The sequence below is a fragment of the Camellia sinensis genome, chromosome 2 (assembly GCF_055761805.1).
Source record: "Camellia sinensis isolate YWXY chromosome 2, ASM5576180v1, whole genome shotgun sequence".
NCBI lineage: Eukaryota > Viridiplantae > Streptophyta > Magnoliopsida > Ericales > Theaceae > Camellia > Camellia sinensis.
In genome coordinates, this window is record NC_138962.1 from 105,110,490 (window position 1) to 105,176,429 (window position 65,940).

General features: G+C 37.2%; 3 protein-coding genes and 1 pseudogene across 4 annotated transcripts; all 4 read left to right on the forward strand.

Annotated features, from left to right (window-relative positions):
• Window positions 1-378: 378 nt before the first annotated feature.
• Window positions 379-1,740, forward strand: LOC145817189 (serine/threonine-protein phosphatase 7 long form homolog). The gene is made up of 4 exons (XM_082912730.1): window positions 379-383; window positions 601-1,183; window positions 1,283-1,426; window positions 1,582-1,740. Exons 1-4 carry the CDS (start codon window positions 379-381, stop codon window positions 1,738-1,740), a joined length of 891 nt encoding a protein of 296 aa, XP_082768856.1.
• A 37,182-nt stretch (window positions 1,741-38,922) lies between these two features.
• LOC145817205 (uncharacterized) lies at window positions 38,923-44,505 on the forward strand. The gene is made up of 2 exons (XM_082912731.1): window positions 38,923-39,334; window positions 44,462-44,505. Exons 1-2 carry the CDS (start codon window positions 38,923-38,925, stop codon window positions 44,503-44,505), a joined length of 456 nt encoding a protein of 151 aa, XP_082768857.1.
• Window positions 44,506-48,501: 3,996 nt separating this feature from the next.
• Window positions 48,502-52,271, forward strand: LOC145789343 (nuclear pore complex protein NUP107 pseudogene; annotated as a pseudogene). The gene is made up of 3 exons (XR_014359255.1): window positions 48,502-48,746; window positions 50,782-51,128; window positions 52,123-52,271. The product of XR_014359255.1 is annotated as a nuclear pore complex protein NUP107 pseudogene (transcript).
• Window positions 52,272-53,111: 840 nt separating this feature from the next.
• Window positions 53,112-60,389, forward strand: LOC145820252 (nuclear pore complex protein NUP107-like). Its single transcript, XM_082915353.1, has 7 exons — window positions 53,112-53,208; window positions 54,163-54,194; window positions 54,282-54,407; window positions 59,038-59,196; window positions 59,503-59,595; window positions 59,663-59,830; window positions 60,177-60,389. Exons 1-7 carry the CDS (start codon window positions 53,181-53,183, stop codon window positions 60,372-60,374), a joined length of 804 nt encoding a protein of 267 aa, XP_082771479.1. The 5' UTR covers window positions 53,112-53,180; the 3' UTR covers window positions 60,375-60,389.
• The last annotated feature ends 5,551 nt before the right edge of the window (window positions 60,390-65,940 follow it).

The window sequence follows — 65,940 nt, forward strand, 5'->3', positions numbered from 1 at the left end:
GCTAATGGATGTACCACATATGACTGTATTGACTGAACGACTGAAATACTGATTTAATGAACTGTTTTCATTACTCTAAGGGCATTCATTCTTAACCTCTTTACGCATTATGTTATTCACTGGGCTTTAGCTCACTGTTCATATATATATGTAGGTGTTCAAGCACCAGACCGGAGCTAGGAGCGTGGATTAGGCTCCCCTTTTTGTCAAGCCAACCACTGTGCCTCACTGCGAGGTTCCGAGCCTGTCTAGCTATGGCTTAGGGGTGTTTTAATTTTCCCCGTCTGTCTCTGTAACTGTTTTGTTAACTGTATAGATTGAATGTTTTGCACTGTACTGTTCCAATGGGGATTAAGTCCTTGCTCTGAATAACTGTAAATGCTGTACATACTGTTTTGTACTGTTCATATATATATGTATGAAAAGTCTTTTTGCATACAGACTGTCACAGCTCATTGGACATTGTTTATTTACTGTTTTGGCTTCCGCCAGGCCCTGTACTCTGTTCTATTGTATTACTATTAAGCAGGCCTTCGGTAATCTCGGATTACTGGCCGGTTACGGTGCTAAACCCATAGGGGCGGGTTTGGGTCGTGACAGTTGCCTACTCCATGCGGGGTTCTATGGGGTGTATCGGATCGGACCTATTCGATTGGACCACCATCTCGTTACAACTCTCGTAGAGAGGTGGCGCATAGAGACACGCACATTTCATTTTCCTGTTGGAGAGTTCACAGTTACATTACAAGATGTGGCTATTTTATTTGGCCTACCGGTTGACGGACACACAGTCACTGGAAAAGACCCAGGAAATAAGTTGGATGATTTGATAGCGCTATGTGTGGAGTTATTAGGAGCAACACCTACACAAGAAGACTTCATAGGATCATCGCTTAAGTTGAAATGGATATCAGAGCATTTCCGTCACCTTCCACATGATGCATCCGATGAGACGGTTCATCATTATGCTCGAGCCTATATTATGTGGCTTATTGGAGGGGTGCTCGTCCCCGATAAGTCACAAAATATAGTGAAGATGATGTTTTTGCCACTACTTAGAGACTTTGACCGTATCCAGGAGTACAGCTGGGGTGGTGCCACATTGGCATGTTTGTACAGGATGTTGTGTCGGGCAACTAAGGCTGATACAAAGGAGATAGTTGGCCCACTTGTGCTGTTACAAGTGAGTTGCAATGACTTGTAGTTTTATCTCATATTCTCAATTGCCATGTTTTCTAAAGTGCCTACTGTAATAAATTAATAATGGCATCATTCATTGTAGGTTTGGTCGTGGGAGAGATTGAGTAGGATCGCCCCTAGTCGGAAGTCGAACATTGCTGTTGGCGAGTGTGCCATAGGGGAGGGCGACCAGCTGTTACCACCTGGCCCGCGAGCTTGCAGGTGGAGGGTTCCCTTCAGCCATGAGGTGATATCGACTAATGTCATGTCATATTCCGGGACCAGTTCGACCGCATGATGGAGGGGGAGGTTTGTAATTTGTTCATGTGAATTTACCCATTTTTTTGTTTGTCAACCTCCGTTGTACGAATAAATCTCTAAATTATTGCATTGCTATTGCAGTTCATATGGAAGCCTTACGGGACAGAGGATGACAACATGACCAGCTTCCCATCGTATTGTACCGTTGGTCGAGACATATGGATGGCACAAGTGCCACTTATATGCTTCGATATCATTAACTGGCATCTCCCCGACCGGGTACTTAGACAATTTGGATGAGTTCAGAGTGTGCCTGATCGCTTTGACGCCCACTTGGCTATGCATTTTAGAGATAGGCGTGGCAAAATGGCCATTGATTGGGCAAAGGAATACCAGACATTTATTGGTGAGTGGAACAACCGACGCAGCACCATTGTCCATGCTGAGAGGAGCAATGAAGTGCTTACATCTTCGGACCCATACATGTTATGGTTTCTCCGTCATACACGTCTAGTACTTAGTAATCCGATTGACATTGCTGCCTTTGGATACCAAGGTGTCGGGGGTAGTTTAGAGGGATTGGTAAGTTCTTTATATTCTCCAAAACAACATTTGCTTAAGTTTGTGTATGTTTGTTATTTGGCATTGATGGTTATGTAACACAGCTACCATTACATTACAAGTTCGTAGAGTTGCGAGGGCATATCACATGGTAGACGCTGCCCATATTACACGCGATGGTAGAGAGGGATTGGATGCCATTGCCGAGATATGGGAGTTATTGTACGATGGTTTGCAACAGGCACACCGACGTGACCGACTAGATTTCGGCCACTTTGGCGAGGATCCTTATATGGGGGTAGATATTACAGTGACATCAATGCCGCACCCGAATATGCCATCCACTGAGCCATCGACATCAATGCCATCAACATCAATGCCTCCACCGCATCCTACCGCACGTCATGCACATCAATTAGACTATTTTGATATGGAACACTTTGGTGAGGGGCCTTCCATGGTCCTGTCCTCTCATGGTCCATCTACAGCAATGCATACACCGCAGACTTCCCCACCTGAATGTACCAATTACACATCCCAGTTTGCCCCTCAGGTAGATCCTCTAATGTCTGAACATACTTCCACACACCATGGCCATATATTGGACCCCTCCTGGTCACCACCCCCATATAGGACAACGGTTGGTACCCCGGTGACTCCCTTAGCGCCACTGTCTACTACATGTCTGTCTACTATGATTCCCTCTGTGTCGACATTGACCGCACCCGACCCTTTCACAGTACCATCATCTCCTACACCACATATGACCTTCACCTACCATGTTGATCCACTCATTACCCATGACCTCCACATTGACGAGGAGGGGGAGGGCCAGGTCCATGCACCTACCTGAGGGACAGGTAAGGGTAGAGGTTGTAGCGGCCGTCGTGGTGTAAGTAGAGGGCGAGGGCAAGGGCGAAGGCGACGCCAAGCAATAGACCATGACAATAATGCAGCGGATGATGGTGTTTCACAGCTTAGTGCCATATGTGAAGGTGTGCCGGAGGTGGTATCAAATGATTGTACTGCAGCCATTGGTGATGTACAGCCAGCTTCTACAGAAGCGGGCTAGGGAGTCATACGTGCAGCAGCGCAAGATATACAGAGAGTATATAGTAAGAGACCCAGGAGATAAACCCATGGAAGGGGTTGTGGAACAGGGGGAAAATTAGGACATTAGGAACAACCAACATTGGTAAGTATATTCAAACATTATCTTCAGGTGGTGTTTTCACTTGGATTAGTCTACATTGTTTAAGTTGTGGCTTATTATATAGTTCTGGCTTTTGGCTTATCTTATCTTGTAATTGTGGCTTATTTTATAAGATTCTAGATGCTGCTGCTGCTGCTATTTTGGTTGCTAGTTGCTGTGTTGCTTGTTGCTGGTTGCTTGCTGTTGCTGCTATTGCTATTTTTGTACTACTTGTTGTGTTGCTGGTTGCTGGTTGCTTGCTATTTCTTGATTCTGGTTGCTGCCGGCTGTGTGTTGCTGCTGTTGGCTTCATGCTGTTGTGGATGCGTCGTGATGGTGTTCATACAGTTGGAACATTTACTTTGTTATTATGTTTGAAATAGTTATTGTGATACTATATGTATTTCCTGGACCTAATTTTCGCCTTCCATGTGGGATGTACATGGTTTATTCTGTCAATAGGTCTTGTTTATATTTGGTTGTACTTAGTGTTGGGTTTGTTCTTGCTCCCCATCTGCTTCTGTGCTCACACTACAAGAAATCGCACCTTTGGCGAGCATTTTTGGCGACTATAGTGCTTGCTTTTTGGCGACCTAATTTTAGCATTTTTGGCAACTATAGTGCTTGGGTAGGAAAAATGCTTTTTGCTCGGCAAGGGAAGAAATTTGATTATGATATAACATGTGAAATTGCTCTCAAATATAGTTATTCTTGCAGTTAATTTTCAGTGGATGTAGTTCTTATTTCTAACAAGACTTTTCTATGGAAAATTATGATGTCTTTCAGTTTCTCTTTTCTGGTGATCTTCTAATGGAACTGGGTGCTGGGATAGAATTGGTAACTGCAACTGTGCCACACCTTTTTCTGCCTTTAGCTTGTGTTGCCAATGTAGCCAAGGTTTAACTTCTCTCTCTCTCTCTCTCTCTCTCTCTCTCTCTCTCTCTCTCTCTCTCTTTCATCCCATTTTATAAATGTGGTCAATGTGTTGAATTAGCTTTGTAGCTTTACATTTATATTTTATTTCTTGTAGAATGTGGGTGCTGTTACATCAACATCTACTCACACTCCAATCTATAAAGCCTTTGCTAAAGAAGAAAACATTGGGGATGTTACTGCAAAGGGAGAATGTGTGGGCAATATTGCCGATCTAGTATGATTCTCCAACTTCTTTTGCAATTTCCAGAAGCTTGTGTTTGCTGTGAGCTGGATGTTTAAGCCTTTTGAATTGAGTCTTTTAATTTATCTATACCTGAAACCCCAAAATTTTTTTCAAGAGATTGAAATAAATGCATGAGCTATTGTAACCATGCTGCATCCATTGAATTTTATATGAATTTCAATTCCGGAGAAAACATAATCAAGTGCTTGCAAATACAATTGATAATGTGAGGGGCCACTAACTAAGGTTTATAGGACAAATGACATTTATATTAATGCAAATTTGACAGTTATTTGGACATTTACCACACAGGTCACTCTTTATTAGATAGAAGAACTCACCAAGGAGTTTTGGTTATCAAAAATAAGTAAAATTAAAATAATTAAAAGAAGAAAGAAAAGAAATACACAATTAAGAGTAATATTGTCATTCTTTTGTTATTTTGGAGATCATTAAAAAAATTCTTATGTTTCATTTGGATAAAACTTGCAAATGACTAAACAAACAAAAAAAAAAATAGTATTTTTTGCTAAGTTGAGTTTCTATTTACTCTTCACTCTGTTACTACCAAATTCAAAGTGCTTGATCTCTGAGGCAAGCATAAAGGGTACTATACAAAGAAGTGAACTCTACAATTAGTCCAATATGAGCCCCTTATCTTTTAATCTAGGTGCAACAATGTGCCTTGTTTGACATCTTCAAATCTTATCTCCTCCTGTCAAAAGATTATTGTCCAAATATGCTGTCTTTCTTATAAAAGAATCACCAAGGGTGCACAAGCCACACACACACAAATGTTATATCACTGTTTTTTTTTTTTTTTTTTGAAGAAGTAATACACTAGTGGAGCCAATTGAGTTTCTACTTTTGAACTTCTGCGTATTGTGAGAGTAATGACACATTGATGGGCATCACACCTTTTCATGGCAATATGTTATTTCATGTTAAATAAAAGGAAAAACTGAACCACTGCAGCATTATGTTGTAACATTTCTACTTTGGCACTTGATGGTTCTTGGATCAGTGAGCTGAGAATTGGGTATGAATTTTATGGTCTTTTGCAGTGTGCATGATGCACATACTTATGCATTGAACATTTTTACTCAGAGCTAATGTTGCTGAACCCTTGTTTTTTGAAGCTTGGAACTGGGTTGAGCATCGTTATGGCAAAAACAAATCCCTCCCTACTCACAACATTTGCCTTCCTTTTCTGTGGATACCTTTGTAGCTCCTACCAAGAGGTTGTCTGTTGTATATTAGTAATAATTTTTTTCCCTTTATATACTTTTGTGCCATATGGAACAAAGTGTGTCATTTTTACCTACCAAGTATTCAATTTTTTTGTTTTTGTTTTTGCGCAGGTTAAATCTGTTGTGTTGCGTACGCTGAATCGAGCCAGGTTAAATGTGGCTATAGATTCCTTCCTTAAGACAGGTTAGGACAAGTGCTCCACTCACCTGTGCTGATAGGGTTCTGTTGTTTGATCATCTCACTTAATCATCAAGTCCCATATGCACATAAAATGAAGGCCCTTTTCTGATATCCTGTGGCTTAATTGTGTTGTGTATTTATTTTGCAGAAAGAGTTCCAACACTGGAGGAGGGAAATAGGATGGAAAAAATATTCAGTTTTCCCTAGTCAAAAGAGAGGCTTGTTGTTCTCGGTATGCAGCATGTATATAACAGCACTTGCTGCACATTTTTTGGCGAGTAAAATGAAAATTTGTTGGCGTTGGTTCAAGATACCAATACGAAAATTTATTAGTCAATAAATATTACTTATTGGCGACTAAATTTAAATTTAGTCGCCAAATATTACTTTTGGTGACTAATATTTTCGTCGCTGTTCAGTAATTTCACTATTGTTGGTCTTTTACTATTAATACCATTTTCTCAATTCTAACAGATCGACTTGCAACTCTGTTGGGTTCTCACAGAGAAGCCATTCACTGACTTACATTGGATGCATAAAGAAAGGACCTGTGATAACTGACTCTAAACTGAAGTGGTAGATACGAAAACTTTTACCCCTCCCTCTCCTTTAAATATATATTTTTGTGTTTTTTTGTTTATGCAATAATGTATATATTTGATGAAGTGTGTATAACTATTCGCAACCTAATTTTTGAGTTTTTTTTCTATTCCAAATATTTCCAGGTATGAGAAATCAAGACATCTGATTGGTAGTGAATACGTCTTGCATGCTTATGGTCCTATCTATGTTCTTTCTGCGGAGGTGGTAGCATCACTGGCAATTGCTAGAAATAACAGGTCTGTCGATAACAATATGTAGTTTATTTTGCATGATCTCTTTATTGTGGCTTATATATACATATATATATTATGTTTGTTTGGTATTGTTCTAGTTAGTCATGTTATCACATCGACATTCATTTGGTGAAGTAGGTTGGTTTCTTGGGTTTTAGGATGTCTAATTGAATGCTAGATGACATTCTATGGAAGAGTTCACATTCTAAGCTTTGAGCAAGGTTTTGTGCTCTTTCTACAAGGATTCAAGGTTGAGGCTTACAATTCATTATGGTCATGAGCATGTCTCAAATTTTGGAAATCTATAAGCATATATATTCTGGAAAAAGAGATAACCCGTCGTAATGTGGCCATTCGGACTTTTTCTACCACATACATGGTGAGGGACTGAGGGTTTAAAACAGAATGATGTGGAAAATTACAATCTTGTTTACTAGAGTCCATTTAAGTACTTTGTAAACCCACTAGTAGGACATTTGTAGCCCTTGTCTTCTTTTTATTTTTTATTTTTTGCTACAAGAAAGCTTAGTCTTCCCAATTATGTGCACTTTTTTATCCTTCCAACTTTTGTGGTTTCATATTAATTTTTTAAATTTGGACAACTTTTTTATTTGCAGCAAATAAAATGTAGTACAATACATAGTTCCTTAATGCTTACTGTGTTGTTACCTTTCATGATTATAATTTAATCAGTTTAAATTCATAAATGATGAAAACGCCTTAAACTTAATCGAAAAATGGCGTTAAGAGGGCGAAACTGTGAAACAGCCCCCGAACCACTGTCTGGATGTCACAGCCACCTTCCCTATAACAAATAGGACCTGTGACAACAAACGGAATGTAATTAGCACATGTATGTTGGGAGTTAGAGCTAAAAACGCCTTAAACTTAACCGAAAAATGGCGTTAAGGGGGCGAAACTGTGAAACAGCCTCCGAACCACCATTCGGATGTCACCGCCACCTTCCCCGTGACAAATAGGACCTGTGACAACAGACAGAATGCAATTAGCATGTGTAGGTTGGGAGTTAGAGCTGAAAATGCCTTAAACTTAACCGAAAAATGGCGTTAAGAGGGCGAAACTGTGAAACAGCCCCCGAACCACCATTCGGATGTCACAGCCACCTTCCCCGTGATAAATAGGACCTGTGACAATAGACAGAATGTAATTAGCACGTGTAGGTTGGGAGTTAGAGCTGAAAACATCTTAAACTTAACCGAAAAAGGACGTTAAGAGGGCAAAACTGCGAAACAGCCCCCGAACCACCATTCGGATGTCACAGCCACCTTTCCTGTGACAAATAGAACCTATGTCAACAGACAGAATGTAATTAGCACGTGTAGGTTGGGAGTTAGAGCCGAAAACGCCTTAAACTTAACCGAAAAAAGGCGTTAAGAGGGCGAAACGGCGAAACAGCCCCCGAACCACCATTCATATGTCACTGCCACCTTCCCCGTGACAAATAGGACCTGTGTCAATAGACAGAATGTAATTAGCACGTGTAGCTTGGGAGTTAGAGCCGAAAACACCTTAAACTTAACTGAAAAAGGGCGCTAAGAGGGCGAAACTGCGAAACAGGCCCTGAACCACCATTCGGATGTCACAGCTACCTTCCATGTAATAAATAGGACCTGTGACAATAGACGGAATGTAATTAGCACGTGTATGTTGGGAGTTAGAGCCAAAAACGCCTTAAACTTAACCGAAAAAGGGCGTTAAGGGGGACGAAACTGCGAAACAGCCTCTGAACCACCGTTCAGATGTTACAGCCAGCTTTCTCGTGACAAATAGGACCTGTGACAGCAGACGGAATGTAATTAGCATGTGTAGGTTGGGAGTTAGAGCCGAAAATGCATTAAACTTAATCGGAAAAGGGCATTAAGGGTGCGAAAAAACAAAAAGGGCGTTAAGGGTGTGAAAAAGCTAATTGATAAACTCACTTTGTTGTTGTATAATTGATATTGTGTGTTATATCCTCATAAATCGTTATTTGCCTATTGTAGTTGAAATCTTTGAAATAACAATATGTTATGCTAAAAGGAATCATTGACTGATTTTTCTTTATTTAGTCTTGCTATATCAGTTGGTATATTCGTTGTGTTATTCATCTAAATTCAACTGAGTTAGTTATCTAATTTTTTCCTTCTCCATAAGCTAAATTACTTGTTAAATAAATTGAACCATATTATGTTTAAACTGCCAATCAAGCTCTACATTTTTTATTACTTACCTCACTGGTTTTTGTTGCAGATTGACAATGTTGGCATGGATACAGTGATGTTTTTGGGACAGATTGACGATGTTTGCATGGGCGCAATTTACATTATATTTTTTGTTTATGGAAAACATGTAAAGCTGATATGTTTTGTTATTAATATTTTTTTTTTTTAGTTTGAATTGTAATTGTTGGTTCGGATAGTATATGTATTTGTTAGATTATACTATGTTTATGGATTCTTATTTTCTTTGATATGTACGGTTAATAGTTAAGTTGTGTATATGGTTGAAAATTGAATACTACAGGTTGTGGAGAAATATTTTTATTCAATGGTTGAGAATTGAATGAATGAATGGATGGATGGATAATTTTATATATGCACAGGTTACAAGTGACAAAGAGTATTATTTCTTGTAGTGTTATTTGGTGTTTGAACAGGCGTGTTGTTTTTTCTTAATGGGTTGAGCTTCCCAAAAAAACTCCGAGTTAATGTAGCCTTGTATTGGGTTGTTGTTATACAGTTTTTTTTTTCATCTTACTCAAATGGGTGAATATAATATTTTTACTCACCAAACATACAAATAGATTTGTATACAATTTTTTTTTTTTTTGTTGGAGAGTGCTCTTTCCCTTACAATTCTTTATTAGTTCATCACTTTCTTTATTGAATTGCAATGAGTTAATGAATGTTCTGGATTAATGAATGGACTCTCTCAGATATCTTTAATGCTTTGGAATTTTCACATTTGGTCTTTGAATTTTCAATAATTAAATTAAACATTAATTAGAGATTTCCACCATAAATTTATTTTAGGTTTAAAAATTAATTAAAAGACCTTCCAAATATTTAATTTGCACTTTAGGATTGACCACCAAAATATTTGAGATTGTAATAAGATTATTATTTAATTATTTACTTAATTTTTATAATCGGGTTCTCACAGAACAGGTAGCACAGTCAAAATTTTTCCTCAATAAAGGCTCCTAAAATAGTGACCTCTACGTAAAGAATTTCAATCTCCATCAGGAAAGAAGAAAGAGTCACCTTCCAATTCTTAGAAGTCCAGTCAGAATGATGAGTGTAGTAAGGAATGGGGGGTTGACAGAAAACTAAACTTGGGGGCTGGACAAACATTACCCAAAAACAAGTGGTTGGTCCAGTTGGGGGACTAATAAAGTTCAGACAGACAAACTACCGCCTTCAACAACACAGAAAACAGAACAGGTAGCTCAGTCAAAAGCTTCCCTTAACTGGGGCTCCTAAAATAGTGACCTCTACGTAAAGAATTTCAATCTCCATCAGGAAAGAAGAAAGAGTCAACGGACAATTCCTGGAAGTCCAGTCAGAATGATGAGTGTAGTAAGGAATGGAGGGTTGACAGAAAACTAAACTCGGGGGCTGGACAAACATTACCCAAAAATAAGTGGTTGGTCCAGTTGGGGGACTAATAAAGTTTAGACAGACGAACTACCGCCACCAACAACACAGAAAACAAAACAAGTAGCTCAGTCAAAAGCTTCCCTTAACTGGGGCTCCTCAAATAGTGACCTCTATGTAAAGAATTTCAATCTCCATTAGGAAAGAAGAAAGAGTCACCGGACAATTCCTGGAAGTCCAGTCAGAATGATGAGTGTAGTAAGGAATGGGGGGTTGACAGAAAACTAAACTTGGGGGCTGGACAAACATTACCCAAAAACAAGTGGTTGGTCCAGTTGGGGGACTAATAAAGTTTAGACAGACGAACTATCGCCTTCAACAACACAGAAAACATAACAAGTAGCTCAGTCAAAAGCTTCCCTTAACTGGGGCTCCTTAAATAGTGACCTCTACGTAAAGAATTTCAATCTCCATCAGGAAAGAAGAAAGAGTCACCGGACAATTCCTGGAAGTCCAGTCAGAATGATGAGTGTAGTAAGGAATGGGGGTTGACAGAAAACTAAACTTGGGGGCTGGACAAACATTACCCAAAAACAAGTGGTTGGTCCAGTTGGGGGACTAATAAAGTTTAGACAGACGAACTATCGCCTTCAACAACACAGAAAACAGAACGGGTAGCTCAGTCAAAAGCTTCCCTTAACTAGGGCTCCTCAAATAGTGACCTCTACGTAAAGAATTTCAATCTCCATCAGGAAAGAAGAAAGAGTCACCGGACAATTCCTGAAAGTCCAGTCAGAATGATGAGTGTAGTAAGGAATGGGGGGTTGACAGAAAACTAAACTCGGGGGTTGGACAAACATTACCCAAAAACAAGTGGTTGGTCCAGTTGGGGGACTAATAAAGTTCAGACAGACGAACTACCGGCTTCAACAACACAGAAAACAGAACATGTAGCTTAGTCAAAAGCTTCCCTTAACTGGGGCTCCTCAAAATAGTGACCTCTACGTAAAGAATTTCAATCTCCATCAGGAAAGAAGAAAGAGTCACCTTCCAATTGTGAGAAAAAATAAAATTTCATATATATTTTGTAAAAAATTATTAGCCTATCTAACAAACTAGTTCTATTATTTTATAGGACTCTATCTATCTAAACAAACACATAATTTTTTTTCCCTTTTCTTTCACTTTTCTGTATGATTGCATTCACTTTCTTTTTTCATGTATTTTCTATTATATCCAAACAAAATGTTGCAGCAATGCATTTTTTTTTTCTTTTCTTAAATCTTCTAAGCAAATGGCAGAGAATTTCTTTTCTTAAATCTTCTAACCAGACGCAAGCAACAGAGAATTGATAGTGATTGAGCGAAATAATGTCTTAAACAATGTTGTATGTTGTGTCGTATCTTCGTTACTAGAGTGTAAGACAATGTTGTTGTTCATCTAGCTTACGGATGTATTTCAACTATTTGTTATATGAACCTGAAATTTATGAAATCACTACATTTATAAGTACACAAATCCATTCATTGAACTATTTGTAGAATTACAAGAACTATTCAAAAACAATTAAAATATCTCCCTTCATTGATATGTCGTGGATAAACATTACAAATCCATTACAAGATAAATGGTTTGGTCATTCATCCAAACAATTTCATTCATTATCATCATCATTTGATATCTCAATATCAGATTCATACATAGCATCCATGCTCCAGGCGAAGTACTGGTGTGCATCATCCATTAACCCATCTTCGGCACGCTCATTTGCGGTCTTCATTAGTGAGGACCTTTGCAACCGTTGGGTCATGCGATTAACTTCGTCGCGGATACGATGCAATGCCCTTTGCAACAACTGTGGAGTGTCAGTTGGCATACGCATGGCTAACCGGTGAGGAAATTTGATATTAACTTCACGGCATAATTGAACGAGAACGTTTGCTCGAGTTATGCGAAATTCCCACCAAGCTCTCATGGTATTGACGGTGGCACGTGAGTAACGTAAATTTGGATTTAATGGGTATTGAAATTCATCTCTATCTGCAGCCCAATAGCGACCCATTGCTGAACATAGATCAACCACCGTATATCTCATGATGATATCGCTCGAAATAGCTGTAAAACTTTTGTTGTGGTATGATGCGATATTTATACCATATATACACATGGTAGCTGTATGTATGAAATTATTGTAAACAACTATGCATCAGAGTTGTCACGTCAACTTTTATGACCTGAACAACTATGCATCAACTTGATAGGAGTTGTCACTTCGACTTTTATTTACTACTTAGTGCATATCTGAAGGTTTTAAGGAAAGTTCAAATCCGCTAGGAAATTTTATTAATTTTGCCGCTCACAAATATAATTCAATTTATTTTTCCTTGACAACATATTTAATTTCATTTTTTACCTTACATATTTCATTTAATTTAATTGGAGAAATTTGACCAATTTAATCTGAAGTTAATTATGTATTGATTTAAGTCGGTGTTGTTCTTGTCTGTAACACTTTCAAGTTCTGTACATCAAAAAACCCATTCATTCTAACTCTACTACAAATTAATCTTCAATACATTCTAACTGTATAATATTTCAACTTCAAAGTTTATGAATCTATTTGGGGCTGCATAGGGTGGCTTTTTAAACACAAAGGGTCTAATTGTTTTGTTATTTTGTTTTGACACCCCCTCAAAATTTTTATGAATTGCATAATTCACATGGGCACAGTAGGTATGGAACGATAATAAATTGTAGCTTGGCGCAGTGATACGTCCAACATTTCTCAGTGATGCTCGCCAATGACTTGAACAGACATAATAATTTGGATGCTTTGTTTTTTCCTCAGATGCTATGTGACTTTGTGCAGCAATGCAATGATGCATGTGACTTTATGCAGTGATACAGTGATGCATGTGACTTTGTGCAGTGATGCAATGATGCATGTCACTTTATGCAGTCACGCAGTAATGCATATGACTTTCTGACTTTGCCATACTTGTATACTTTATGACTTTTGTCCTCACATTACGTGATGCATGTGACTTTGTGCAGCACAACTTACATGCTTTGTTTTTTCCTCACATTTTAGAATTCATCTAAGTCACATTAATATGACCACATGGCAATAGTGTTGATAAACAATTATGTGATGGACTGAAGGAGTGAAGTGTAATTTACCGAATATAAAAAGAAGCAGAAAATGCAAAGAGGAGAAAATGGGATGACTGTGAAGTTCATTAAGTGAAAATAAGATAAAATATAGGCTGCAAAGTTCCAATCGTGTTTACATATCAGGTGACCATTTTATTATTTTGGTGAAAAAAACAACGATAGTTTTGCAGGTCGAAGTGAGTTGGACGGTTGTGTATTTACTTACACTCTATTTCATAGTTGTTTATGAACAATATTACTTTAAAACAAAGAAAATTAAAGCCGCTGTTTCATTTTATGATTTCATTCATAATTTTTTGAAAACACCAATTTGTACTGAAAACGCCAATTCCAAGTGACTACTTACTGTATTAAAAGAGTAAGCATGAAAGTATAGTTTCATGTGGCGATGTGACAACTCACTGCATTTTGTTTTATTTGACAATTCACTACTCGAATATGAAGGGATTGCATTGTGATCCTCTGTCCTACAATTATGATTTTATCTGACAACCACATCCGTGACTACATCACAGGTACACAAAGTCACGGCTACTCAGGATTTGCATGAAATAAATAACATAAAATAATATCACGGGTATCACTTCTTCCATAGTGCCCCAGCATGCATTATCATCACTAGATCATCTCTAGTTAACCCCCACTATGATGTCTATAAATAGTGATACCCCCAGTATGATGTTTGTTCAAGTCATAACAATAGTAATATATTTACAATTACTATTATTATTTGTCTGTTTATTTTATGAACAATGTCTTCAAGAGGAGCAGGAAGTTCACGCCGGCAAAGAAATCCGAAAGTGTGGCTGCTACCTCCATTTACTTATGACTACAAGAGCGAAAAGTACTTGAGTTCGAAGGATTATTATGCTGGTATCCGAGCAGAATGGGCGTTCAAGGTAACGAAGCAAGAAGGATTGTTTAATGATCTACGTAACTTTGGGGGCACCGGTACCTCATCGTCGTTCATTGACCATGGCTAGACGAAATGTGAGTGACTATGAAAAAGCAGTTAGCAGAATTAAGAAGGAGAACAACAGAATGTTGATGCGGAGATGTCGACATTTCATGCTTCAGCTAGCCACCGAAATGGCAGAAGCAAGCAACAGAGATTTGACAGTGATTGAGCGAAATAATGTCTTAAACAATGAAAAATATCTCTCTGACTACTACATGTCAGATGAAGAATGAGAAATCAAACACCTTTATCTTTCATATATGTTTGTATGTTGTGTCGTATCTTCGTTACTGGAGTGTAAGACAATGTTGTTGTTCATCTAACATACGGATGTATTTCAAGTATTTGTTTTATGAACCTGAAGTTTATGAAATAACTACATTTATAACTACACATTTATTAGTTCATGACTTTCTTTATTGAATTGCAATGAGTTAATGAATGTTCTGGATTAATGTATGTTGAATTATGTGAATACTTAAAACACATAAAACAGAACAGGTAGCTCGGTGAAAAGCTTCCCTTAACTTGGGCTCATGAAATAGGGATCCTCTACGTAAAGAATTTCAATCTCCATCAGGAAAGAAGAAAGAGTCGCCTTTCAATTCCTGGAAGTCCAGTCAAAATGATGACTTTGGTAAGAAATGGGGGTTGACAGAAAACTAAACTTGGGGGGTTGGACACACAAGGTCAAAGCCAAGTGGTTGGTCCAGCTAGGGGACTAAGTTTAAAACCCAATTGGTTTTACTTGATTTGCTTGTCAAAATCACTATTTACAATTAATTATACCCAAACATATTGTTTTCTGCAACTTTTTGAAGAAATTGACGATTCTCTTAGTATAGAATAGCAATCAACGCAAGGGAAAAAATGTAAGAAACTAGACTTGTAACCAGTTCTAATGACGCTGATTTCATATTTTTCGGATTTATACCGAAAGAGAACAACACTTCCGAAATTACTATGTAACATAAGTTTTCTGGACAGATTTGAATGCACCAGTTTTCTGGAAAAATTTGAATGCACCATGATATTCACAAATATTGGTGGCCAAGTACTCTTATCTAACCCACGTTTCACTCACAAGATCCACCATTATTTTAAAGTTTATTTCAAAAGTTGAGATTGTAAATGTTTCCCAAAATATTACAAATTGAATATTCAAAAGTTGATTTTAAAATAATTCCAAATGACAACAAAAATTCAAATAGTCATATTTTTCAATGAAATACAAATAGTTGGTCGTAACAACGAATGATGCATAGCTAAGTGAAACACAACATTGCCTACATAAGCTTCATTTTTTATTACAGTGACAATTCAGAAAGTCAGATGGATTGTCAAGTCATGTGACTTGGTGCACAGGCTTTGGTTTTCTCAATTTTTTGCTCGATTTTTTTATTACAGTGACAACTCATCTCTTATTGATATATGTGAGATTCTCAATTCAGAAAGTCACATAGCAACAGTGAATTCACTGATTTACCTTACAGTGAGCATGCCCTTATTTTGTCCGTATATGCAGATGGATTGTCAAGTCATGTGACTTGGTACACAGGCTTTGGTTTGCTCGATTTTTTGATTACAGTGACAACTCATCTCTTATTGATATATGTGAGATTCTCAATTCATAAAGTCACATGGCAACGGTGAATTCACTGATTTACCTTATAGTGAGCGTGCCCTTATTTTGTCCGTATATGTAGATGGATTGTCAAGTCACGTGACTTGGTGCACAGGCTTTGATTTTCTCAATTTTTTGATCAATTTTTTTATTATAGTGACAACTCATCTCTTATTGATATATGTGGGATTCTCAATTCAGAAAGTCACATGGCAACAGTGAATTCACTGATTTACCTTACAGTAAGCATGCCCTTATTTTGTCGGTATATGCAGATGGATTGTCAAGTCACGTGACTTGGTACACAGTATTTGCTTTACTCTGTTTTTTCATTCTAGTGACAACTCATACCTTGTTCGTATATGTGGGATTGTCATGCAGAAGCATCTTTCTAAAGCCGTTCATAACCAACTATATAAACGACTAAAGGTGAAGACACAACCTTACAACTCATTTCGCCCTACGAAATTATCATTCATTTGTTTTAAAAAATTAGCATGGCTACATGGTTCATGGGAGGGAGTGGGAATCACAGAGGTGGTAAGAACTTGACAGTTCACGACGAGGAGGGGGAAGGGGAAGTGGCGATGCTGAAGATGAAACACCATTTACTTTGTTAGATGCCTCTTGTGCTTATCATGATAGGTTTGGGAAGCGACATTTTGTCATGCCCAAGTACTATTGAGATCCATGTGGTTTTGTGGAGGATTCATCAGATAATCAAATAGGATATGGTTTAGCAAACGCTAGACTTCTGAAGTGGCCTGCACTATTTATAGAGCGAGTGCAAATGAAAAGATTATGTCGGGAAAATCGACTGAAGGTGCCAAAAGCATGTTCTGTTGAGATCCAAAAGGAAGATTCTGATAATGTTGATCGACTATGTGAAAGACTACAACATGAGATTTCTCAAATGCGCCGTAGGTTAGCCCGCGATATGCAGCTACACATAGTTAAGAAGGATGCCCAAAAGAACAGAACAGAACCAAATGTTGCGGCTATCAAGGGTATCATAGAGGATCCTGAATTTGTCTTTGACGCTGTGCTTTCGGATTGTTCAGACTCTAAGCCACCAGCTGATTTAAGCGCGAATTAGGTGTTAATGTCTACACTTCGGCAATATAACAACTTGCATTAATATGTAATGTCTGTGTAGGCTAAGTGTTTCCATAATGAGTTTGTCAGATTCTCTGCCTAATATTTGTCTGTCTAACTGTTATGTTTATGTATTGTGTGTTCAGTTCAGGATGTATATATTGTGTGTTTAGTTCATGGTGTCCAGAATGTATTTTTATGGGAGACTTATGTCTGTACTACCTATGTAACTGAAAACTGTTACATTTGCAACTTCAGTTATGTTGTTTTCATGCCTGTATGAGTATTTAGTAAATTAGTGACTTCTTATATTATGTATTAAGTTTTATTACAAAAATGTTGACAAAATTTATTTTAGGAGAAATACACATTCTCTTAACTTGTTCACCTTCTCAATCGTGAGAACCCAATAATGTAACCATTATTCATTGAATATAACAAATAACGTTCTCATTCTTACAAAAAACTACACTACCAATAGCGCTGTCTTAATTTTAAAAAAAAATTATGTTAAAAGCGTGGTTTGCAACCACGCTTTTTAATTGAAAGCGTGATTTCTAATAGCGCTTTCAATGTTCATCAAATTTTCGGCCCCAAACAGTGAAAGCGTGTTTTGTAATAGCGCTTTAGCCTAGTTTGGGAATTCCGTCCAAACTAGGCCTAGTTTCGGAATTAAGATGATAAATTGGCTTAATATAGGAAAAGCCCCGAAATATAGTGCACATTAAAAAAATAAATAAATATTTAAAACAAAAAATATTTATTCCCACTCTAGGGTGGGTTTCGTAAACACTTTGAAATTTTTGAAATTTTTGAAAAGTGATTTTGGAATTTTTTTTTTCAAAAAATTTGAACTACAAAAAATTTTAAAAAAATTTCTCAAAAATTATATCTTGAGATACAAACCAAACAAGCCCTAGGTTTCAGTTTTCTGAATTAAGTTTTTTGAAAACTAAATTTTTTGTTTTTAATGAATATTTTTAAAATTTTAAGCATTTTTTTTTTACTTTTTTAGATGCATTTTACTTAGATGTGTTTAAAAAGTAAAATATTTGTAAACAAATATTTTCAAAAATTAAAAAATAAACAAAAATATGAAAAATTTACTGAATTTTCGTTTTTTTTTTTTTTTTTTTTTGTATTTTTGGTATTTAGTGTATTTATGCTAGGTATGCTTAAAAACTTAAAATATTAAAAAATTCAACAAAAACAAAAAAATACAAAAAATAAGAAAATAGAATTTTCTAAAAAATGTTTTAGAAAACTCAAAGCGAGCATTACGTTTTAATTTTTATTTTTATTTGTGCTGTAATTTTCTAAAGAAACCCATCTTTGAATGCATTGCAATTGCTGCTCTCTTACTCATTTTTTGATTCCCAAGTCCAACCTTCCCGCATGAGAAAAAATAAGTAAAAAAAAAAATTTCTAAAACCATTTTTTATTAAAAATATTTTTGGTCAAAAAATCTTTATGTTGAAAATATAAATCAAAAAAATTAATGTAAAAACGACTTTCCTAAAACTATTTTTTATTAAAAATAATTTTGGTAAAAAATATTTAAGTTGAAAATATAAATTAAAAAAAATTAAAAATTAATGTAAAACCGATTTTACTGAAACCGTTTTCTAAAACGACTTTTCTAACACCGTTTTTTATTAAAAATATTTTTGATCAAAAAATATTTAAGTTGAAAATATAAATGAAAAAAAATTAAAAATTTATGTAAAACCGGTTTTACCAAAACCGTTTTCTAAAACGACTTTTCTAACGCCGTTTTTTATTAAAAATATTTTTGGTCAAAAAATATTTAAGTTGAAAATATAAATAAAAAAAATTAAAAATTAATGTAAAACCGGTTTTATCAAAACCGTTTTTAATTAATTTGGAATTAATTAAAAATTTAATTAAAACCGGCTTTTCTAAAGTCGTTTTTTATGTTCAAATTTTATTATTATTTTAATCACAAAACACGGCTTTTCAAAAGTCGTTTTCTAAAAAATGGCATTTCTAAAATCGTTTTACCCTATTATGGGAATAAAGATAAAAACACACCCTAAAGTGGGACTAAAATTTTGAAAATGGTATAGTCAGGGAAATCAGCCGTGATTAAGAGAGAGATAGTGAGCGTTGGATTACACAGGAACAGATAGGTGTGAAACTCAATATATGGGCAGATTGGTCATTTCACAAAATATATCGTTGTGGACATACTATTTTCATGAAAAGTTCTATTTTCCACACATTTAACTATTTTAATGTACACACTTAATGAAATATTATTTTAATGATAATTATATCCTAAATTAAAATTATCATAATGGGCATGTACCAATACCCACAATATTATATGAAAATATTCTCTATACATATCTTTTAAAAATAAAAAAATCTTAGTGTAGACCTTTTAACTAAAAAAAAACTAAACCCTAGTTTTTTTGTTTTTTTTTTCATTGTTGTTACTTTGCTTGCTACACATTTTATACATATCTATTGCTTGCAAAGCAATAATCTCATAGCAACTCGCATATTGCTTTATTCTCTACGTTTATATTCTATTATTTATATCATTTCTTATTAGTTCCACAATGTTTGCTTGATTTTGTTATGGAAGGGTTGCAAAACAATGGAAGTTCAAACTCAAACAAAAATATGTCTGGTGACAGCAAAATCAGTGATGAAAATGTTAGTTTTTTTGTGCAATTTTTTTTTTCTTTTCATGGTTTTCGCTTAGACAATCAGTGTCGAATTATTTCATTATATTCGGATATCAACTACAGAATTATTTAATTTATTTCGACATACTAGTCAGAAAATAATAGATTATTTCGATACTTGAATACCTATTTTTAATAATTTTTTCGATATTTGAAAATCAAATTTATTAATTTATTCTGGTAATCAAGTGCTGAATTGTATTGTTTTATTTGGCTCTGTACTGCCAAATAAACTAAGGTTCAATATGATATTATGGTAGGTTGTACTAGTCATTTTACAGCAAAATGGGTAACTTTTAACATGATTGTCATAAGTTAATAATTTTTATTAGTTGTTTTGTTTAGTTTGTTCTTGTGAAAGTTGCGTGACATTATATACAGGTTTTCAACAATAAGGATGAATTGGTTACTTGAGTATGTGATATTGGAAAGACCAATGGCTTTATTATTATTATAAAGACGTCGGTGGTGTTTGCAAGCGACCAAGAATTTATCTTGCTTGTGAGCGGAGTGACAAGTATATATCATGTAACAAGTTGAAAGATGGCTCAAAAGACTTGTTGAGACAAGCTAGTACAAAGAAGTGCGAATGTCCGTTTGATTTGAGGGCATACAAGTTGAACATTGAATGTAGTTTGTAGATTGCATAATCATCTAATTGCGGAGCATCTACAAGAACATTCATATGCAGGGAGACTGTCAGCAAATGAGAAGTCACTATTAGTAAATGTGTTAAAGAGCCTGGTAAGACTAGAAAAGATACTCATTACACTCAAATAGAGGGATGCCCTTAATATGAGCACAATGAAATAGTTTACAATATATGACATCGATGTAGGGTTCTATAGAAAGTAGGTAGATCCCAGATACAACAACTAATGGGCGAATTAGCGAAACATAAGTACATTGAGTGTCATGGATGTGAGAAAGGCTCTATGACTGTCACGGACTTGTTTTGGGCACATCCAGTGAGCTTGGATTTGCTTCGTACATTCTCTCGTTTGTTGATATGGACTGCACATTTAAGACGAATAGATATCAGCTTCCTCTTCTTGAAATTGTGGAAGTGACATCAACTCAAATGACATTCTTCGTGGCTTTCACATACTAGCAAACTGAGCGGGTTAATAACTATGCAGGGGCATTATAAACATTGCATGATCTTATGGATAACAACATTTTATCTAAATTCATTGTCACAGACAGAGAGCTTGCCTTGATGAATGCCATTGAGAACACCTTTCCGAATGTCTGACATTTGTTATGTCGTTGGCATATTATAGCAAAATGCAAGAAAATGTTTGAGACAAAAGGAAAATGGGAAGAGTTTAACACTGCATCGAACTATTTAGTATTGTCATCGACTGAAGAGGAGTATAATGATCACCTTGCTATACTGTATAAGGATTTCAGTAACTATTGTGAAGCAGTCAAGTATGTTATTATGAGTTAGTAGAATCTGCATAACGAAAATTTGTTGCGGTACATACAGTCTTGTGTATGCATTTTGGTAATGTTATAACCAATCGGTAATATTTGTTTTTTCATTTTCTTATGAGTCATATTGTTGTTTTTAATTATTATGCTTGACTATTTTTTGTTTACATCTATGTGAAAGGTTGAGGTGTTCATGCTAGATTGAAAAGGCAATTAGGTTCAAGTCAAACGACATTTGAGATATCATTTGAAAAAATACATTGTCTACTTAAGTTGCAGCACATTCAAGTAAAATCATCATTCGAGAAGAGTTTAACTATTGTACAACATCAATTCAAACCTTCTCAATTCAGAGAGCTTTGGGTTAATGTGTCTATTTGTGCATTGGAATACGTGTTGGCAGAGAGTAAGAGAGAAAATTCAATTGGAATTGATGTTGTAGGACGTGGGTGTGTTCTTAGGCACACATATGGTTTACCTTGTACTCACGAGATTACAGATTACATGAGACAAGGTCGTCCTATTCCACTCGGTAGTATACATGTACATTGGACGCGACTTAATATATGTGTGCACAATCCGATGGTTGACAAATTGGTATTGACTTGTATCCCAGAACTTGAGATGATTTTAAAGTGATTTAATGAGTCTGATATTGCCACGCAATTAGATATATTGAAGAAGTTGAGGAAAATTACAAACCCAACAAGCGCTTTCCTGATTGAGCCTGATGTGAAGCCTAATCTATGTCGATGACATAATAAAGTTGATATATCTTGCCGTTGTGACCCATGTGTGTTTGAGTTAGTTGACAATGACCATGATAGCCAGAGCACAACTTCTAGTCATTCAAAGAAAAGAAGAGCTTCGAAAGTGCATGAAAAGAAGTGGAATGTAAAAACAAAGACGTATCGTACTAGAACAAGTTCACTGAGTGCATATGCTGTTGACTTCCCCCCTATATTAAAACCATTCATAATTTTGATAAAGGATATAGATGGTGATGGAAATTATGGCTTTAGAACTATTGTGGCTTTACTTGGTCTTGGAGAGAATGACTGCATACAAGTTAAGGGTGATCTTCTACGTGAATTGAATGATCGCAGAGATGAATACGTCGTACTATACGGGTCACATGAGAAGGTTGAAGAGCTGACACACATCTTGTCATAATTTGAAGATAGCGCAAACTTTGATCGTTGGATGACTATGCCTGACATAGGGCATCTGATTGCATCATTTTATAATGTAATCTTGTACCACTTGTCATTGCAATAGTGTCTTACTTTCTTACCTTTGAGATCACTGCCAGTAACTCCAGCTGATCGTCACGAGATTGCCATTAGATTTGTCAATGGAAATCATTTTGTGCAGGTATAACCTACGAAAATTACTTACCATTGTTGTTTAATACTTGTGTGTTTGCAAATTTCACGTATTTGGTAAATATGTAATTTTTATTATTATATTAATTTGATTGAATTTCTGTAACAACCCCAACCCATGATTAACCGTTAAACCATGATTAAGAATGACTAATGAGTAATTAAGGTGAAAATTATTAATTGCACGTGTTATGTGCTACATGAGTTTCTATCTGTTTTGCGTAGGAATATCTGTCTCCGATTTTGTTCTGTGTTTGCGAATTGAAGGCCTTATCGGCATTCGATTAGGAAATTGACTTGATTTCTGTGATAGTTAGAATTTTTAGAATTTTATGGTAAGTTTAATTAAAATTCAATTCGGAACGCATTAAAAAATAATTAAAGTCAATTTGCTTAACTTAAGTTAAGATTAATTAAATTTCCTAAGCAAGCCTATATAAGGCCTATACACACCACTTGAGTCACCTTTTCATCATAATCTTTGAGCCTACAAGAGACAAACGTGAGAGAGAGGAAGAAGAGACCAAGAGGGTTGAGATCAACACTTGAGCTTGAAAGAAATTGATAAACAATTCAAGGAAATTGGTATGAAACCTTAGAGAATTCACCAACTAGAGCTTCATTGAGAGATTGAGGTAGGAATTCCACCCTTGAATTGTATACTATGATGTCTAGACCATAAATTCAAGAGAATTTAGTTGAATAATGCAAGGATTGAGCTAGAATGGATGGACTTGAGCCATATCATGCATGCATGTACATTTTCTTACATTTTGAGTTAAACTTCAAGTAATTCTCACATGCATGTGCTAAGTCTACCTTTGTTTTGAGAATTCATCTTGTTTTGCATCATTTTATACCAAATGATCATGTCTTAGAAGCCTTGAAGCCAAACCATCTCATGCATGTTATGTTTTCAACGAATTAAGTTTTGTTTTGCACAATTGGCAAGCTTTTGGGCCTTGATTTTACAAAATGATCTTGAATTCTCTGTCTTCCAAGTTCACACATGTTTCCTTAAGTTTTTGGCCCAAAAGGATGAGTTCTGATGTGTTGAATTTGAGTTTTAAATAAGGAAGAGCAATATGGGAATTCCATATTCTACTCCTCCGTTCGAGCGACAAATCTTGCACTTGAGCGACCACTTTATGTCTTGTACCTCTGCTCGAGCGACCAAAAGTTGGCTCGAGCGTAAAATGCATGCTCGCAAAAGTTTACCATTTTTATAGATCGCTCGAGCGACAAGAGTTGTGCTCAAGTGAGGACCTCAGTCTCATGCTCGAGCGACCATTGAGTGGAGAATTCACACAGCCAATACTTTTGCAGAGTTTACAGACTGCTCGAGCGAAGGAAGTTACGCTCGAGCGACTACTCACATTTTTGAACCTCCGCTCGAGCGAAAAAAAGTTACGCTCGAGCGAGGCCTCTATTTTAAGCATATTGCTTAAGTGTTTTCAAGTACATTTCAACAACCCCATTGCGTCCTAAGCATTTCTAGGCCATGGTTAAGACATAATAATAAGGATAAGACTTAGAAAAACACTAAGAATAAATGTATTGGGTTAAGTTATATTCGGGTGTATGTTTCAAGAGTGTATCTGTTATTTTTGTGTAGGTCACGCGCCGTAAGCTCTTTCTGCTCTGTCTGTTTGCCTCTAAAGCCAACTATGAGTATTAACTTAGTAAAGCTATGTTCAACTTTATTAATTTTCTGTATGATGTAATAAGATCTGTTTTTCTGAAATGCTATCTGGAATGCTATTTGTTAATCATGAATGAGTGTCCATTTTTTTTAAATGTAATTGTGGCATCCATAGTTCACGTGGCCCACGTTCGAGGGTAACAATACCGTGGCTGATATGCACATGGCCCTCACCCAAGGGTACCAATACTGTGGCTTATGTTCATGTGGCCCTTGCCTGGAGGTAACAATACCGAGGCCTATATTCACGTGGCCCTCACCTGAGGGTAACAATACCATGGCTACTTGTACACAAAATGTGGACCTATGTGGTCGTCGGTACCAACTATGCAAATTTGATATGATATGACGGCTAAATGGATGTACTACATATAATTGCTATAATCTCTGGTTAAGTATGCGAACTGAATTTGTTTCTAATTCGAAATCTGCTATAGGACATCATTCATTAAATTCTTTACTCTGTTATTATTCGCTGGGCTTCCGCTAACTATTTATATTATATATATAGGTAACCAGGAGCGTGACCAGGCCTAAATTGCTACCTCGAGTTTTGGTGTGTCAACCACCCTTTTGTACCTTCCGAGGGGGTTTCGAATTAAGTCAAGCCTTGTGGCCATGTTTTGTAAATGTTTAAGACTTTATTTTCTGTTGATATATGAGCAAACTTTTGTTCATCTATATATGGGGCTCAGTTCCCTTTTTGCTCCATCTGCAATGACTATGACGTAAGACGACTTTATTTTTGACGTCACATATTTGTATATAAAGTTTTAAATTTCTGTCTCATATACGTCAGCACAGCTTTATGGACAATGTGTTTTATATATTTGCTTCCGCAACCCCTAAGTATATGTTATTCTATTTAGAGGTCTTTGGTAATCTAAGGATTACTGGCCGGTTATAATGCTAAACCTATTGGGGTAGGTTTAGGCTGTGACAGAGTGGTATTAAAGCACGTGTTATACCGCACACACATGTCCATATGAGTTATAAGGTGTCCTAGAAAAGAAGTAGGGACATTACATCTGCATGTATGAGTGTGTGTTGAATTCTTTCAATGTATAAACTGAATCTTAATATGAATTCATGAACTCTTGCAATTGAAAACAATGAACTTACTCCGAACATCGCAAACAAGATTATTCCTTTGTTTATTATTGCCTTGTTTACCTATAGCAAATGGAAAATACAAGAAGTAATGATGCCATTGAGTCTTCTGAGGCCTAAATGAGTAGAATGAAACAGATGCTTGCAGCTTGACTGAGGCAATGACGCAACAACGGAGGCAACAACCGTTACCTCCACCACCTTCGGTGCCAGTTGAGCCGGAAAACAATGATATTACTGTACTAACACATAAGTTCAATAAAATAAAGCTGCCAATCTTTTTGGGTGGGATTGAGCCGTTGAAAGCTGAAACATGGCTATTAGAGACTGAAAATATATTTGAAGTATTTCCGTGCTTGAAAATGCAGAAAGTTCTTTTGGCCACTTATACTCTAGAAGAAGAAGAGAGACGATGGTGGATGCTTATCCAAGATGGCAGTGGAACTATGACATGGAGTTAGTTTAAAGTAATATTCTATGAGAAATATTTTCCCCAATGCTTTAGAGATCGTAAGGTGTCAGAATTTCAAGAACTTAAGTAAGACAAGATGTTTGTAGCCGAGTATGAGGCTATGTTTACCGAGTTGGCCAGATTTGCTCCTCATATGGTTGACACAGATTACAAAAAGCCTCAGAAATTTGAAAGGGGATTAGTGTAGCGTCCCCGGTCTTTTCCCATTTAATTATTGTATCCGGACTGTTCCGTAGATTCTGTCATTGTATAATGGTTGTTGTTGTTATTCCTTATTTTCTCTTTTGAAATTATAGGATGTGTTGGGCAGGTTTGTTTCAGGTTGGTTGGGTTTAGAAACCAAGAGTTGCTGTCCAGGTTTTTGGTTCTTCGCTCGAGCGAGGAGTTGTTCGCTCGAGCGAGAGGTAGTGTTTGATTTGGACCTGTAGTTGTGCATTCTTGGCTCGAGCGAGCTTTTCTTCGCTCGAGCGAGTGAGTTCATCCTTCGCTCGAGCTATAGTTCCTTCGCTCGAGCGTGTGTCTGGATTCAGACCTGAGGGTTTGAGTTCTTCGCTCGACCGAGCTTTCTTTCGCTCGAGCGAGCATTTGAGTTGTTGGCTCGAGCAAGGCTTCCTTGGCTCGAGCGTAGTTTCTCTGTGTCTGGTCGCTCGAGCGACCAAGTCTTCGCTCGAGCGAGCCTGTCCAGTTTATATACACAGTAGCGGGATTTGATCAGTCTTTTTCATATTCTTTTGATTCAAAACCCCAGGTTCGACTTCTCTCTCTCCCTGCTCACCTTCTTTCTTAGATTTGATCCACTTAGGGTGTGTTTCTACCCTAGATCCTTCATTAAAAAGATAGAGTGAGGCAAGGGCTACCATTTAATCTGAGCATTTGACGATTTGGAGCACTTTGGTATTTTGGGCACTCATCTCTTTCTTCACCTTTTTGGGTTGTTTTCTTTGAGGTAGGGATTTCCTACTCCATTTTATAGGTTATGTTCTAAGTTTTGGTATTTTAATATGTTGGGAAACCTTAGTTGAATTATTGAATTGATTTGTATAAGTAATTCTTGGAATTGGGGAATTCATTGATTAAATGGCATAATTGGATAATTTGAATAATTTGTCTATTGAATTGTGGACATAGTTATTTTCAGTTTAGAAATAACTGTTTTGGACTATCGGTGGAGGATAGTCATGATTGTTGTAGACATTGCATGTGGATTAGGAATAACTGGAACTAATCACATGGGTTAAGTCATTAATTTTGACTGTGGCATTGATACAGAGAATACGTGTATTGATTGAGCATTGCATTTGCATACATTGTTTGTGTGTGGGAGGAGATAGGGGATGTACTCCACGGTTTAGGGGAAGATAGGGGATGGACCTCTAAACCGGATTTTGTTTGGGAGGAGATAGGGGATGGACTCCATTAGCATCACTTTTATGTGTGCTTATTTATATAGAAGTGTTTTATTGATACAGCACTAAAATGTGTATCAATCTGGAAGTATGAAGTGTTTGATTTGAGCTTGAGTCTCATTTGTTAGTTGATATTGGAAGAATGTGAATATGATATATGTGATTCACTGTTGTAAGTTTGGCCAGATTCTGAGCCATGTTGATAAAATTGGAAAGTAAAATGTATCTTAGACAATAGTGTCATGAGACTGTAAAATAAAGTAATTGATTATCTTGGTTAACCATCTATTGAATGCTATTGCTTTATTCATTGCTTATATGTGGTTTAGTATATTTCTACTGGGCTGTGGCTCACCCTTTATGGGAACATCATTTTCAGGTTCAGGTGATAAACTACCTCCAAGGAATTAGCTTGGGAGGGTTTGGCTTCTGGATTGAAGAAGACTTTTGTTCTGTTATTTGCTTTTATTTGTTAGCACATGTAAAAACTCAAGCCTAGGGCTTTTCTTGTATTGAGTTAGAACTCTAATGTTTGTAACCAAGTGTTGGCTTGGAAAGATGTAAGCCTGTAGGGCATTTTATTTGATTATTTAGTAATACTCTGATGAATGAATTAATAAAATGTCTTCTTTAAATAATGCATGTCAATGATATATAATAGATTAATTTTGAGGGCGTGACAACTTGGTATCAGAGCGTACCGGGTTTGAATACTTTGGGTACGTGGGAAGTGATTAGTATCACATTGGGTTCGTCTCGTTTGATAGAGACTTAGTGTAATGTTATATGCTTATGTGATAACATGTTTATGTGATTATGTGGGTATGGAATGTAGTTTCTAGGATGTTGATTGGACCCTTGAGTTTCTTGTAGTCTTGTTGGAAAGGCACTTGATCACTGCTGCTTCCACCCGGAACTATAGTAACGCATTGGGACTATCATTATCCGGGAATGAAATTCGTAGGTGCTTATGTGATTATGTGCTTACGTGGAATGAATTATTATTGTCCATTGAATGAGGACGCGAGTGTTTAGCTTCGGCACATTTATTAATGTGCTAATGTCTTTGTTTCCTTTATTAGGATGTCAGGACGAGGACGAGGACGCGGTAGGCGTGGTAGGCCGGGTAGGCAGGAGTTGCCTGTGCCAGAAGAGATTCCGGCAGTTCAGGAGGGAATTGGCCAAGCCAATGTGGCCGAGCCAGTAGGCCAGCAGGCTATGGGCGCTCTCGCCCGAGAGATAGCAGGGGCATTTAGGGAGTCAGTAGGCATTCTTAGAGCTGAGAATCAAGCTCAGGCTGGTATTGCGGATGCGGGACCTTCCTTTCTGAAGAGGGAGTTCTTCCGGTCCAATCCGGATGAATTTGTGGGTGATCCTAAAGAGCCACTTAAGGCAGATGAATGGCTCGAACAGACAACGAAGACGTTTGAGATGCTTGGCATCGAAGACGAGGGGTTGAAAGTGACCTTGGCATCTTTCCAGTTGAAGGGGGATGCGGGTCAGTGGTGGAAATTTACTAAGGGGCGTATAGGAGGTACATGGGAGGCTTTTGTGAATGCATTCCAGGAGAAGTTTTTATCTCCGGCAGTCAGGGAGAAGCTGCGAGACCAGTTTTGTCAGCTTAAGCAGGCGAGTTCTTCAGTGGCCGAATTTGAGGCTGTATTTACTAGTTTGTCCAGGTTTGCACCTGAGTTGGTGGCGTCTGAGGAACGCCGTTGTATGGAGTTTGAGAAGAAGTTGAGGCGTGGCCTCAAGCTGAGAGTTGGGGGAACTATGATTCGAGATTATGGGCGTATGGTTGATGCTGCAGCCCATATGGAGATCATGATGCAGGAGGAGGAGGAAGGGCAGAAGGGCTCCAAGAGGAGTCAGGATGGTCAGAATGATGGTAGGAGACAGAAGGGTTTTAATCCCCAGCAGTCTCAGGGTAGCTTTTCTCGATCGACTTTTCCTGTACCGAGTGTTAGTTCAGGGAAAGGCAGTCAGGGAGACATTACCTGTTTCAAGTGTGGCCAGCTGGGCCACAAGTCTCCAGTTTGTCCTCAGAGGGGAGGAGTTCAGAGAGCAGCATCTTCTTCGGCTCGATCTCAGAGCCAGAGTCAGGGTAGAGGTCAGCCACTCTCGTGTTATCAGTGTGGTCAGCCAAGGCATATGAAGAGGTATTGCCCGCAGTTGGGTGGCACATCTGGTGCATCTGGTTTGAGGCCGATTCAGGGTCAGCAGCCAGCTCAGTCGGGTCAGGCCTCAAAGGCCAATCAGGGGGCCTCATCGTCTCAGTCGGTGCAGCAATCTTATGCTCCTAGGGTTGAGCAGGTTGAACAGAGGTCGTCTGGGCGTGTGTATGCTGTTACCGCGCAGGATCTTGTGCTAGCACCATCAGTTGTGAGAGGTACCTTCTTGTTTTGCAACTCGGTTGCTAATGTTTTGATTGATACGGGTGCATCTCATTCCTTTGTGTCTGCTGTATTTGCATCTGTTTTGGAGTTGGAATTAGCACAGTTAGCATCTCCTATATGTGTAATATCACCTCTTGGGGGTGAATTGATTTTGAAACAAGGCGTTAGGGGTTGTGATATAGAGGTTGATTATCATAGAATCCCATTTTCCTTTGTAGTTATGCCTATGAGGGGTTTCGATGTTATTTTGGGTATGGACTGGTTATCATCATACCGGGCAGTTATTGATTGCTACCGCCAGAGGGTCACTTGTTGTACCGTGAGCGGAGAGTATTTTCATTTTCTGGGGGACCGGGTTGGTGATGTGTTGCCACCGGGGTATGTTCGACGAGGAAGGAGTGAGCTTAGTGGGCTACTAGCTAACCTTTTGATTAGTGAGGATAATGAGACTCAGATTGTGTTGCCAAGGGTGGTTTGTGAGTACTCGGATGTCTTTCCCGAGGATCTTGTTGGATTGCCACCGCATCGGGAGATTGAGTTCTCTATTGACCTAGTGCCCGGCACGGCGCCGATTTCCATGGCACCTTATCGTTTTGCCCCAGCCGAGTTAGTTGAGTTGAAGATCCAACTCCAGGAGTTGCTAGATAAGGGCTTTATACGTCCTAGTGTTTCACCGTGGGGAGCACCGGCCCTCTTTGTTAAAAAGAAAGGTGGTGCTTTGAGACTTTGTATAGATTATCGGAAATTGAATCGGACTACGGTTAAGAATAAGTACCCTATGCCTCGTATCGATGATTTGTTTGACCAGTTGAAGGGTTCCCGTTGTTTCTCTAAGATAGACTTGAGATCGGGTTACCACCAGTTGAGGGTCAGGGAAGAGGATATTCCGAAGACGGCATTCCGTACGCGGTATGGCCATTATGAGTTTTTGGTGATGCCATTCGGGCTCACCAATGCACCGGCAGTTTTTATGGATTTGATGAACCGGATCTTCCGGGAATTCTTGGATCGGTTTGTAGTCGTTTTTGTGGATGACATCCTTATCTATTCGCCTTCTGAGGAGGAGCACGAGGCACATTTGAGGGTGGTGCTTGAGTTACTTAGAGCCCATAGGCTGTATGCCAAGTTTGGGAAATGTGAGTTCTGGCTGAAAGAAGTCAAATTCTTAGGCCATGTGGTATCCGGTGAAGGAGTGTCTGTTGATACATCCAAGGTAGAGGCAGTGCAGGATTGGGCACAGCCTAAGAGTGTATTTGAGATCCGCAGTTTTCTGGGGTTAGCTGGGTATTACCGTCGGTTTGTGAAAGATTTCTCCAGGTTAGCATCACCATTGACTAAACTGACTCGGAAGGGAGTCAAATTTGTATGGAGTGAGACTTGTGAAAAGTCATTTCAGGAGTTGAAAGTTAGACTGACTACCGCTCCAGTATTGATTATTCCAGAGAGAGGGTTGGGTTATGCAGTCTATTGTGACGCCTCACGAGAGGGTCTGGGTTGTGTGTTAATGCAAGAAGGGAATGTAGTTGCCTATGGCTCTCGTCAGTTGAAAATTCACGAGCAGAATTACCCTACACATGATCTAGAGTTAGCAGCTGTGATATTTGCCTTGAAGATTTGGAGGCATTATCTTTATGGTGAGAAATTCGAGGTGTTCTCGGATCATAAGAGTTTGAAGTATTTATTTACACAGAAAGACTTAAACTTGAGGCAGATGAGGTGGATGGAGTTCATAGAGGATTATGACTTTGAGTTGCATTATCATCCGGGAAAGGCCAATGTGGTGGCCGATGCCCTTAGCAGGAAACCTGTTGGTGACATAGCTAGTATAGCCATCCGAGAGTGGGAGATGTTGGGTGCACTTGGAGAGTTTGATTTACTTATAGGCGAATCCGTTGAGGCTGCAGCCTTGTTTTCTGTTATTGCACAGCCTACACTTGTGACTCGAGTGTTAGAGGCTCAGAGAGGTGACCTTGAGGTAGAATCTCTCCGTGAGAAGATTTCCAGTGGAAAGGATGAGAAAGGTTTGACGGTGTATTCCGACCTGAGCGTGAGATACCGAGACCGTCCGTTTGTGCCGGAGTCTTGCCGAGAGGAGGTACTCCGAGAGTTTCATCATTCACGCCTTGCGGTGCATCCGGGAGGCACTAAGATGTATCGGGATTTGGGTCGTCAGTTCTGGTGGCGGGGTATGAAGAGAGACGTGGCAGCTTTCGTATCTAAGTGTCTTACTTGTCAGCAAGTGAAGGCCGAACATCAGAGGCCAGCGGGTTTGTTGCAACCCTTGCCTATTGCCGAGTGGAAGTGGGAGCATGTCACTATGGACTTCGTTGTAGGTCTTCCGAGGACTCAGCGGGGTAGTGATGCTATTTGGGTGGTTGTAGACCGGTTGACTAAGTCGGCGCACTTTATTTCTATGCGCATGAGAGATTCGGTAGATCATCTTGCCGACTTGTATATTCGGGACATAGTGAGATTGCACGGGGTCCCAGTGACGATCGTCTCAGACAGAGATCCTCGTTTTACTGCTAGGTTGTGGCAGAGTTTGCAGAGTGCCTTAGGCACTAAGTTGACCTTTAGCACGGCTTATCATCCTCAGACTGACGGACAGTCCGAGCGTACTATTCAGATACTTGAAGATATGCTTCGGGGTTGTGTTCTAGACTTTAGTGGGTCGTGGGAGAGGCACTTGCCGTTGGTGGAGTTTGCCTACAACAACAGTTTCCAGTCTAGTATCGGTATGGCACCATTTGAGGCCTTGTATGGCCGACCGTGTAGATCTCCTGTGTGTTGGGCCGAGGTGGGTGATGCACCTCTGTTGGGTCCAGAGTTGGTGAGGGAAACTACGGAGAAAGTTGAGCTTATCCGTAAGAGGCTTGTTACAGCACGGAGTCGTCAGAAATCGTATGCCGACCGTAGGAGGAGACCTTTGGTGTTTGAGGTGGGTGATCATGTCTTTCTGAAGATATCACCTAGACGGGGTTTGATGAGGTTTGGGAAGAGTGGGAAGTTGTCCCCTCGATTCATTGGTCCGTTTGAGATCCTTGAGAGGATTGGCGAGGCTGCTTATCGTTTAGCTTTGCCGCCGCAGTTGTCTGGAGTACATGACGTGTTTCATGTGAGTATGCTTCGGAAGTATGAGCCGGATCCATCACATGTGTTGGATTGGACCGATTTAGTGGTTGATGTGGATATTTCGTATGAGGAGAGACCGGTTCGAGTATTGGATAGGCGGGATCAAGTCTTGCGAGGCAAGACCATCCCTTTGGTCAAAGTTTTGTGGAAACACCACGGAGTGGAGGAAGCCACTTGGGAACGTGAATTGGAAGTCCGCGAGAAATATCCGGACATGTTTGTTGATTTGTAATCTTATAACTAGATTCTGTTATATTGTTGAACTTAAGAGCTTTACATATGTCTTAAGTTGTAAAACATTGAGTATGTTTTGGTAATTGGCTGTATCTTGAAACTTGTTTCATTATAGAAGATTAGTGTAACATTGTATATGTTGGTTACATTGTTGGATGTGTTATATATATCATGCAATTGAATATGATATGGAAATTGTTAACATTGAAAGGAATGATGCATAATAGTGGTGCAGGTTGAAATATATGTTGTTTTATATATATTGTGTGGGATACCTCTTGATAAAAAGATGAAGTGACCAGTATTGGGTTAAATTGTTTATTATTGTTATATACTATCTTTGGGTATTAAAAAAAAAAAAAAACCCTGTTTTCAAATTTGTGCCTAATTTCGGGGACGAAATTCTTTGAAGGGGGGGAGGTTGTAGCGTCCCCGGTCTTTTCCCATTTAATTATTGTATCCGGACTGTTCCGTAGATTCTGTCATTGTATAATGGTTGTTGTTGTTATTCCTTATTTTCTCTTTTGGAATTATAGGATGTGTTGGGCAGGTTTGTTTCAGGTTGGTTGGGTTTAGAAACCAAGAGTTGCTGTCCAGGTTTTTGGTTCTTCGCTCGAGCGAGGAGTTGTTCGCTCGAGCGAGAGGTAGTGTTTGATTTGGACCTGTAGCTGTGCATTCTTGGCTCGAGCGAGCTTTTCTTCGCTCGAGCGAGTGAGTTCATCCTTCGCTCGAGCTATAGTTCCTTCGCTCGAGCGTGTGTCTGGATTCAGACCTGAGGGTTTGAGTTCTTCGCTCGACCGAGCTTTCTTTCGCTCGAGCGAGCATTTGAGTTGTTGGCTCGAGCAAGGCTTCCTTGGCTCGAGCGTAGTTTCTCTGTGTCTGGTCGCTCGAGCGACCAAGTCTTCGCTCGAGCGAGCCTGTCCAGTTTATATACACAGCAGCGGGATTTGATCAGTCTTTTTCATATTCTTTTGATTCAAAACCCCAGGTTCGACTTCTCTCTCTCCCTACTCACCTTCTTTCTTAGATTTGATCCACTTAGGGTGTGTTTCTACCCTAGATCCTTCATTAAAAAGATAGAGTGAGGCAAGGGCTACCATTTAATCTGAGCATTTGACGATTTGGAGCACTTTGGTATTTTGGGCACTCATCTCTTTCTTCACCTTTTTGGGTTGTTTTCTTTGAGGTAGGGATTTTCTACTCCATTTTATAGGTTATGTTCTAAGTTTTGGTATTTTAATATGTTGGGAATACTTTGGTAAATTTTGGGAGAAACCTTAGTTGAATTATTGAATTGATTTGTATAAGTAATTCTTGGAATTGGGGAATTCATTGATTAAATGGCATAATTGGATAATTTGAATAATTTGTCTATTGAATTGTGGACATAGTTATTTTCAGTTTAGAAATAACTGTTTTGGACTATCGGTGGAGGATAGTCATGATTGTTGTAGACATTGCATGTGGATTAGGAATAACTGGAACTAATCACATGGGTTAAGTCATTAATTTTGACTGTGGCATTGATACAGAGAATACGTGTATTGATTGAGCATTGCATTTGCATACATTGTTTGTGTGTGGGAGGAGATAGGGGATGTACTCCACGGTTTAGGGGAAGATAGGGGATGGACCTCTAAACCGGATTTTGTTTGGGAGGAGATAGGGGATGGACTCCATTAGCATCACTTTTATGTGTGCTTATTTATATAGAAGTGTTTTATTGATACAGCACTAAAATGTGTATCAATCTGGAAGTATGAAGTGTTTGATTTGAGCTTGAGTCTCATTTGTTAGTTGATATTGGAAGAATGTGAATATGATATATGTGATTCACTGTTGTAAGTTTGGCCAGATTCTGAGCCATGTTGATAAAATTGGAAAGTAAAATGTATCTTAGACAATAGTGTCATGAGACTGTAAAATAAAGTAATTGATTATCTTGGTTAACCATCTATTGAATGCTATTGCTTTATTCATTGCTTATATGTGGTTTAGTATATTTCTACTGGGCTGTGGCTCACCCTTTATGGGAACATCATTTTCAGGTTCAGGTGATAAACTACCTCCAAGGAATTAGCTTGGGAGGGTTTGGCTTCTGGATTGAAGAAGACTTTTGTTCTGTTATTTGCTTTTATTTGTTAGCACATGTAAAAACTCAAGCCTAGGGCTTTTCTTGTATTGAGTTAGAACTCTAATGTTTGTAACCAAGTGTTGGCTTGGAAAGATGTAAGCCTGTAGGGCATTTTATTTGATTATTTAGTAATACTCTGATGAATGAATTAATAAAATGTCTTCTTTAAATAATGCATGTCAATGATATATAATAGATTAATTTTGAGGGCGTGACAATTTGATCTGGACGTTTCGATTGAGTTGGCGTTTTAAAGTTGCATACATGTGTGGAAATAATTGATAGAGCATTGATGTCAGAGGCCATTTTGGCAGCAAAGAAACAAGCTCCAGCTCCAACAACTGAATGGAAGGGTAAATGATCCAGATTTCATTTCAAGAAAGGTCGGTCATTTTCACAAAAGGCAGAATACGGGATCCTCCAGTAGCTCTAGTCAGAGTAATGGATCTATTTTAAATTGTCCCGATTGCGGAAAAAAGCATAAAGGCACATGTTATCGTACATCAGGTGCTTGTTTTCGATGTGGCAAGACTGGCCACATGGTTAGAGATTATCTGCTGAGATCTGATGATGCTAATCGTCCTATAGTAAGTTCAGCCGGGTCTACTTCTATAGCAAGAACAAATGCATCAGCTAATGCTAAGGGTAACACGGGAAATAAGACGCTGAGACAAGGAAGAGTGTTCGCCCTAGCACCCAGGGATGTACAGAACACCGAGTCTGTGGTGTTAGGTATAATTTCCATCTGTAACCAAAATGCATATGTCCTGATAGATTCTGGTTCTACACACTCATTTATGTCGCATGTCTTTTTTTGGGAACTGACTAGACCTTTAGAACCTATGAATTATTTACTGTTTGTTTCTACACCATTTGGGGATTCTATGGTATATACTTATGTTTATCCGACATGTGAACTAGTAATTGGTGATGTGACATTGTATGCTGATTTATTGCCATTGGGTATTGATTATTTTGATTGCATACTAGGTATGGATTGGTTGATGAATTACTGTGCAACTATTGACTATGTGAATAAAGCCGTTGTGTTTCGTCCACCTGGCTTACCTAAATTTGCGTTTACTGGGAATGGGGTAGTTCCCCCTCCCCAATATTTGATTTCTGCCATGAAAGCTGTTAAACTACTTAGGAAGGGATGTAGAGGGTATGTGTGTTGTGTTTTGACTGTGATTTCTAATAGTCTTACCATAGAGAACATCTCGGTAGTAAATGAATTTCCTGATGCATTTTCAACTGAATTGCCCAGGGAGTTAATTAATAGAGAAATTGACTTTACTATAGATGTTGTACCCGAAACACAACCAATTTCCAAAATCTCGTATAGAATGTCAACTTCTAAGTTGAAAGAATTAAAAAGCCAACTTCAAGACTTGTTAGACAAGAAGTTCATCCAACCGAGCACTTCACCTCGGGGTGCCCTAGTTTTATTTGTTAAAAAGAGAAACGAATCTTTGAGGTTGTGTATAGACTATCGGGAGTTGAACAAAGTGACTATCAAGAATAAATACCCACTATCTCGAATAGATGACTTATTTGACCAACTACAGGGAGCCCAAGTCTTTTCAAAAATTGACCTTAGATCCAAATACCACCAATTGAAAGTTAAAGTAGAAGATATAGAGAAAATCGCATTCCGGACGAGATATGAGCACTATAAATTTTTAGTCATGCCATTTGGGGTAACGAATGCATCTGTAGCTTTTATGGACCTAATGAATAGGGTGTTTAAACAATTTCTTGATGAATTTATTGTTGTGTTTATTGATGATATCTTCATTTACTCCAAAAGCAGGGAAGAATATGAATATCACCTGAGAACTGCTTTACAGATGTTAAGAGAAAAGAAGTTGTATGCAAAACTATCCAAATGTGAATTCTGGCTTGACAACATAGCATTTTTGGGACATGTGATTGACAAGGATGATATATCAGTGGACCCACAGAAAATTGAAACCATTGTAGACTGGCCAAGGCCAACCAATGTGTCTGAAGTTAGAAGTTTTTTGGGGCTTGCAGGCTATTATCGCAGTTTTGTGAAAGATTTCTCAAAGCTTGCCTTGCCACTCACTCAACTGACTTAGAAAAATGTACCATTTGATTGGAATGATTAACAAGAGTCAGCCTTTCAAGACCTAAAAACTAGACTGGTAACTGCACCAATTCTGATCTTGCCTAATGGAACCGATGGGTTTCAGATTTATAGTGATGCTTCCTACAAAGGTTTAAGATGTGTACTATTGCAAAATGGTAAGGTGATTGCTTATGCTTCTCGGCAACTCTGACCACATGAAAAGAACTATCCAACACATGACCTTAAACTAGCAGCTGTGGTGTTTGCCTTGGAAATTTGGCGACATTATTTGTATGGTGTAACTTGCGAGGTGTATACTGAGCATAAAAGCTTGAAATACTTATTCACCCAAAAAGAACTGAACATGAGATAGAGGCGATGACTTGAATTAATCAAGGATTATGACTTGCAGATTTTGTACCATTTAGGAAAAGCTAATACAGTGGCGGATGCCTTGAGGCAAAAATTTATTGGAAATTTGTCATGTTTGCTCATCGGCTAGAGGGCTAGAGGGAATTGTTATGTAACCTAGACAGAAATGAGATTGAAATTGTGTTGCGTGAACAAGGTGGAATCCTAGCTGCCATTTCTGCTCAACCTACCATCATTGGAGAAATTAGTGAGAAGCAACTTGAAGATGAGTCTCTGAAGAAAATTGTTGATGAGATTGACTCAAAGCCAAAGTCAGGATTTGTGTTAGAGAAAAATGTATTGAAATTTCAGGGTAGACTTTGTGTATCAGACCATTCTGAATTGAGAAAACGTGTTATGACTAAGGCCCACAACTCCAAATTTGTTATGCATCCGGGGAATACAAAGATGTATCAAGACTTGAAACAGAATTTATGGTGGCCTGGAATGAAAAGAAGTATCGCTGACTATGTGGCTAAATGTTTGTATTGCGAACAAGTTAAAGCCAAACATCAATGACCCGTTGGACTACTTCAGTTGCTTCCAATACCGGAATGGAAATGAGAGCACATTACCATGGATTTCATTGTGGAATTGCTTCGCTCCTCTCGAGGTATGGATTCTATCTGGGTCATAGTTGACCGTTTGACTAAATCTGCTCATTTTCTGCCTGTTACAACTTTTTACAATGCAATTAAGTTAGCTAACATTTATGTGAATGAGATTGTGAGATTACATGGTATGCTTGTATCTATCGTATCAGACAGAGACTCTAAGATCATGTCAAGATTCTGGCAGAGTTTACAACAGGCCTTGGGAACTGAACTGCGACTGAACAGCGCCTACCATTCACAAACAGACGGCCAAACTGAACGAACCAATCAAACTTTGAAAGATATGTTACGAATGTGTGTATTGGACTTCCAAGGCAATTAGGAGGCCTATTTACCATTGGCCAAATTTGTGTATAATAACAACTATCACTCAAGTATTGGGATGGCTCCTTATGAAGCTCTGTATGGTATAAAATGCCGTTCACCGATCTGTTGGGCTGAGATAGGTGACAGATCTTTGTTGGGGCCGGAACTTGTGCAAGAAACGACGGAAAATATGAAATTGATTCAACAAAGATTGAAAACTGCAAAAAACCGCCAAAAGAGTTATGTCGATGTCCGAAGAAGAGATAGAGAATATGAAGTTAGGGATCACATATTTTATCAAAGTAACGCCAATGAAAGGGCAAACTCGGTTTGGTGTGAAAGGGAAGCTGGCACCAAGATATGTTGAGCCATACGAAGTCCTTGAGAAGATCAACCCAGTGACGTATCGGGTAGCCCTACCGACGGTTATAGAACATATACATGATGTTTTTCATGTTTCGATGCTTCGGGAATATGTACGAGATCTATTCCATGTAATTGAGCCGACTCATGTGCTTCTGAAAGATGACAATACGTACGAAGATAGGCCAATACAGATTATTAATTGCCGAATCAAAAGATTAAGAAACAAGGAAATCCCATTGGTGAAGATTGATTGGCAAAACCATGGAGGGACTTATGTGACTTGGGAGATCGAGGAAGATATGATGAAGAGGCACCTAGATTTGTTCCCTCTAGATCCGGTATTCTTCCAAAACGAAGGTAATTCGAGTTTGGAGGACCAAACTCTTTTAAGGGGAGAAGACTATAACAACCCCGACCTATGATTAACCGTTAAACCATGAGTAAGAATGCCTAATGAGTAATTAAGGTGAAAATTATTAATTGCATGTGTTATGTGCTATATGAGTTTCTATCTGTTTTGCGTAGGAATATCTGTCTCCGATTTTGTTCTGTTTTGCGAATTGAAGGCCTTATCGGCATTCGATTAGGAAATTGACTTGATTTCTGTGATAATTAGAATTTTTAGAATTTTATGGTAAGTTTAATTAAAATTCGATTTGGAACGCATTAAAAAATAATTAAAGTCAATTTGCTTAGCTTAAGTTAAGATTAATTAAATTTCCTAAGCAAGCCTATATAAGGCCTATACACACCACTTGAGTCACCTTTTCATCATAATCTTGGAGCCTACAAGAGACAAACGTGAGAGAGAGGAAGAAGAGACCAAGAGGGTTGAGATTAACACTTGAGCTTGAAAGAAATTGCTAGACAATTCAAGGAAATTGGTATTTAACCTTAGAGAATTCACCAACTAGAGCTTCATTGAGAGATTGAGGTAGGAATTCCACCCTTGAATTGTATACTATGATGTCTAGACCATAAATTCAAGAGAATTTAGTTGAATAATGCAAGGATTGAGCCAGAATGGATGAACTTGAGCCATATTATGCATGCATGCACATTTGCTTACATTTTAAGTTAAATTTCAAGTAATTCTCACATGCATATTCTAAGTCTACCTTTGTTTTGAGAATTCATCTTGTTTTGCATCATTTTTATACCAAATGATCATGTCTTGGAAGCCTTGAAGCCAAACCATCTCATGCATGTTATGTTTTCAACGAATTAAGTTTTGTTTTGCACAATTGGCAAGCTTTTGGGCCTTGATTTTACGAAATGATCTTGAATTCTCGATGTTTTCCAAGTTCACACACAAGTTTTCTTAAGTTTTTTGCCCAAAAGGATGAGTTCTGATGTGTTGAATTCGAGTTTTGAACAAGGAAGAGCAATCTGGAAATTCCAGATTTTACTCATTCCCTCGAGCGACCACTCTGTGTCTTGCACCTCTGCTCGAGCGACCAAAAGTTGGCTCGAGTGTAAAATACATGCTCCAAGAAGTTTACCATTTTTGTAGATCGCTCGGGCGACAAGAGTTGTGCTCGAGCGAGGACCTCAGTCTCACGCTCGAGTGATCATCGAGTGGCCATCGAGCGGAGAATTCACACAACCAGTACTTTTGCTAAATTTACAGACCGCTTGAGCGAAGGAAGTTACACTTGAGCGACTACTCACATTTTTTAACCTCCGCTCGAGCGAAAAAAGTTGCGCTCGAGCGAGGCCCCTATTTTCAGTATATTGCCTAAGTGTTTTCAAGTACATTTCAGCAGCCTCATTGCGTCCTAGGCATTCCTAGGCCATGGTTAAGACATAATAATAAGGATAAGACTTAGAAACATACTAAGAATGAATGTATTGGGTTAAGTTATATCCGAGTGTATGTTTCAAGAATGTATCTTTTATGTTTGTGTAGGTCACGCGCCGTAAGCTTTTTCTACTCTGTATGTCTACCTTTGAAGCCAACTATGCGTATTAACTTAGTAAAGCTATGTTCAACTTTATTTATTTTCTATATGATGTAATAAGATCTGTTTTTCTGAAATGCTACTTGGAATGCTATCTGTAAATCATGAATGAGTGTCCATTTTTCTGAAATGTGATTGTGGCATCTATAGTTCACGTGGTCCTCGCTCGGGGGTAACAATACCGTGGCTGATATGCACGTGGCCCTCGCCTAGGGATAACAATACTGTGGCTTATACTCATGTGGCCCTTGCCCGGGGGTAACAATACCAAGGCCTATGTTCACGTGGCCCTCGCCTGGGGGTAACAATACTATGGCTACTTGTGCACAAGATGTGGACCTCTGTGGTCGTCGGTACCGACTATGCAAATTTGATATGATATGACGGCTAAATGGATATACCATATATAACTGCTATAATCTCTGGTTAAGTATGCGGAACTGAATTTGTTTCTGATTCAAAATCTTCTATAGGACATCATTTATTAAATTCTTTACTCTGTTATTATTCACTAGGCTTCCGCTCACTATTTATATTATGTATGTAGGTGACCAGGCGCGTGACCAGGCCTAAGCTGCTGCCTGGAGTTTTGTTGTGTCAGCTACCTTTTTGTACCTCCCGAGGGGGTTTCGGATTAAGTTAAGCCTTATGGGCATGTTTTGTAAACGTTTAAGACTTTGTTTTCTGTTGATATACGAGCAAACTTTTGTTCATTTGTATATGGGGCTCAGTTCCCTTTTTGCTCCATTTGTAATGAATGTGATGTAAGACGACTTTATTTTTGACGTCACATATTTGTATATAAAGTTTAAATTTTTGTTCCATATAGGTCAGCACAGCTCCATGGACAATGTGTTTTATCTATTTGCTTCCGCAACCACTAATTATATGTTATTTTGTTCAGAGGCCTTTGGTAATTCAATGATTACTGGCCGGTTATAACGCTAAAGCTATAGGGGCGGGTTTCGGTTATGACAATTTCATTGCATGTTCATGCACGTATTTTTGGAGGCCGATCATCGGGTTCCTCCCATTGTTGTGCTTTGGCGAGTTCACCATCACCCTTGTGCATCAAAATAGGAGAATACATATGTTAGCCACATTTAGAAATTCAAAGACAACATAGGACCTAATGTAAGTACTCGAGAGACATTTGATATGGTTGACACTGACTGATGTATTAGAGAGAAGTTCTAGAATATTTAAAAGATTTAAGAGATTAGTTTTTATGATTTATAATAGCACGGAGTTCTGAAATGGATATCATTTTGCCCTTGGATTTTGTAATGGCCATTTTTTGATGGAATATCACATAAGTTATAGTTGTCTTATGTATGAAATGGATATCATATTGTTTACATTGTTTGAACACAAAACGTAATAAAAATAATATTAACCAAGTGCAACTACCGTTAAAGAGTAATAATATTAACCAACAAGTATCCAAAAAGACAAAATAATATCAACTAGTAGTTCAATCCATCCACATCATCACAAAATACATGTTTTTTTATGCATAATACAAAGAGTAATAATAATATTAAAGAGTACCACTGATAAATACCTACTACTAAATTACTAAATCTACCAAAGCATCCAAAAAGTACATAATCCAAAGATAATAATAATATTTGTCTCCTTGTACATCCACCAACACCATCACAAAATACCTAATATAACATTATGAACTACTATCAACTACGTGATCGGCGAGTGTAATGTGCTCCAAAACGATATGCAGTAGAAGAGCAAAGTGCAGACCGATCCTGAGTGGATGTGCTAGGTGCAACTTCACCAATGTGCTGATCATGCAAAAGGTGTTCAATTGCATCTATTGCGTAGTAAAGCCTATCAGGATGTTCAACACTGTCCTCATAGCCAGACTCAATGAAAGGATAAGTAATCTAATATATCTGTGACATACGCTACATTAAGAGAACAAGTACAACATTATATACATTGTCTGAACAGTTTACATACATAAGTTTTAATGTAAATGAAAAAGATGATACTTGTGCATCTTGGCTAGGATACTGATAATGATGAATATTCACTAGGTTTTGAACATACATGTGATAACCTTGTCCCTTAATATGCTAATTGGTCCTTGTTGTGAATTTGATTATGTATTTGATATGATTTTGTGTGCCATTTATATGAATATATGTGGTTTTAAATTTCTATCTGTTCACCGTAGGAATATCTGTTTGATTACCTGCTTTGGAATTTTAAATTGAAGGCCTTATCGGCCACCAAATCCGAAATTGACTGCACCGTTGTGATTGGCGTAATTTTTAGAGCCTACGGTGAAATTTAATTGAAAATTGATTTAGATCAAATTAAATAGATTAAATTGGTATTATAGTGCTCAATTATTTAATTTTAATCAATTGTGACTAATGGGACCTATAAAGAGGGGCACTACACACTCAATTTCCCTTTTTGTTCATTTGAGCCGAAAATTGCTCTAAGGAAGGAGAGTGAGGGTCGGCTAGAGAGAGGGAGAGGGAAACAATTGAAGTTTTGATCTTGAACTTGAGTGATTTGGGGACCAACTCAAGAGTTAAGCATAAGTTTGGAAGATTAAGGCTCCTAGGTGAGTAATCAACCCTTAGCTCATGAGTTTGAGTTGTGTTTTTGTGAATTGAAGACTAAATGGTGAGTTAGATCATGAGTTGTGTTGATTTTGATGAGATATGTACATGCATGCATAGAATTGCTATGAATTGCCATAAATTTGTATAATCTAAGATGTAGCATGTCAATTATAAAAGATTGAGGGTTGGATAATACATTCAAGCATGTTTTTGTTAAGTTTCATGAGAATGGACACCATTTGCATCATTTAAAATAGAAATGAAGTCAAAATTTGCATGCATGTTTGATTATTAAAAATGTGGAGCTTATATGAGGTTGAAAGCATGAGCCATGATTGATTTTGAATAATTGGACCATGATTTTGGGTGATTGGCTTCATGTTGTTTACATCCATGTGCTATATAATGTAATTGCATGTTTTGGACCGAAATCATGTGTTTAGAGCTTTTGAATAGCAAGTTTGAGCTCAAGAACATTGCTGGAAAACCCGAAATTCATGATGTCCGCTCGAGCGGGAAAACCGCCGCTCGAGCGTAAAATTCGGGCTCCCTGTATTTTTTTTTGCAGACATGGCGTCCGCGCGACCAAGGAAGTTCATGCTCGAGCGGGGAGCTATGTAGGATGACTTTTCGCTCGAGCGCCCGAGTCCACGCTCGAGCGTAAAATCAAGGTAGCCAGAACTTTTGCAGACTTATTGGGTTCGCTCGAACGGGGAAGTCCACGCTTGAGTGGGGACCCCTGTTTCTAAAATTTTGAAAATGCATTCTGTGCTTCATTTTCCGTTCTCTTTCACTTCCAAGCACTCTTAGGCATGCATTGAGCATTATTAATGTGTTAAAAGGATAAGAATGAAGCCTAAAGAGGAATATGTGAATTAAGAACGGATTGAATCATTTGTGACCCATATGTGTTATATGATGTGTAGGGTCAAGCTTCAGGGCAAATCAACCAGCCGATCACTGTGAGTAATATCTTAATAAAGATATCTGAAGCATGTTATTTGTCCTATTACTTACTTCTATGTAAGTCTTATAAGTTCGTTAATTTGAATGACAAATGAATGGGCCAGAGGCCAGTATGATCTGAATGATAAATGAATGGGGCCAGAGGCCAGTATGACCCGAACGATAAATGCATGGGCCAGAGGCCAGTATGATCTGAATGATAAATGAATGGGCCAGAGGCCAGTCTGACATGAATGATAGAATGAATGGGCCAAAGGCCAGTTTGACATGATTGAAAGAATGGTTGGGCCAAAGGCCAGTCTGACATGAATGGAAGACAAATGGGCCAAAGGCCGTTTGACATGAATTGGGCCCAAGGCCGTCTGATGTATGTTGTTCTAATGTATCTTCTTTATTCAATATTATTCACTGGGCTTTTGCTCACGCTCATTCATGTGTTTGTAGGTGAGCTAAGAGAGGTCCAAACCCAGCCCCAGTGAAGTTTGTGTGGAACAACCAAGGTTTTGAAGAGTCAGCCCTTACGTCTCACGCACGAGACTCATCTCCGCCCTTTTGCTATCTTGTTTTATTTTGTCATGTTGGCGAAGACTTTAGACACATTTGTATATAGCTTTGATTGGCTGACTTAGACTTGAATGATCCTGTGTGTACAGAGTTTTGTGTTGGTACGTATTTTGATATGAGTTATTAACAGATATATGTATGGTTTGTTATGGCGTGCCATGTAAGCACAGCTCTACGGACAAAGTTTTAAATTTTGCTTTCGTTTGGCCCTTTTTACTCTGATGAGTTATGTCTAGTTTGGTTTAAGGCCGTAGGTAATCTCAAGATAACTGGCCGGTTATGTCCTTAACCCATGGGGGCAGGTTCGGGTCGTGACAATACATATAGGTAATAGTTTGGTACCAATCCATGTAACTATAAACACAACCCTAAGGTTGCCATATCGGTGTAGTCCTCCTTTACTCAGATAACACATGGTTGTCCCATGTCTCCTAAATGATGTCCAAGTATGCATACATAACATTGTAGCATGGAGCTATGGCTCCTTAAGAAGTACGCATAGGGCCAAGTGATGGATTAGGGATTGTTTGCACTCTGCCAAACTGTCTTAAAACTTTATCAAGGTGATATTGTTCAACTACTTCCAAACACTTCAGGCAACCGTGGTAGAACATAACTAGATGACACAGATAGACATCTCTGAAACTCTGATACGGATCCCAAATAACCTACAAACAATAACAACTATAAGATATAACAACTATAAAATTTGTATGAAATAAAGTTTCAATTTCGAAGGACTTTTTAACTTAGGGGTTGTTTGGGATGTTTCTAAATAAGTGCACTTTTTGACTTTTTGTGAAATATGGGTTGGGTTTGAAGTGATGTGGTAGAGAGGTGATGTGACTTAAATAAGATGATGTGACTTAAATAGGATAGTGATTTTTTGACTTTTTGACTTTTTTAGTATATGCCAAACAAGGCCTTACATTGTGTACAACCAACCTATTAAGCTCCTCTTGAAAAGCCTGCAACTGTATCTCTTCACTAGACTCTTTCTGAGAAGTCCAACGGTAAACATGTGGCATGTGTTGAGCATAATTCGTATTGAGGTGTGGTCGGAATCTACGAAAGTGCTTATAAATCCATCATTCAAGAAGTGTTATGTAACTGGCTATTTATTTCACATTGGACCTACTAGTGTACCCCAACTATTTGTATAAGTATGCTAATGCAGCAGCACCTAAGCATATGAAGGTATAGTCATCAAATCGGATAACAAACTCAAATAAACAATGAGGAACCTAGTATCAGTCTTGTCATTGAAAAGTGTACAACCCAACAAAAATAGCAAGTATGCTCTACCTGCATATGCAATTCTTTCCATTGAATAATCGTCTGTAACATTGTGACAGTGTACCCTCAATCACTCAAGCCTCACTGAATTGCCTCAAGCACTAGACATCTCATGTCTGATCTTTTGCTCATCAATTTTCAACGTATTAACTACTAATGCAATAGCCCACCTTTTTGACAACTTGCGCATGCTAATAGATTTGCCTACAAGGGGAAGCCATAGGATAGTAGTGACATCGTCCAATGTGATAGTCATCTCTCCAATCGTCAAATGGAATGTGTTTGTCTTCGGTTGCTATCTCTCAACAAAATTGGACACAATGATTTTGTTGAAAGTGGTATGTGCAACGAGCTAAGTGTGCAAGTCCTGACAACTCCACAATGTTTACAAATGTAGCAGTGTTGCCTTGTTCCTACCATGACCACGAACGAATCTTGGACAAGTGATTATGACACTTCAAGGGCCCTATTTCATCAGCACCATTCCAAATAGTTGCGGCAACTTGACTTTTAAAACTTTTAAGATTGACAGATCAGCTGGCCCTCTTGGAAATGGCTGAGTAAGGATATCTTCATAAACAATGTCAACATCATCACCAGTAGGGTCATCATCTATAGCAATATTGTCCATAACTGGTGCATTGTGTATAGTATCATCATCCATGACAATCGACATCCATCTGCATAAGCAAAATTGTTCTCATTAACCCAATAGAGCATTTAGGTTGAAAACACTCTAATAAAAATACAATGAAATAGTCAAATTGTAGTCATTAACCAATATAGCAATAACATTAGAGGTTAGACTAGGGTGTGTTCTCTACTTACATGAAATTTGAGTTCAAATCTCACTAGTAAAATAAAATAAAATAAAATAGTTGGAAAAGAGGAACCGAAAGGGGAAAAATAGACCTAAAAGAATAAAATGATAGCATGAATTTCAGTGAATAATACTAGCTTCCATGTCAGTGCACCACAACAGATTTGCTTATACTCTTATTCACAAAATCAAACTCTCAACAGCACTCCAATCCTGTCATCTTTTAAACATAAATGAACCCAAGGTCCACATGTAATGTTGTCTAAATAAATAAATAAATAAATAAACAATAAATAAATCATTCGGAACTGCAGTACCGAAACAAAATACATCATTCAGAAAATCTACTGTTGAAAAAATTGACAAAATTCAGAACTACGGAACTAAAATAATTTGTTAAATTCGGAATTCAACCATCGATATTTTTGTTTTTATTTGAAACTAACCTGTCGAATTAGTAAATATTATTCAGAAGTAAATTTCTGAAATAAACACATAAATTTGGAAGACCGGGACCGAAAACTTAAAATCGCAAAAGTTGAAAGAAAAAACGAGGGTTTTATGGCAATGGAGTGCATAAATGTCTAGAAATGATAAATGTAATAATAAAATGTTAAATGCAATAACAAAATGGAATGATGATTCACCTTTAACAATGCAATGGAGTCTTTTCCATGGATTTGTCGATAGAGGTCTTTAATGGAATGGAGGTCTTCAATAGAGGACTTTGGTTCTTCAATGTGGGTCTTCACTTTGACTGTTGTAGAACTGTGGATCTACAAATTTTCAAACCGTAACAGTAGGTAGCGTATGGAAGGAGGGACAAGTGTGTGAAAGGAGAGTTGAAAGGGTGTGTGTATAATGATATAAGTGAAGGATATAATTGATACATTTAGTATATGAATTGAGAAAATTAATTAATAATTAAATTACAAAGTGTGTGTATTAAGAAATGATATGAATTGAGATAATTAAGTATGTGAAAATTGAAATTTTCTATTTTCATGCGAAGACTTTTAAATAAAAAAAATTCAAATTCGAATTTTTGACATGAAAGCCTAAACTAAAAAAATATGAGAAAAAAGTAAGGATTGATTTAAAAAATTGACGAACGCAAATGGAAACACCAAACAAAAGAGCGTTTTAGAAAGATAAAATTAAAGTTGAGTTTTTGATTTTTTTAAATTTTTTTTATGTAAAAGAGAAATGAATTAAAAATTGATTTTTAACGCACTTCCCCAAAAAGGCCAAATGCGGTTTGGAGATAAAGATGCTAGCTAGCCTATTATTGAATTTGATTGGTGCGTTACGTGACATGGATTAGCCAATTTTTTCTCCCTACTCCTCCCTCTCTTCCCTCTGGTTTTGTCTCTCTCTGAACCCTAAACCCTTTGTATCTCTCTATCTTGGATCCAAGCCAGACTGGACACACAATTGAAGTGATTTATAGGGTTTTAAGGATTTCCACAACCAATATTTGCAGCGATGGAGGTTGATATGGAGACTTCTCCCAGCTACTTCGACCCCGAAGAACTCAGCACCAGAGAGCGCTATCGTGGTTATGGGTATTCTATTCTATTTACCATACCATACGCTTTCCATTTCAGTACTAATCACTTTTTTCCCTCTATTTCTGTTTCACTATCATATCACTATCATAACAACCCCTTTGTATCTTTAAAATGCCCAATTTCAACCAGTATCATTTGGGTTGTTCATATTTATTTCCATCAATTTGGTCTAACCACATTTATTTTCCCGTAGTATTAGTGCATTATGCTCTCAGGCAGTGTTGGTGAATAATGAATTGATGAAAGCGTTATGCACACTTGAACGCAAAGGCATCTTGGAGCGTAGGTGCAAAGCTCAAAGAAAATAATATATAATGATAATGATTCATAACATATATAATAAAAAGTTAAAAAGTCAAATAGCAATATATTTAGCCTTTTAACTGAAATGGTTAGAGTCTTATTCGGTTGTACAAAGGTTGTAGTTCAAATTTGCATAGGCTTGTTGATGTAGGACAAATAGAGATAGCAGCAACCGTTAGCTCTGGGGTTGATTTTAATGTCAAAGTGCAGAAAACATAATAGGAGAAGGAGAAGAAGAAGATAGTTCTAGGAATCACTCCTAAAATCCCTTGGGCATCACACCTAGGCTAAGAAGCACAGACATTGACACTCGTTGGACACTTTCCGACATGTGTCTGACTCTCGTCAAAATGTGTCCTATTTTTTTAAAAGATTTTTAGATCTGAACATTTGGAGGACACATGTGTCCATTGCTTAAACACAAAAGTCCACCGATTAGACACACATGAAACTAGTTAAGTTTGAACTAAATAACTTAGGATACAATAATAAAATAAAAAACAAAGTAAATTTATAAAATAAGTGTTATATTGCATTTTTTATTATTTTTGAATGACATATTCATATATGTGACATATGATAAATATATTAAATTATATATTTCATGCGTGTCCCCTGCGTGTCTTACATTTTTTGAAAGTTGGCATGTCTGCATGTTCATATCGCATATGTGTTGTGTCGCGTGTCCATGTCTGTGCTTCTTAGTACCTAGGATTTGATTGCGTCACACAATCCGTAAGAAAGTTTCAAAGCTTCTAAAATTCTCTAATATCAACTCTATTAACTTAGAAGCATTACACGACTTTATATAAGCTTTAGAGATTTCCTATTCCAACTAGAACTAAAAAAGAAAACTACTAAAAATACTGTGACTTTCAAAACTAATTTAAGGCCAAATAAGAACAATAAATTAAAACTAATTAAATAATTTGATCCACAAGACAACCCATGGGCAACCCCTACAGCCCATGTCAGCAAATATAAAAATTACCAAAATACCCCTGCCCTAAAAATCCTAGAAAACTTAAAAATAATAATAAAACAACACTCTAATAATATTAGAAATATGATTATATATGGTTCCTATTGGTTTTTCTTTGAAATTGTGCCAACTTTCTAATATTGTCAGTTCTTTGAATTTACGCTTCCTTGAGCTTCTTATACTTTGCATCACTTGCCAATATCTTTAAATTTGAAAACAATTATTGATGGATAATATAACAAGTGACCAACTAATCATATACCATTTAAACAAATCTTTTTATATAATTTCTCACGTGCTTTACCAAATATTCACAATTACAAAATATTCTCAATCATGATACTTGATAGTCATGATCAAAATGAAGTATATGCTTGAATAAAAATATATCTAAAAGTCAAAATTGAAAAACACTAGTGGTCCATGCCTAACACAAGCAATGCAATACAATCCTATAAGTGTATAATGATCATTCTCATTAAGCATACCACCATCATCATTGTAATCTAAAAGTAGAGCTAATAAATTATATATGTTAAAATATATAAAAAAAAAAAGCTCGATTTAAGCTTATTAGATAGAATGTTTTTAGTGCAGTGTTGTAAATACGCTTCATTTTACCTACTAAAAGCTCTTCTGTTATTGCACTTTAAGTGCGTTTTTACCAACACTGCTTTAACAAATTACAGGATTTATTGTATTTCGCTTGTGCATACCTGCACTAAATGATTATGCAATGTGTAGGAAAAGGCACTCAACTTCCAGTCACGACAATTCAGTTTCTAAGTTCAGTGGAACCAGGATTTTGTATGATGGGCAGAGCATTGAAAGGCGGCCAAACGCTGCACTTTTTCTTGAAGATATCAAACAAGAGGTTGAGAGCTTTGATTTTGATCAATTAGAAGGAACACCTGCAAAGACACAATCTGCTTTGTGGAGAAAATCATTGGCTGGAGATGCTGCTGCTGATTCGATACGTCGACCTGGAAGTTATTCATTAAAATCTTGCAAGCATGAGGATGATGCATTGTCAGATGGTGGAGATACAACTTTTACTTTATTTGCTTCTCTACTTGATTCTGCTCTCCAAGGTGCTTGAAGTAAAATTCCTCAATTAAAATCACAATTTTCTCTGTTTTTGCATATGGATTGGTCTCTTGCGTCAATGGTTATAGATTTTGACCAGGTCTGAAGGATGTGTTTAAGTTGCATTTATTCATCTAACCTATGCTAGTTTATGTAGGTGTGAGATCACAAGATGTTTTCTTGAATCTAATTAATGTTTATCAATTTTGGAGCTGAGTGGATCATTTTAAAAAAAAAAAATTGAACTTTAATTATTGTGGATTCAGTGACATCAAAGAGGGAAATTCATCAAGTGCATTAATCTTTTGGAGTTTCAGGAACTATTTGATTATGCTTTTGCATATGTGATGCCACTGTTTTTGTGTTTAATTATGTGTAAATCCAAGTTCACCCCTATGTGGAGTTTTTCTGTTTGTGCTATACATTATGGTATATATCCATTTAGGATTGCATGATGATGAAATGGTGCAATGCTACTTTGTTTTTTTGTTGTTTTTGGGATAGACATTTAATTACTTGCTAAAATTGGTATGGTAACTTTTCAAATTGCTTGATGCTTATGATCTTCTTTAGAAATGAAATTTGATTTTGACCTCAATTGAAGTTCATTTTGAGTCAACTTTTCTATCCTCTAGTTAAATTGTTATTTTACGTATTACAAAATCTTTAAATTTTTTATTTATGTTATTCTAAGCCATGTTGGATGCTGATCTAGTAACTGTTTGGTGCTAACCTAATAATTATTTCCATTCCATAACTCCTGGAGAATGTTTTGGAGGATTTTGGACCTAAGATGGTAGACTTGAGAAGCTTACAAAGATTATTGATTTGCTTCTTTGAAAGTTGCATGAATGCTTTATCTTGTTTCACATTTTAAATTATTACACTAATGTTCAGAATTTCCTTTCTGTGCTCAAGTTTCTTCTGCCACAAAACTTATTATGAATGACATTTATGATTCCCTTGTGTATCTTACAGTTGACATTCTGTGTATCACAGGGTTGATGCCTATCCCTAATCTGATATTGCAATTTGAGAGATCTTGCCGCAATGTATTAGAGTCAATAAGGTGGGTCTCACTCTTCTCGTATATTTGTATTTCTGTTGAAGAGTTTTCTTTCGGAATGTGTGCACATGTACCACTGTAGCATGTTGAGTATTCTGAATATTATTGTAGTATTTTATTGTGCATGCACGAGAAACATATCTTTATTAGGATGAAAATAGGAGGTGGGTAGACAAGGGAGGAGGAAGTCTCATTTCTAGTTTATAAAGAAAGAAACAATGAGAAAGGCTAAGAAGCACGGATACTTCTAAGAAGTTAATGTATCCGTGTCATGTCCGTGTCGGACACCGACACTCTTTGGACACTCTTAGGACACGTGTCTGACACTCTTCAAAATGTGTCCTATTTTAAATTTTTTTAAAGACCAAGACACTCTTTGAACACTTGGAGAACATGTTTCTATTGCCTAAACACACGTGGCTATTGATTATACACATGTAAAACTAACTATAAGTCTGAATAAAACAATTTAAGACACAATAATAAAACAAAAATCATATAAATTTATAGGAATCAGTGTCACATTACATTTTTTATTATCTTTGATTCTTTGAATAATATATTTATATATATAACATATAATAAATATATAAAATTACATATTTCATGCGTGTCCCTCACATGTCGTGTCCTGCATTTTTGAAAATTAGTATATCGGTCTGTCCGTGTCGTATCCGTGTCGTGTCACGTGTTTGTGTCCATGCTTCTTAGGAGAAAGGTCTCTACCTAAAATATTTTGTATAGTGCACATTTTTTGTGTGTGTAAATACTGGCTCTGAATTGTGCTGAATGAGGTTCTTAGGATGTAGTTATCATGAATATTTTGTTTTGATTTTTTCATATTAAATTTGGTAATGCTTAGCATCTTGGTTGGTTGTTTTACTGTATCCTATGCTCTACTTCTGTATGTATGGATCCAATGATGGATCCAATGAAAGACATAGAATTGTGGAGGACAAGTTGATGAGGCAGAAGGCTCGACTCTTACTTGATGAGGCTGCTTCTTGGTCTCTTTTGTGGTACCTATATGGGAAATGAAATAAATCTCTACCATTAATGTTCCTATCATAGAATTGATGTTTTATATAGATAAAGTGGGCTCTACAGTGTCACCACAACAATATTGAAACTTCTTGAATGCATGCTCATTGAAGTTTGGGAAGTTCATACTTCATGATTTATGTACTGAGGAGTGAAGTATTTGTGTAATTTATCCATTCTCTGTTGGTATCAAATTATTTAGTTGTGCTTAAGCATTGTGACATTCAAAAATGATTTAAAAGTAGTTCCATGTTACTAGATTAAAGCACACTTGAAGTTTATATTTGTTAGCTACATCCCTGCTGAATATATGAGCATATAAGTGATCTGACCATTCTCTTCAACATTTACAATTAATTCGTCTCTCTTGGTCAATGTAATATTTGACCACTCCACTCTGCACCTCACATTTTAATCCACTGTTTCAATTGGGCTAGTTATGTAGACTTCTGAGAATCTTGCTGGTTCATGGTGTAACGATCTTCATGAGACAACATTGGTATATGTTACAATATCGGATCATGAATCAGCTAGTATTAGAAATCTTGGAAGATTTTTATTCCTGATTGTTGGTGCATGTCATATTGATACCATGTCTAATTGAATACTTAGAAAGCTTTACAAAGTGTTATCATTTTCCTTAATAAACAAATTTCTATTTGATGGTGAAATTGGTCATTCTTTTATATACATTTATCATCACATAACTTCCCACAAATTGAATTCTTAAATTAGATGATTGGCTATCCCAACATTCATCTTAGAATGTTCAAACTTTAGTTACATATTTGCTCACATAGTTTCCTGGTTAGGAATAATGATGCATATTGAAGTTACTTAGTGTACTTGAATGTTTAGACAAGGTATTCTTGTTGGCTCCTGCATGTTTATGTTGGCTTGTTTGTGAAATTATTTTTTTCATCTTCTTGCAGGAAATGAAGAACTTCCAGAAGATCTGATGCTGGTGATGCATCTTCTATTGTTAACTCTCAAGTTTTCCATTATGTTTTCTTGCTCTTATTTTTTGAGTTCATCTAATGCCTTATGACAGTCCCCTACAACTTCGCATTTGGAGGCTTGCCAGCTTGTTGTTGCAGATCATACAGCACAATTAGGCCTCCGGATTGTTCAGTGGCTTGAAGGATTAGCCTCCAAAGTGCTTGATTTGGATAATGAGGTGATGACTATGCTACTTTCTCCTGGTTTGACAGTCTAATGCTTATACATGGTTTGTTGTTTCTTTACTTTCTAAAATTTAATTTTGATTTTGAATGTCTTTCTTGTTGCATTTCAAAAGATAGTCTGAAGCTGTCAATTATTGTGAATTGATACCATAATCCACCATATACTTGAATTATTTTTTCATTTTTCAATTAGAGAAATTATCATAGTTGAAGGCGGCTATTTTCAGCCGTTATTATTTTTTAGTTTATTTAAGGTCTATTTTAGTAAACAAATGATTTAGATAGTGAAAATTAACATCTTTTTTCTTTAACATGCACATCAATGAGGTGTAAGGCTTGGAGTGCCTTCTTTCCAAATTAGCAGACAATTTAGTGATCAAAAAGACTTTTTTCCTGGAGAGATTTCAGTGCACGTTAATAAATCAAATATATTATCAAGATATTGGGTGGCAAAGAAGATAAAATATGCAATAGGTTTTATGTGCTGAAATTTGAAAGCAAAAGATCTAAAGCTTTTATTCTGTATTATTAAAAGGAGAATGTGATTTGGTAGAAGAATCAGTGACTTGCAACATTAATTACCTGTTTATAAGAGAGCAGTGATGGGCCCTTGGAGGGTTAAACAGGAGCAATTGTAAATTGTATACTGAAAGCAAAATTTTGTTTTAATACATTGTAGTTCAGAAGGCTGTTTGGTGGGAAGGTTACAAAGCATGATATAGTCTTGGAAAAGGGAGAACTTAAGTACATAATTATATTTAAATGGAGACTAGTAAGTCTAAGATATATAAAAATTCACATGACGATCCATATTGTAAGTTTACAACTATGGTGTGTGGTGATCAAGACATGCATGTACTTACTACAATAAGTCATCTAGAAACTAGAGATGGATTACATTATATGCATCATGGGTGAGGATCAAATGCTTGTGTCATGAAGAAATTAAAGGATGTGGAACAGTGACAACTTTACATTCATTATTTACCCAATAAACCACATAGGGGAACACATTGCAACTGAAATTATTGACTTCCTTGTTTTTAGGAACTGTATCTGTTTTTTATTTTTTTTTGGGAGCAATTTACAGATATGGGAAAGGCATTGGGGTTTTCATTGAGGGCTTTGAAGGTAAGAATAGTCTCATTGTAAGATGAAGCGTAACAAAACTGAGGTTTGCACTATTACAGTGGAATAAATTATATTTAACTAGGGAGTATTTATTTAATTTATTTTATAAGTAAAAAAGTATTGATGATATCTGCATGTGGAATAGAGGAGGTATTTTATATGATGAGAGAAAAGAGAAGGAATAAAGAGGGATATAAATGCTGCATCAAGTGCTATGTGAAATTTATTAGGTGTGCTGTGAAACTAAGAGGGTGACTGAGCAAAGGTCAAGAAATGAGACAAGAATAGTAGTAAATTATGTGGTTTAGTATTATGTTGGTTATCCATGGAAGTTATTGTTATGTTATGCAACTGAAGGAAATATGAGCATCTTCATATTGTTTTGTGGCTTTTGATGGAGTCATTACATGGGGGGCAAGAAGTCCACCAAAGTGATTCTTAATTACTCTAGGTTAAGGTTGCATAGGGAAGGTCTTCTTTTGGATTGATTATGGTTGGATTGGGCAGGCACTTCAGGGAAGAGATCCCATGTTGTATGCCATTTGTGATCACTAGTTTGACTAGTAGAGACTGTGATAGTTTAGAGCTTGATTGCCTTGATTTAAGTTGAGATGCTTTAGATTTCAATGGGTATATATGAGAAGCAAGACTAGAGTTGGTAAAAGGATTTTGAAGAACTGGGTGCAGGTGGTGAGGTGTAATGATAATGGATAGCCACTGTCCAACAAATTACGAAGACTGCTGATTTTATCTATCAATTGTTAGATAAAAAAAGCGCAGATGTAAGGAAATATCCATGAGTTAGTTTCATGATGAAAGTAGAAACATTGTTGTGTGGGATCAAGCATATGTATCGAATTGGAAGAAAGTCAATTAAGGCAAAGGGTGTGCTTTATTGATGGACAAGATCCAGGAAGTGACGGAATAACACACTCATAAGGGCGAACTTTAATTGTAACGCCCTCAAAATAATAACATTAAACCCATCAATAAGACATTCATTGACATATGAAATAACTACATTCTTCTATTCATCAGAGTTTCATACAAAAGTATTACATGTTAACAACAAAAACAAAATGCCTTACAGGCTTACAGCTTTCCAAGTTAACACTTGGTTACAACAAAAGAGTTCTACCTCGTTTACACATAAAGCCCTTGGCTTGAAGTTACATGTAATACATCAAAAGATAACGACAAAAATATGTCCGCCTCTAGCCTCCCAAGCTATGTCCTTGGAGGTGGCATGCTACCTGTACCTGAAAATGATATTCCCATATAGGGTGAGCCACAGCCCAGTAGAAATACACTAAACCAACCATGAACAATGACTAAAAGATTAGCAATTGATAGATGGCCAACTCTGATACATTCACATAAATCACATATTTATGTCATACGACTTATGAGTCCAAGTTACTTTTCATTTTCCCTTTTTCAACAGATAGGCATATATAAGCTCTACCTACATTCTCAACAGATATGTATATCAACAATATCCACATTCACAGATAAGCATATAAGCTATATCCACATTCTACAACCGATATGTATAACAACAATATCCACATTCACAGATAAGCATATAAGCTGTATCCACACTTCACAAAGATAAGCATATGAGCTCTATCTTCACTTCTCTAGACAAGCATATGAGCTGTATCTACGGAGTTCATCCCCTATCTTCTCCCATCACTATCCGGTTTAGAGGTACATCCCCTATCTTCTCCTAAACCGCGGAGTACATCCCCCATCTCCTCCTCTACACAAAACGTATACAAACACATTGGTTCTATATACAATCACTCAATACATACAGTTAATTTATTCTATCAACCGTCATATTCCATGACACATTCCATTGATTAGTTTTCGTTTGCCTAATTATCATGCATTGTCTACAACAATCACGACTATCCTCCACCGATAGCCCAAAGCAATTATTTCTAAATAGAAAATAAATGCACAATGGATATTCAATGAACATTTCATTTTCCTCACTCCTCGCAATTAATTATCCCAATTAATTAAACAATGTAATTAGGTCAATTCCCATAATTAACATTTCGACTCTTACGTCCCATTTTCATCAATGACTTAACATTTATTCCATTTCTCTATGCCAAACATGCATCTAGGTTTACTATGAATAGAACCCCAACTTTTGTAAAATAACACAAAAGCCCCAAACTTTTACCAAATTACCAAACCAACCCCAACATCTCAAAATACTAAAATTTAAAGACAAAATCCATAGAGAGGAGTAGGATATCCCTACCTCAAATTCGGAGCCCCAAAGGACAAGATGACAAAACCCAACGTGCTCCAAAACTCGAAATTTTCAGATTAAAATGTAGCCCTCGACGATCAACAACCTTTTTGTAGAGGCCAAAGGTGAGCAAATCACTCCTACTAGATCAAAACCTAGAGAGAAGGTAGTATCTAGAGTGAGAGGCTCAACAATGGTGTTTTTGGAAAAGTAGGAGAGAGAGGAGGAAGTGAAAAAGTGATTTGAAAAGTCAAAACACGAAGTTAAAACCCAGCCGGTCCGCTCGAGCGTAAAACACTCCGCTCGAGCGTAACTCACAGACTTCCGCTCGAGCGGCCAAACTCCAGCTCGAGCGCAGAATGCACTCTCCCAGCACTTTTTACAGAGCCAGGTCTCCGCTCGAGCTCCCAACTCTACGCTCGAGCGGAACTCACACAACCCCGCTCGAGCGGCTAAACCCACGCTCGAGCGTACAACATTGCACAAGAAATACTGGATGGGTGTATTCCCCGCTCGAGCGTCCAAACCTCCGCTCGAGCGGACAAGCCAAAAAAAATCTGGGCAACTAGTTTTGGTTTCTAAACTCAACCAACCTGTAATAAACCTGCCCAACACATCCTATAACTCAAATACGAAGTAAAAAGGATGCAAACAAGATAATAAACAACTACCCACAACCACAGACACATGTCCGGGTCACTGTACAACAAGGGTAAACCCGGGATCGCTATATTAATTAAAACAGAGGAGGCTGAAATGGATGATTGATTGGTATGGATGGATGCTGGAGATTTCATTAATACCACCAGTTGTGGGATGGGTAAGCAAATGTTGACTAAGCTTTCTGGTCATGCAAAATGAAAATGGAGACGTCTTAATGAAAACATAGACTGTGGGATGACAATTTTGCAGCTCTCATTCACATTGTTTTTTTAGCCTGGTTGACTTTCAGTTTTCATATTTGAACATGTGGTTGGCCTGAAGCAGAAGGATCAAACCATGATTAAGCTATGTTGGGTCCTATTACCAATATCTAGACAGAATACCAAAGAACCATTTGGTAGCCATTTAGTCATTTATCTTCTTTGAAGAAGATTGTATTTAAAAATAATTGTTTGATTTCCTTGGTTCTTCCCTGATAGTTTAAACTTCACAATAATTTGACTGAAATTGTATTAGGAGTTCCGTGGTATGGTTGGCATAACTGTTGGTTGTCTTTGCAGGTAAGAGGTTCTCATGTTGGTACTTATCTCCCCAGCTCTGGGGTCTGGCATCATACCCAACGTGCCCTAAAGAAAGGTGTCTCAAAACCAAAAACTGTTCATCACTTGGATTTTGATGCTCCAACGCGTGAACACGCTGAACAACTACCCGATGATAAAGTACTTTTCGCTGAACAATTGTCTCAATATATATAATTTTATTTCACCGATGAACTGCTTGTGGTCTGTTGTAGTACATTTTGAATATAATTTTGATTAGATTTCAATATATTAAGTCCTTTTCACATCTGTTCAGCTTTGCAACCATGCACTGTATCTGTATCCTATGCCGTTCATCTTTTTGGCTTCAATTTTCCTGAAACTAGTAGATCTTGAAGATTTTAACAATTTTTGAAATGTATTATTTGTTTATTATTTGTTAGAATTATGTTTTTATTTATTTATTTATTTTTTTAATATCAACAGAAACAAGATGAATCTCTTCTGGAAGATGTCTGGACTTTGTTAAGGGCTGGCAGACTAGAGGAGGCATGTGATCTTTGCCGGTCTGCTGGACAGGTATGCAAATTTTTTTTGAGGTTGTAAACTTCCAGTGCCATTGTGATATTAAATTCCCTTTGGACAGCCATGGAGAGCTGCAACTCTATGCCCATTTGGAGGGTTGGACCTATGTCCATCAGTTGAAGCCCTGGTAAAAAATGGAAATAATAGAACTCTGCAAGCTATTGAACTTGAAAGTGGCATTGGTCACCAATGGCGCCTTTGGAAATGGGTTACCTATTGTGTATCAGAGGTATGGGGAAAAATATTTAATCAAAGTACTTTCTGTGAACGAACTTTCTTATGCAGTTACAATGATTTCTATAAATGTCGCACACAAATTCCTTGTGCTCCCTTTTTCTCAATATTTTGTGGCTCTAAGTTTTCTCTTCAGCAACTCCCATTGATTGATAAATCAAATCTTGTTCACTTTCTCTTGTAAGATTGGGAGACAATTGATGTTATTGTAAATTGTTTTCTGCTCTTGTTGTTTGGAGATTCTCAATATTCGTAGCTTAATAAGATGCTGCCATATCTCCATTAAAAAATGGTTGATCAATTGAGTGATTTTCTTTCTTCTATGCCTTCTTATATTGAAGAGAATTGCAGAGCAAGATGGTGGGAAATATGAAACAGCAGTATATGCAGCCAAGTGTAGTAACTTGAAGCGTATTCTTCCTATTTGTACAGACTGGGAGGTAATATTTTGCTCCTTAATGATGTTACCTTCTAATTTTTTATCAGTTTTTTTTTTTTGGGTGAATAATTTTTTTTTCTCAGTTTTTGTTCACCCATAATTTCCTTTGATACATCTTTTGAGCTTTTTGTAAGAACAATCAACTATTTATTCCTCCTACCTATTACTTGGCATAAAATGCATATGAGCATATACAGAAGCTCTCCCAGTTGTGGTTTTGATTCTAAGCATGTCTATTTAGCTTCTACAACATGGATTGCAACATATATATATATATATATATGTATGTATAATATATATTGAGGAGGCTGTTTGGTTAGGCTGATTTCAGAAAAGCTCAATGGGGTTTCCACGAATAGAAGTATGTGGGATTTCGATTCCTTTATAAGAGTGTGAGTTGATTGATCTACCCTTGAGTAATGCTTGGTTTACTTGGTCTAATCTTCAAGAAAATCGTGTTTGTTGTAGGTTGGATAGATTTCATCATACTTTGGGTTGGGAGGAGTTGTTTCCTAATTTACGGCAAGAGGTAGCGCCAAGAGTTGTTTTGGACCATTGCCTGGTGATTTTTGAGAGTTGTCCCTTCAAATGGGGTCCAAACCCCCTTTAGATTCGAGAGCGTATGGCTGGAAAATTGCTCTTTTCAAGCTTATTTCAAGGAGTGGTGGGAGAATGGAAGAGTCCATGGGTTTTATGCGAAAGTTGAGAGGGTCAAGGAGAGTTTAAAGGATTGGAAACGTGAAGTTTTTGGTGATCTAAATGAGTTGAAAGTAGAGTTAGTTTGGGGTATTGAAGATTTGGATGCAAACGAGTCTGGGGAGTGTTTATCTAGGACTTCAAGAGATTAGAGATCATTGCTCAAATTAAAGTTGGAAGAGCTTGATTTTAGGGAGCAGATTTTTTGGGGACAAAGCTAACTTGAAATGGGCAAAAGAGGGCGACATCAATTCAAGATTTTTTCATAGGGTTGTGTCGGGGAAAAGGAAGAAGAATTTCATTAAAAATTTGGAAATTGGGCAAGGATTGGTGGTGAATAAGGAGGAGCAAATCATTAATGAGATTTTCAATTTTTACTCGATTCTCTATTCTGATGGAGGAGTGGACCGTCTAGGGATCAAAGGTATTTTTTGGGCTCCTGCGGATACCTTGAAATCCAGTTGGCTCAAGAGACCCTTTGAAGAATGTTCAGTGCAATAGGCCGTGTTTGAATGCGAGAGAGATAAGGCTCTAGGCCCGGATGGTTTCTCAATGGCAAGTGTATCGTGACCGTTGCGAGATTGTGGAAGGGGATCTCATGAAAGTGTTTGGTGAGTTTTTTGAGAGTGGGGAAAGGTGCTCTCCAAAAGAGAAGTCGGTCAAGATTGGAGATTTCAGGCCCATTAGTTTGGTTACGTCACCTAACAAAATTTTGGGAAAGGTGCTCTCCAAAAGAATTAGGGCTGTCCTTGGGGAAATCATGTCTCCCTCACAAGGAGCCTTTGTGCATGGACGACAAATGTTGTATGTGGTCCTAGTGGCCAATGAGATTTTGACATTTTGGGGACACACGGACATGACAGAGACATGTATGGGACACACCGCATGGCGTGTTCTCTTATTTAATTAATTTATTTTCAGGGGACACACTAGGGACATGCCAAGTTATCTTTTTTTTCCATTTTATTTAGTACTTTTGATGAATGTTAAATATTTATTATTTTTTTTCTTAGATTTGAATACTTAATAGATCATTTATAAAAAAAAATGTGTTAATTTAAAAGTGTTTTTTTTTTTTTTTTGTATAAAAAAGTATAAAATTAGAATTAAAGTTAGTTTTGTTAATATTGATTGTTTGTGGATGTAATATTAATCTAGATAGCAAATAAAAATATATGAAAACATATTTTATTGTTGTGTCTCTGCAGTGTTCGTGTTCCCATTTTTTGGAAATCGCCATGTCCTGTGTCTGTGTCCGTGTCCGCATCCGTATTTGCGTCCGTGTTTCTTAGTTGAGGAGTATAGGGGATTGCATAAAAAGAGCACTGTTTTTATGGTGGATTTAGAGAAAGCATATGATTATATGGATTGGGGCTTTTGGATTTTGTGTTGGAAAGGAAGGGCTTTGGGTCTAGGTGGAGGAGGTGGATTTGGGAGTGTGTGTCGTCATGCAATATGTTGGTTATTGTGAATGGTAAGGTTGGGAATTATTTTAGGTCATTGTGAATGTTGTCATGCAATGTCACCATTTTTGTTTATTTTAGTAGTTGATGTGTTGGGCAGAATCATCGATTTGGCTAAAGAAAAAGATGTTATCGAACGATTTGTGGTGGGTAAGGATAGGATTGGTGTCACCCATTTACAGTTTGTGGATGACACTATCTTTTTTTTGATCAAAAGAGTGAAAGGTTGGAAATTTGCTAATGCTATTGAGAATCTTTGAAATTGTGTCGGGGCTCAAGGTCAATCTTAGTAATAGTAGTGTTGTGGGTATTAATTTGGAGTTTACCTATGGGCAAAGGATTGCGGATATGCTGGGATGTCCCATTGAGTAGTTTCCTCTCAATATTTGGGGCTTCCATTGGGAGGAGATCCTAGATCGGCATATTTTTGGGAGCTTGTATTTGTCAAAATTGGGGAAAGATTGGAGAGTTGGAAGTGAGCTTTGTTATCTGGGGGGGGGGGGGGTTATATTTTGGTATAGTCCGTGTTGGGTTATGTTCTTATTTACTTCTTATCCTTGTTCAAAATTCTGGTCAACATTGCGAGGAAAATTGAGAAATTGATGAGAGATTTTCTTTGGGAAGGGTGTGATGAGGGTAAAAGGGATCATCTAGTTAAGTAGGAGGTTGTTTCTCTTCCTAGGGATAGAGGGGCCCTTGCTATAGGAAATATTGTTACTAGGAACATTGCCCTCTTGAGTAAGTGGTTATGGAGATTTCCTGTTGAAAGTGGGTCGTTATGATATTCTATCATTAAAAGCAAGTATGAAGTTCAAGCCAATCTATACTATATATATAACCAAATGTAGTTGTTTTGTCAAAAGTCTCAAAATATTTATTCCTAAATTCTCATAATTTTAAAACCCTCTCTTTCCTACGTGGCAATCTATTGCCTTTCATGTTTTCTAGCCAATGGTAGATATTCTAATGTGGTTACTAGAGGCAATTGTAGTTCTCCTTGGAAGCCGATCACGCGTTTGCATCCACAAGTGTCCAATTTCCTGTCATTGAAAGTGGGGAATGGGATGAGTATCCTATTTTGGGAGGGTGTTTGGTTAGGAGATTCCTTGTTCGATAGACCTTTTCGACTCCTTTACAGATTGGTTCGTACTCGGGATGTTTCAATAGCGTCGGTGGCATGTTCTAATGTGGCACCCATTTCATGGAATCTTGGTTTTCGTAAGAATTTAAATGATAGGAAGGCTGGTGAGTTGGCTTCTTTGTTTTTATTGATTGATGGGGTTTTTCTTTCTTCCTCTTGTGATAGTAGGGTTTGGAATATTAGTTCTTCAGGGGTCTTCTCTTGTAAATCTTTGTTCGATAAACTCATTGATGATCCCTTTGTTTACTCTTCATAAGAAAATTTGGAAAGCGGTTGTTCCTCATAAAGTGAAGTTTTTCATGTGGCCCTTAGCTCAAAAGGGTGTCACAACCAATCACTTTCTTTGTCTTCAAATGGTGTGTGATGTGTAAGAGGAACTCGGAATCGGCGGATCATTTATTTGTGCACTACCCGGTGGCTTTTGCTTTATGGTAGCGTTTGTTTGGCCTATGTGATGTTCAGCGGCTTGCTCCGCGGGATTGCATTCATATGCTTCTTGTTAGGTTCAATGGATTGGGCGGCAACAAGAGAGCCAAAACAATGTGGTCTTGTATTGTGTTTGCTATTTCTTGGACTATCTGGTTGGAGAGAAATGCACAAATCTTTGACGGCAAGGAATTAGATGAGGAGGCTTTGTGAAATAGGACGGGATATTTGGCTTCATTTTGGGCATTTGCTTCTCCTCCTCTTGAAGGAGTTTTTTTTTTCTTGATTTCTAAGGATAGGTCTGCTGCTTGCCATCTCTAGTGCTAGGAGTTCAACGTTATTTGTTTTGACTGTTTTGCCTTCTCTTTCTCTATTTGTTTAAGGACTTCTTGTCTTCTCTCATTCTTCTTTTTTAATAAAATTCTTTGTTGATGCTCAAAAAAATGTTTCTTGAAACTATTTCCACTCTTTGTGTTTCGTCCTTAAACTATTAATTTTATTTATGCTAAATTACAACTGCACCCCTTGAGATTTAAGTTAAAATACGAATTGCCCCCTATAGTTTTGAAAATTACAAGTACCTCCTTGTCAAAAAAATTTATTTACTAAAATTAATAGAAAAAATGAAATTCTTAACCACTCTCCTATACAATAATAAAATTACTTGAATTTTTAATTGAAATATATTTATGATATCATTAAAAATTGTTAATTGACTTGATGATTTATTAATTAAAGAAGTCATTGGTTATGCAATTAGAAACTTGAAGTGGCGAGATGTAATTTACAGAACTATAGGGAGTAATTTGTATTTTAAGCAAATTTCAGGGGGTGTATTTGTAAGTTACCCTTTATTTTTATTTAGTCATAAAGATTTTAATTTCAACTAAAGTAGTCCAATTGAATGTTAAAACCTAATTTGATGGGCAAAAAGTCGTTTTAATAATTGAACAATTTAAACCACATGAACCAACAATCATTTTTTTCATTCGCTAATTTGAATTGAGGGTTACAGAAGAGGATGGGTGTATGGTTGTCTATGAAGCATGGGTACTTTGGAAAACTTGCTGTACCTGTACCGAGTACTTACCGGCGTACCGTACCTCATATGGTACTTCTGCATACGTACTGGGTACACGAAATACGTACCCAAGTTTTTTCTTCTTAATTTTTGACGTACCCAGTATATATTCAAGCCGTACCGTACCTCAGTTGAAACAATATTTTCCTTCTACTACAGAGATAAAACTCATTTCATTAGACTTCTTTTTTATTTTTTGTTTTATGCTTAGCATGATTTTAAAATTAAACTATAGTTTGTAAGTTATTTAATATATTGAGATTTAATTTTGATTTATACTTTTACTTTTGGCATTAAATGTTAAATATTGGTTGAACCTTAACAAATTAAACCATTTAATTAATTTTTGCATTTCTCTAAATTAGAAATAAATATTTTTTTACAAGCGTATCAAGCCGTATTCGTACCCTATTTTTTTTGAATTTTACAGTATCGACGTACCCGTATCGTATCAGTACAGTACTCGTACCCGCACCCGTGCTTCATAGATGGTTGTAGAGTGTAAGTTGTCTAATATAGTTGTTGTATGATTTAGGCTATGTTTGGCATAGCTAACAAATCTACATTTTTTTGCCCATTGTTTTTTAAGTGATTTTTTTTAAAAATTTGTGCCAGAACTTTTTACTTTTTAGGTTTGTCAAGTCGAAATGGATCTTATCCACCCAAAAAGTCTAAATGGATCTTCAAAGTAGGAAGAAATTGAAAATTTCCAAAAAAAGCTCACTAGAGAAAAAAAAACTCAAAAAAGACAATTTTAAAGTTTTTTTTAGTTGCTTTTAAGGTCTGTTTAGTCTAGTAAGACTTAAAAGTGAATTTTTTTTTGAAATTTTCTTTTTATAAAGGTTCACTAAAGGCGAAA

Coding starts and splice junctions, on each gene's coding strand:
- LOC145817205 (XM_082912731.1), top strand. CDS start 38,923: ATGAAAGGGCAAACTCGGTTTGGTGTGAAAGGGAAGCTGGCACCAAGA. Junction 39,335..44,461: donor GGTATTCTTCCAAAACGAAG/GTAATTCGAGTT, acceptor TATGATGTGTAG/GGTCAAGCTTCAGGGCAAAT.
- LOC145817189 (XM_082912730.1), top strand. Junction 1,184..1,282: donor GCCCACTTGTGCTGTTACAA/GTGAGTTGCAAT, acceptor CATTCATTGTAG/GTTTGGTCGTGGGAGAGATT. Junction 1,427..1,581: donor GGGTTCCCTTCAGCCATGAG/GTGATATCGACT, acceptor TTGCTATTGCAG/TTCATATGGAAGCCTTACGG.
- LOC145820252 (XM_082915353.1), top strand. CDS start 53,181: ATGAGGCTGCTTCTTGGTCTCTTTTGTG. Junction 54,195..54,281: donor TTCCAGAAGATCTGATGCTG/GTGATGCATCTT, acceptor GCCTTATGACAG/TCCCCTACAACTTCGCATTT. Junction 59,596..59,662: donor TTTGCCGGTCTGCTGGACAG/GTATGCAAATTT, acceptor CCCTTTGGACAG/CCATGGAGAGCTGCAACTCT.